General features: G+C 45.6%; 2 protein-coding genes across 2 annotated transcripts; one reads left to right on the top strand and one right to left on the bottom strand.

The window, feature by feature from the left end:
* Positions 1–2561: 2561 nt before the first annotated feature.
* Positions 2562–31749, bottom strand: NSDHL (NAD(P) dependent 3-beta-hydroxysteroid dehydrogenase NSDHL). The gene is made up of 8 exons (XM_082610642.1): positions 31585–31749; positions 25231–25345; positions 21175–21333; positions 14347–14493; positions 8519–8647; positions 6061–6203; positions 4729–4831; positions 2562–3910 (listed from the first exon to the last, which is right to left on the bottom strand). Exons 1-8 carry the CDS (start codon positions 31632–31634, stop codon positions 3578–3580), a joined length of 1179 nt encoding a protein of 392 aa, XP_082466768.1. The 5' UTR covers positions 31635–31749; the 3' UTR covers positions 2562–3577.
* Positions 31750–31875: 126 nt separating this feature from the next.
* CETN2 (centrin 2) lies at positions 31876–36551 on the top strand. The gene is made up of 5 exons (XM_082609667.1): positions 31876–31986; positions 32844–33002; positions 33261–33389; positions 34795–34932; positions 35363–36551. Exons 1-5 carry the CDS (start codon positions 31888–31890, stop codon positions 35450–35452), a joined length of 615 nt encoding a protein of 204 aa, XP_082465793.1. The 5' UTR covers positions 31876–31887; the 3' UTR covers positions 35453–36551.
* The last annotated feature ends 25839 nt before the right edge of the window (positions 36552–62390 follow it).

The following is a 62390-nucleotide window of genomic DNA, read 5'->3' as shown; positions in this document are numbered from 1 at the left end:
GCAGGTGAGGTCTGAAAGAAGGGGATGTGGGCCCAGCTGTGCAGAGGAGAGTGCTGCTGAGGAGCCACGAGGAGCTTAGAGGCTAACTTGCTGGGGTTATGTGGAGGGAGGGAAGGCGAGGGAAGTCACATCGAGAGGCATTTCAGTTCAGTAGGAGGGAGAACCTTCTAGCACCAAGGCTGTCTCACCCAGCAAGTAGAGAGGAAGCCTAGAGCTCCTTGTCAGTGGGGAGAAATGCACACCAGAGTTTACAGGGCTGTGGCCAAAGGCCTCAACCATTCCTGTCCTGTCTGCTGAGCCAGCCTCTGCCTTGGTTCCAGTCCTTCCCTGGTTTGGAGTCATGGACCCCACAGATGGAACAGCTGGCCACAGGCACCCCCTGTCCCAGGAATGCACGCAGATTGGGATGGGCTCTGCCCCCTCGGCTTGTCTCTCTTGGACCCTCCATCCAGGGCAGGCTTCTCTGCAGCTGCTGGCCCCCAGCCCACTGGCTCGAATTTTGTGTTGGGCCACAGTCATCTGTGAAAAGCTGATGACAGCTCTGTGCCTCTCCTGCCAAAAGACACACACTCACAGATGCCCCAAAGGCCATGTCCAATTTATGGGGTTCACAGACCTCCCGAGTTCACACACGAATGCCAGGCCTGGAACCTCTGCTCCAACTAGGCCCGCTGGCTGCTGTTCCCCATTCCTTGGACTGTTTCCTCTGCTTGCAGCTGTTACTCTAGGATTCTAGGCCAGGCAGGTGCTTACCCATGCTTCCTGACCTCCCTTCTGTGCTGTGGGGACACTGGTTGCCTGTACCTCCAAGGAGCTCCTGCCTGGTGTGGGTAGGAGAAAGCACACAGAGGGAATACAGTAAACGACGTAAAGTTCGAGAGCCTCGGGCTGGGAGCCCAGAGGAAAGAGATGGTTTCCAGTCGGGAGGCTCAGGGTAGGCATTGGCGGGGGAAAGGGAGCTGGCCATTCTGGACTTGGGGCCACATGGGGGAGAGGACACTGGAGACGGTGGGGGCAACCTGGGCAAGGGGATGGATGACAGGGCCAGAGAAGTTTGCCTAGAGCACAGCAGGTGGGAAGCCCAGGGGAAGAAGCTGGCAAGGTGGACTGGGCACGAGCCATTATGGACTGGCTGCAGAATGTGTTCAGGAGAAAACTGGGACCCACTCAAGTGTTTTCGGCAGAGGAGAGGCAGGATCTAGTTGTGTTTTAGGAAGGACACCTGTATGGGCGTAGAGTCTGCATTGGAGGGGACAGACACATCAGCTCACCCGTCTCAGTACACCTGACCCAGGTGCGCACGGGGCCACGTGTGGAACTAGGTCAGCATGGATGGGGAGGGGAGAGGGCCTGAAACAAGAGAGCTCCCGAATGAACATGCAGAACCGGGTCTGGACTTGTAGCTGTCCCCAAGCTGGGAGACAACGGCCTTCCCTCAGGCCTGAGGCTGCACAGGGGTGAGCCACAGGCCGGTTCGGTTATCCAGTGTGTCATTTTAGGGACGTGCACTGCACTGCAAGGCTCTGGTTGGCAGGAAAGGGACAGGGTGGGAAAGTGGATGGAAGGTGGTGGTCCAGGGATCCGGGCAAGTTCAGTCTTTCGGGGGCTGACGCGAGGTTTTAGCTGTACTCAGTGGCCTGGTGGGAGACCACTTCAGTTGTTCTGAACCATTGTGGGGGCTTGTGAAACAGAGTGCCAGGCCTGCCCTCCAAGTCTCAGTTCAGGTCTGCGGTGGGGCGCCAGTTTCTAACAACTTCCCAGGGCTGTGCAGAATCTGTTTTCCTGGCTGTCACACTTTCTACAAACAGGTGGGGGGCCGGGAGCATTTTGGTCCTCGGTGCTCCTCAGCGAGACCCGCCAGCTTCAGTCTTCCCGGCCTGAGACCCTCCTTCCAGTAGCTCCAAAAGTGGAGTCTTCCCTTCACGACCTTGGCCTCCTCCTCCCTCTCACCCCCCAGAGGACTCCTGACTCCTTTCCAGGCCCTTCCACTAAGGCTCCATTTCTAGTTCCATGGACAGCTGCATCATTGCTCAGAGTTTTGTTACTTCCTATCTGGTCTCTCAGGCTCCACATAGGGTGGTTGGAATGAGTTTGTGGGTTTCTGCTCCCCGTTGCTGGAACTGTCAATGGTTTCCCAGGCTTACAAGATAAAGTTCAGGTCAACCAGCCTCCAGGGCCAGCTAGACATTTCTGTACTTCATTGAATCGGAGAGACAACACATTGCTAATGAAACGATGACAAGCCAATGCCTGTGAACCTTACCTTTTACCTTGAAACGCCATCTAGGGGCCTGCACCTACTTACTCTTTATCCATCCTTCAAGGCCTTGGCTGGAAGCCACGTATCCTTCCTCTGAACTTACGGCACCTCGTCTCGAGCGTGTCTATCATTTCCTACCTGCCATTATAGGGGCTTGTGAATGTATCTTAACTCCTCTGTTCTAACTGCCTTAGGGGCAAAACCCGTTTTATTTCTGTTTGTGTCCCCCCACCCCAGTAGCTGTTTCCCCCTAGGTGGGGGTCAAGTTCATATCACACAAACTGCACAGCATGTACACTTTATTCCAGTCTCCCCAGCTGTCTCCCCACCCTTGCACCAAGGCAGAGAAGCAAACAGAAGCCTTTAAGGTTACATTTCAATGAGTCTGAGAAGAAACCAGATTCTGTAAGCAGAACATCAGAAAATAAAGAATGCTGAATCGCTATATGGGCTATGACCGTCAGAAACTGGCCTGAAGGGCTCTATGGGCATGAGCTGCAGGGAAGTAGCCCTTTCTGCCTCATCTCGTGCTGTTTCTGCCCAAACTCCAAGCACATAAAGGAGGCACTCTTCTCTCTGACCTTTTCCATGGCTTACTGTCAACCTGCCCAATGTCCCACGTTAGGAGAGGTGCTAAACAGCTTGAAACGGCATGCCACTCGGGCAGACCACCACCTTGCCATTAAAAGGACACAGGGCTCTGTGGATAAAGAGAAAGGTGTCCATGAAGGAATGTTGTATGAAAAAATACCGTGGGCAGGCACACCAGCTGTACCTGAGAGAGATGAACAACCGGTAGCCCTTCTCCCCAGGGATTTGGGGGGTTTATAGTTATTCAAGCTTTTTAGAAGTTTTTGCTCTAAAGTCTGTGTCTATTTAAAATGTACACTTGAAGCCTCACCATGTGTTTATAACTTCTGCTTTTCTCTAGGGTATCTGTCATCTGTGGCTCCTTGAACAGTCTGCATGGAAATCAGTCTAGGACCCCCCCCATAATCAGCAAATGGCTTGTTTCTTCCCTACGGCTTCTTTGATTGTTTACAAGGCCACTGGAATGATAAGGAACCCAGGAGGAAGCGGGTGGGGGAGAGGGAGAGAATACAAAACAGTAGACTAGGAAGCTGCCCTATTTTAAGAAATCCAAATCCAGTCCTACGAAGAAGAAACGTCTGCTGATTTCACCACCCTCGGAGTCACAGAAGGGTGGGTGTGGTCTCATAGAACCAGCTGGAGGAGACCTAAGCTCAGAAGAAACTCACTAGGAGGAGACAGTGATGGGCTGGGGAATGCGTGGAAGGGCCCAGGCTCCAGGCCGCCTCACTCGACCTTCCGCAGGTGGTGAAAGCTCCGCACGGTCCTGTCCACGGCGTCATCCATGTTGACCAGTGGCCGGTAGCCCATGACCTTTTTGGCTTTCTCACAGCTGTAGTAATGGAATGTGCCAGCCAGCGCGACCCGCATGGGTGTGAAAGTGGGCTGAAGCTGGACTATGGGACTGATTACCATCACCAGGAAGGAGAGCAGGAGGGCCAGGTAGTAGGCCACCCAGTAGGGGATGTGGTACTTGGGGGCCTCGTAATTGAGGCCTGTCAGGATGCGGGACAGGAAAGTCCAGAAAGGGATGGGCTCATCATTGGTGATGTGAAAAGCCTGCAGGGGGGAAGGAGAAGTTAGGAACTGCTCCCCAGCAGGACGGGGCAGCAGGCCATGCTTGGAGCTTGGAGCCCAGCCAGGACCAATATTTTGAGAAACCAGTAGCCACTCCCTGCCTGCCCGCCCCAGTTCCTTTGCAAGGCAGCTCAAAAGTGAGGCGGTTATTAAGCCTACAGATTGCAGCATTTCACGTGGTCCTCGAATCTGCAAATATGAGCCAGTGGCTGACAGGCCGTTTTGATTTGCAGCTGCAGGCAGCTTTCAGGCGATGACAGGATTTCAAGTGAAGCTTAGATTGCACTTGGGAAGGTACGTTTGTGAATTTAATAATTGTGTTAATCATGGTAAATGCAGTAAATCATCTTATCTTCAGATGCGACGAACGGGTCATAGGACATTTCTGCAATGTGCTGTCTTTGATGTAAACTAAAAGTCATACCCACCATACCCCCGGCCACACTGAGAGTTACAGGAGTGGGAAAATGGCAGAGGTCCAGGAGAAAACAATGAGGCCCAAATGCGGGGGATTCCAAAGGCCGAAGTGAGAAACAAAGAAGACGGGGCCCCTAGGAGTGGGAGTGAAAGGGGCCCGCGTGTGCTCCCTCATCTCTGCGTGAGAGCCGACCTCACCCTACCAGAGGGGCTCAGCCGTGGCCCAGTGGGATCCTAAAGCAGCTTTGCCACGATGCAGGGTCATAGAAGCCATTTGCCAGTGGGTCCAATCACTGGGAGGACAATTGTGAAGGCAGGCAGACACACAGGGGCAGGAAAGGGTGGGCCGGCTGCTGCTGAGCAGGTAGAAGCAGGTGCCTTACCTTCCCACCCAAGGCTGTGTCTCTGGAGAGGTGCTCTGCAGCCAGGATGTGTCCGTGGACCACGTTCTCCACGAAGGTGAAGTCCACCAAGTTCTCCCCGTTCCTGCATGTGAACAAGGAATGCACCTGGTAGAGCCCCTGCACAAGGACCCAGGGCCAGGACCCGCCTTGGCAATGCCGGCCCCTGGCACACCTGGGCATCCATAACAGTTGAAGATGTGCAGGAGGCCAGGGCTCCTAGGTCCTCAGGGCCAGCGGGATATTTAAGGGCCCCCCAATGAATCTGCAAGTCCCATGCCCTGCCTGTCCCATCCCACTGTGGCCAACACTGGTATTGTCTGCCCTGGGCTCTAATTAGGGCAGCAGCTCTGAACTCCCTCCAGGGCACTCTGGGCTAATGCCTTGCTCTGGCCTCAGAGTTTTCTACTATCTTTTTCTAATCCCACAGCAGGGAAGCCAAGTGAAAGGCACGGAGGCAAAGTGGCAAGGCACAGGGAAAGAAAGGGAGAAAAGAGAAGGAAGGAAGGAAGAAAGGAAGAAAGGAAGAGAGGGAGAGAGGGAGGGAGGGAGGGATGGAGGAAGGGGGGAAGGAAAGGTATACCAGGGACACAGTCCCAGTCTCATCACCTACAGCCTCCCTCCCACCTGCACTTGCCCAGAGGAGGAATGTTAACACCTCCCCCGCCTTCCTAGATGCAAGGAGAGCAGAGGTCTTGGCCCTTACCCCTGGGCCAACTGTTTCCCCTCTGAGCCTGTTTCCGGAATTTCCAAACAGGGACACAAATATTTTCGCAGCCTACCTGAGAGGGCTCATGGGGCAGAAGAGTGTCCTGCCACAATCCATGTGTCCCTGGAACTTGTGACTATGACCTTACCTGGAGATAAGGTCTTTGAATATGTAATTAGTTTAGATGATGTCACACTAGTGTAGGGTGGGCCTTAAACCCAATGACTGGTGTCCTTATAAGAGGAGGGACATTTGGATACAGACACACAGAGAAAAGAACGTCACATGAAGATGCAGGCAGAGACTGAAGTGATGGGTCTACGAGCCAAGGGATGCCAAGGGTTGCCGGCAGCCACCTGAGACTGGGAGGGAGGCCTGGAACAGACTCTCCCTCAGAGCCTCCAGTGGGGGCCAACCCTGCCCACACCTGGATTTTGGAGTCCTGGCCTCCATCACTGGGAGTGAATCCATTTCTGTCATTCTAAGCCTCATTCGTTGTGGCAGGCCCAGGAAGTGAACAGTGGGCAGTAGAGAAGGCCAAGTAAGGAAAGAGCCGACTGAGTCCAGGGCGGGGGGTGCGGGGAGGAGGAGAGCAGCTGACTTACCCGATCATGAACTTCATCTTGCCTTTCCTGGCCGCCTCGATGAGAATGGGGACCAACTGGGGATCCCTTGGGCCAAAAATGCCATGAGGGCGGATGGCTGTGGTTACGAAATTCTGGTCAGGATCGTTCGCACCCAGGACCGCCTGCGGGAGAGCAGAGGGACTGTGTGGGCTGCAGACATGCTCCCCAGGGGACAGGTCCTCGCACGGGGGCATGGACGCCGCCCACTGCCCCGGGCTGCAGACCCACGTCAGCGACACTTACAATTCGGGACTACTTCTGTATCTCTTTCCCCACTCCGACACCCAAATCTGAAAACACAGGAGAGAGCTGGGCCGAAACCAGTAGAATCCAACAGAAAGGCCTGGGTTTGGGTTTAAACCCTAAAATGCATGAATGCAGCAGTTTGTGGAAGATATCTGAGAGGTCCAGTTAATGAGTTAGCTGGGGGCCTCCAGTAAGGCTGCTGCCACCAAACCAGCTCCTGACTTAAGCTCCATGTGCCAACTGTATGTTTCCACCAGTCCTGGGCTGTTGTGGTCAGAACTGAGTACCACCTCCTAGGAAGGGACTCTGATGAGCCCAACTGGGCCAGGAAGAAGGGGCTGAGAAGGTGGAGGGTTTGGGAGAAACAGGGCAGCGACTCAGTAGCTAAACAGATGAACCAACACGTCGGGTGAATCCTCAGAGCCACGTTCTGTGTGGCTTAATGTACAAGCTAGAACTTAAGGGCTTCAAGTACAGAGAAACAAGTTTTGTCTCAAAGGGAACAAAACTTCCCAAAGGATCAGATAGGTTGTTAAAAATGGGGATCACGACGGTACTACTGCCAGGGCTGTGTGCTGCTGAGGTGGCCCACCTCACCTAGGATTTCTACTCTGTGCTGGCAAAATCCTCGTTCATGTTTTGGTCCAGTGAGCTTAAGCTACTTGTTGACTGCATTCACATCACAATGATCGGACTTACCCAAAGGTGGAGCTGCCCCTCCTCTCCCCACCAGGCCCTGGTCCCCACAGCGACAGAGGAAATGACTAAATAAGCCTTCAAATGCCCTCTAGCCGAGGCTCATCTCTGTTACTGAAGAGGAGAAAGCTCCAGGAGTCCTAGATAACACCACACTCCATCTATTATCTGTCAGCTCGATTGAAAGCCGACGGCAGCTTGACATCTGCCGCCAACTGGAGGCTCCAGGACAGTTACTGCCAGAGGTGTTTACAGGCTTAGCTCATTTCCAGCAGAGCACCCAAGAGTCAGTGCAAGTGACATGACGATGGTCTGAACCACAGCTGCCACTTGCAGCACCTGAGCCCAGTGGGCGGGAGACCCAGGAGCACTGGAGGAGGGTGCAGGGGGCCCAGTGGAAGTTTAGCGCTCCTTGGGTCAAGTCTGAGCAGGTGGGAGCTACGTGGGGCTCTCTGTGCTCCAAGGAGCAGGCGGGCAGAGCCAGGACTGGAGCTTGCAAAAGCTAGGCCTCCATCTGCTGCACTGGGAAGCCCTTGGGTCTCTCGGCAGATGAGGTCTTTTGGGACTTTCTGAGTTGGAGTAACAGCAAACAGATGGGAGGCGGCTGACACTCAGGCCGCACAGGGGGACTCTGGCCAATCTGGCGTTAAGCTCTGGTTCCATATGTACTGGCTACGAAAGAAAACCTCAGTAGGCGTGGCCCGCTGCCAACAGCTGGGAGAGGCAAACTCACAGCTGCCTGGCTAAGGTGAGCTGCCTGTGGCTGATGAGCATCCACGGCCTACAGTACTGGGTGTCCTCAGGGTAATATTCTCCTGGACGTTAAGTCCCGGAGCTGGCTACTGTCACGGTCTCTGTTACTTGGCCCAGACTGCTGCTACAACCAGGTGCTCCCTGGTGAAGCTGGCTTGCCAAGTGGAAAAGTACTTTTCCTTAAAATAAAGCAAGAGCCTTCCATTGTTTAATTTCAAAAAAAAAAAAAGGACAGGGGGTGCAAGACTGCCACTAGGAAGGTGTGTTCAAATCAAAACACACTTGAGTGTTTAGCCTGAGTTCTGCCTGCCACTTTGGGTCATCATAAATTGTCTGATTTCTGGAGCAGTTCAGTAAACATGCATGGTATACATGTTGAGTGCAGGCTCTAGAGCTGCGCGACCTCAGGAAGCTTCCGAATCTCTCTGCACCAACTGTCCTCCTCTGTAACCTGGTGACGATAACAGTACCTGCCTTACGGGGTCATTGCGGAGTTTAAATGAGGCAGCTCCTCGTAAAATACACATAGTAGCGTCTGGCCACATTAAGCTATTATGTTCTTATTTTTTCTGTTATTATCTTTGAAATTAAATTCCATCCACAAATTTTACTGCCCACTTTACATATTAGGCTTCAGAATACTAACTTCCTATGTTCATAAACATTCTTCTTAAGAATCTAAATTCTGTAGACGTTCATGGACCTCGTTTGTCACCCACTCAACCAGTTCTCAGGTACGTACTCTCTCCTGTAAGATCTTTGTCTCCGTGTAGTAGTCAATGGGTTTCATGGCATAAGGGAGGTCTTCGGTTCCATTTTTGATGTCGACGCCCTCAAAGATGACACTGGCACTGCTGGTTAAAATGAGTTTCTGGCAGAGGGGAACAGAAGATTTAAAAAAATGAGTCAGGAACGATCGCTGTTTAAACACCACGATGGTCATGTAGGAAAGAGAATCAAATGGCACGTGTTCACAACCCTCGCCCCATACAGATTCTTTACTATGATGCCTTCCCTTTTCAGGCCTTCTTAAAATAATGCAAAGATCACCATCTTTTGCAGGTATGGGGATTTGAGATACATTGTGGTATCACACTGTAAAACAGTGAATCTCACATTTTTCCCCCCTCTTATCACAACCAAGGGATAGAAAAGACTTCCATTATTCATGCTATCTCACTATGGGAGTGATTCTCCATGGGGGAAGCATAGCCCACAAACTTTGAGGGAGATGCCTGTCTGCAAAAGACCCTGGTGATTCTGATCCCAACCTTGGTACATCAGCACACACGAACAGACACATGCACATGCCCACTGGCGAAATGCTATTTGAAAGGAAGTTGCTTTCTTATGAGGGTTCCTAGCTTCCAGCTATCTGGTTAAGGGCAGCCCATCCTAAACTGAACACCATTAGCTCGAATCACATCTTTATCACTTTTATTCAGCATGGTCCTGGAAGTTCTAGCCAGCATGGTAGGATAAGGGAAACAACAAAGTATAATGATTTGAAAAGAAGAAACAAAACTATTGCCACTTACAGGTGTTGCAAATGTCTACATACAAAGCACTATGAATATACAGAAAATATTAGAGTTCAGCAAAGTTGCCGAGTACAAAATCGATATACAAAAATTAACTGTGTCCCTACGCAGCAGCAGTTGAAAATGTAATGTGAAAGGTATTTCAACCACCAAAAGCAAGGTACATGGAATAAATTTAACAAAAGATGTACAAAACCTTTATGAAGTAAAGTATAAAGCTCTATTGAAATGCATTAAAGAGAGAGATAAATAGACATATTATGTATGTATTTATGGATACGGAGACTCAATATTTGAAAGATATCAATTGTCTCCCAAATTACCTTTAGGTTTGAGGCAATTACAGTAACATTTCCAACAGGCTTTATCAAGGAACTCGACAAGCTGGTTCTAAAATGTATACGAGCAAAGGGCTAAGAATACACAAACAAATTCTTTTTTTTTAATTTTGTAAAATATTATATTTTCATTTCTTTAAACATCTTTATTGGAGTATAACTGCTTTACAATGGTGTGTTAGTTTCTGCTTTATAACGATGTGAATCAGTTATACATATACATATATCTCCATACCTCCTCCCTCTTGCGTCTCCCTCCCACCCTCCCTATCCCACCCCTCTAGGTGGTCACAAAGCACAGAGCTGATCTCCCTGGGCTATGCGGCTGCTTCCCACTCGCTAGCTATTTTACATTTGGTAGTGTATATATGTCCATGCCACTCTCTCACTTGGTCCCAGCTTACACTTCCCCCTCCCCATGTCCTCAAGTCCATTCTCTACGTCTGAGTCTTTATTCCTGTCCCGCCCCTAGGTTCTTCACAACCATTTTTTTAAATTCCATATATATGTGTTAGCATACGGTATTTGTTTTTCTCTTTCTGACTTACTTCACTCTGTATGACAGATTCTAGGTCCATCCACCTCACTACAAATAACTCAATTTCATTTCTTTTTTATGGCTGAGTAATATTCCAGTGTATATATGTGCCACATCTTCTTTATCCATTCATCTGTCGACACACACTTAGGTTGCTTCCATGTCCTGGGTATTGTAAATAGAGCTGCTACGAACATTGTGGTACATGACTCTTTTTGAATTATGGTTTTCTCAGGGTATATGCACAGTAGTGGGATTGCTGGGTCATATGGGAGCTCTAGTTTTAGTTTTTTAAGGAACCTCCATACTGTTCTCCATAGTGGTTGTATCAATTTACATTCCCACCAACAGTGCAAGAGGGTTCCCTTTTCTCCACATCCTCTCCAGCATTTATTGTTTGTAGATTTTTTGATGATGGCCCTTCTGACCGGTGCGAGGTGATACCTCACTGTAGTTTGATTTGCATTTCTCTAATAATTAATGATGTTGAGCATTCTTTCATGTGTTTGTTGGCAATCTGTATAACTTCTTTGGAGAAATGTCTATTTAGGTCTTCTGCCCATTTTTGGATTGGGTTGTTTGTTTTTTTGACATTGAGCTGCTTGTAAATTTTGGAGATTAATCCTTTGTCAGTTGCTTCATTTGCAAATATTTTCTCCCATTCTGAGGGTAGACAAGCAAATTCTGAAGAACACGGTTGGGGGAGTGACTTGTCCTACACTAGATACTGAGGTTCATCCTAAGGCAGGGCACAGGGGCCAAGAGAGTTTGAGAGCCGGGAACAGGCCCGCACAGATGTGCTGCATAGGGCGCTGAACAGCAGGGAAAGGATGGATCATATAGTACATGCTGCTGAGCACCAAAACATCCTCTGTCTACTTCAGAACATATACACACATAAATTCCTGGTGGATTAAGGATTTAAATGTGGGAAGTAACACTTTAAATCTTTGAAAAGAAAAGCACAGTAACCAATCTTTTGATTGCTCTATTGAGAGACATTCCCTAAATACTACATTAAAAAAACCACTTCCTGCACTGTTACCCACTAAGCAACCCTGCCACTTCAGTGAATATACCAGAGCTATGTATATCAAGATGGAGAAATCTCAAAAACATAATGTTGGGGAAAAAAGCAAGTTGCAGGAAGGTATATTCAACATGATATTATTTTTACAAAGTTTTAGATTTTCTTTCTTTTCTTTTAGCCATGCTGCACAGAATGCGGGATCTTAGTTCCTGACCAGGGATCGAACCCGCACCCCCGGCAGTGGAAATGCAGAGTCTTAACCACTGGACTGCCAGGGAAGTCCCCTACAAACTTTTTTTTTAAACGTTTTTATTGGAGTATAATTGCTTTACAATGGTGTGTTAGTTTCTGCTTTATAACAAAGTGAACCAGTTATACATATACATATGTCCCCATATCTCTTCCCTCTTGCATCTCCCTTCCACCCTCCCTATCCCACCCCGCTAGGTGGTCACAAAGCACAGAGCTGTTCTCCCTGTGCTATGCGACTGCTTCCCACTAGCTATCTATTTTACGTTTGATAGTGTATATATGTCCATGCCACTCTCTCACTTCATCCCAGCTTACCCTTCACCCTCCCCGTGTCCTAAAGTCCATTCTCTAGTAGGTCTGCATCTTTATTCCTGGGTACACGTGGGACTTCAGCTTCACTAGTAATACTGTTACCTAAATGCTGTGATGACTGGGAGCTATATTATTCTCAGATCTTTTCTGGATGTCTGGGATAGTCCATTTAAAAAACAGCAGCATCTCCAAAGACATACAGATGGCCAACAAACACATAAAAGGTTGCTCAACATCATGAATCATTAAAGAAATGTAAATGAAATCTACAATGAGGTATCACCTCACACTAGTCAGAATAGCCATCATCAAAAAATCTACAAACAATAAATTCTGGAGAGGGTGTGGAGAAAAGGGAACCCTCTGGCACTGTTGGTGGGAATGTAAATTGATACAGCCACTATGGAGAACAGTATGGAGGTTCCTTAAAAAACTAAAAATAGAACTACCATACGACCCAGCAATCCCACTACTGTGCATATACCCTGAGAAAACCATAATTCAAAGAGAGTCATGGACCACAAAGTTCATTACAGGTGTAATTACAATAGCCAGGACACAGAAAAACCTAAGTGTCCATCGACAGATGAATGGATAAAGAAGGTGTGGCATATATTTACAATGGAATATTAATCAGCTGTAAAAAGAAAAGAAATTGAGTTATTTGTAGTGAGGTGGATGGACCTAGAGTCTGTCATACAGAGTGAAGTGAGTCAGAAAGAGAAAAAGAAATACCGTATGCTAACACATATATATGGAATGTAAAAAAAAAAAAGGTTCTGAAGAACCTGGGGCAGGACAGGAATAATGACGCAGACGTAGAGAATGGACTTGAGGACACAGGGAGGGGGAAGGGTAAGCTGGGACTAAGTGAGAGAGTGGCATGGACATATATACACTACCAAACGTAAAATAGATAGCTAGTGGGAAGCAGCCGCATAGCACAGGGAGATCAGCTTGGTGCTTTGTGACCACCTAGAGGGGTGGGATAGGGAGGGTGGGAGGGAGGGAGATGCAAGAGGGAAGAGATATGGGAACATATGTATATGTATAACTGATTCACTTTGTTATAAAGCAGAAACTAACACACCATTGTAAAGCAATTATACTCCAGTAAAGATGTTAAAATAACAAAAGAAACAAAACAAAACAAAAAAACAAAAACAGCAGCAGTGTAATTCACAGAGCTCCAGTTATACAAGCATGGTAGAGAGTAAGGAGTCTGGGATTTGGCACCAGAGGTCTGATGTCTCAATCTGGTTCCTCACATATTAAGCAACATTAGTAGCCCCTGGTTACCTATGGAGGAGCAAATCAGGTGACAACTGCAGGACAAAGGGTCTTGTCATTTGCTAAGTGTAAGGGGTCATGATTACTATAACTGATCCTTTCCGGGGCACCGAGCCCCAAAGAGCTCCTTTCCCGCCTGTTCTTGTTGTGCCAACTGGCTCACTTCAGCCTTTTCTCTTGTTCACACAGCATCTGTGGCATATGTCACTGTGAGAGTTGGGGGTTTGGCTGATAGGAAGCTGTTTTGTCCAGTGGCTGGTGCCCCATAAAGGTGATCCAGAGAACCAGGGTTTATAACAATGCAGCAAGCTGCAATGTGGTGGACACTGTACCCCCTCGGGTCTGAGTTATAGCAGGTTTCCATTGGCTAAAATGAAATAGTGTGTTTTCCTTTGAAAATATAAGTAAAGTCTGGAAAATAGTATGATAGTTCCTTAAAAGGTTAAACACAGAACTACTGTATGATCCAGGAATTCCACTTCTGGATATTTATCCCAAAGAAATGAAATCAGAAAGTGGAGCAGATACTTGCACACCCATGTTCACAGCAGCATGATTCACAATAGTCAAAACTTGGAAACAGCCCTGGTGTCCACCAAGGGATGAATGAAGAAACAAAATGTGCTCCATCTCTACAGCAGAATATTATTCAGCCTTGAAAAAGAAGGAAATTCTGATACTTGCTACAGCACAGATGAACCTTGAAAATGTTATGCTAAGTGAAGTAAGTCAGACACAAAAGGCCACATGTTGTTTGATGCCACTTCTGAGGTCCCTAGAGTCAAATTCATAGTGACAGGAAGCAGAATGGTGGGCATCAGGGGCTGGGGGAGGAGAGAGTTAGTGTTTAATTGGTACAGATTTCAGCTTAGGATGATGAAAAAGTTCTAGAGACGGATGATGGTGGTGGTTGTGAATGTGAATGTGCTTAATGCCAGTGAACTGTACACTTAAAAATGGTAAAATTTTATGTTTTATATATATCTACATTATATATATATATATATATATATATATATAAGCCACAATAAAAAATACAAGCAATTTCTAAATTTTGTAGCTCTTTAACCAAGACTACCAAACCTTAGGGTCCTCAGATCGTCTGTTCAGATGCTCAGCACCTCCTAGGGCTGAATTTCTAGGCTCTTCACAACACTTTAGAAAGCAAGCCTGGCTAGGCACAGGAAGAGAACAAGAGCCCTGGTCCCCACACACTTGGAAATGGCCATCACACGTTCTTGACAGCACTCATTCCAGCTTTCCCCTTACCTGAACCCCAGCCTCTTTGCAAGTTTCAATGACATTCTTGGTGCCAACGTAATTCACTCTGTAAAAGAGTTCCTTGTTGTTACCGGATGGTGGGGGCGATGCGCAGTGGAAAACTGTGCTTACACCTTTCAGAGCTGGGTACAGATCCTGGAGAAGCAAACAAAGACAAAAAAAAAATCACTCGTGCTTTAGACAAGTAAACATCCTCCTCACGTTACCACTCGCCAATCTGGGGCATGTATGTGTCTTGCCCTTTAATAATTCTACAAGCAACACAGAAATACATTTTCATTGTCAAAGAGTCCGACAACACATGAGTACTTGGCACAGAAACCATATTGTCCCTTTAACCGCCCCCCTCCCCATTACCTGGGCCCAAATAAAAACTGGTTTGGGGCATGAGAAGCCTGTGGGATCCAGAGAAAGGCAGCATCTTTGCCTTTGTGCCTCATGGGTGGTGAGTGGGTGGGGCACAATTCAGGGCACCTGGAGTTAAAGCCCACAGACACACATTATGAATCATATGAAAAGACAGTGTAAATACCCAATACACAGCAGCATTCCTTTCTGTGAAACTAGACATAAAACAGTAACCTGAGACAAAAACATGTACGTTGAATTTATTGCTACAGGGAAGCAGAGCTCCTGAGATCAACGGCTGATTGCAGATCTGGGGCAGGAAACAGACAAGATGAGCCAGGAACACCTTGTGGCACCAGAAAATAATTCCTGTTAAAAGGGCTGGAGAGCCAACTTGAAGACGCTCCCAGTGGCCAAAAAGGAAGGGACAATTTGATCCCCAGTAAGAGGAAGAATTCCTTCTGCCAAGTGGCAAATAAAGGGGAAGAGTCAAGCATTTAATCTGCACGAGGTGCAAAGACTTGAGCTAAGACATAAAGAGAGAATAATGGCACGTCACCATTTTGTGAAACCTTAACTAAGTAATAAGATCTAGGAATGATCAATAGATACTAACATCACCAAAAGAAAGACAACCATGAATTATGTGCCTAGATCCACCAATGATTAGCATTTTGCCACAATTTTCTCTATGTAGACATGATGCTTTTTCTTGAAACCATTTGAGAGTAAGCTGTAGACATCATGCCACTTAGCCTCTCGAGTCTTCACCAGGCACCTCCTAAGAACAAAGACGTCCTCCTAAATAACCACAAAACATTGATCATATGCAAGAAATGTAACAGATAGGATACTCCTATCCAATCATTAGTCTCTATCCAAACTTCCCCAACTGTCCCAATAATGTCCCCTCAATTTGGATTAGTCTTTTAGATTTAATACTTTTGGCAAGGACATCACACCAGTGACATTATGACCTTCTCAGGCCATCACCCAGGAGGAGCAAGACGGCAGTCTGTCCCACTGTTGGTGATGCTGACCCAATCATTTGGTTAACATGATGGCTACCAGATTTTGGCCATCAAAAGGGTACCTTTCCCTCTGTGTAATCCACTATTATATTTCGTGAGGCTCAAAATGTCCCAAATTTGGCCAGTGGAGGCTCTTCAAATTGCTTCCTGTGTCTTTTTGACATATTCTCATTAGTTTTTGAGTACTTCCTTAATTTTGTCCTAAGAAAATACTCCAGGCTCACCTTGTACTACCTACCCCTGCCCCAGAGTCCTGCATAGGCTATTTTCCCAAGAAGCCCTGGTTCCTATTATGAGCAATGGTGTCTAGAAAGCAAAATCTGAGCACTAGGTGTGCTTATGGCTATTGGGGTATCAATCCATGATGCCCCAAAGGAAAAAAACCAAACCAAAATCAGATGCAGTCTTTACTCCATTAGAAATATAATACAAAGCACAGATATGACTTCAAATTTTGTAGTAGCCACATTAAAAAAGAAAAAAGTGGGAATTCCCTGGTGGTCCAGTGGTTGGGACTCTGCGCTTCTGCTGCGGGGCGGTGGGGGGGAGGCCTGGGTTCAATCCCTGTTCGGGGAACTAGGATCCCGTGAGCTGTGTGGCACGGCCAAAAAAATTAAATAAATAGAAGTAAAAAAATTAAAAAAACATAAAAAAGTAAAAAGAAACAGGTGAAAATAATTTTAATGTATTTAATATAATCTACACGGACATGTTCAACAACACCACGGGGATGAAATCTGCAAGATCCAGACCATGGTTTATGATAAACATCCAGCATTCAGTGAACAATCTAAAGCTTTAAAATGTGAAAGGGAACTTATCAATTCAGAGAGACTTAAACACTTCATTCCTGTCCTGCCCCTTCAGTTGACTGCAGTATTCCTCAACCTTTTTGGCTCCTTATTTGGAAAGACTACTATACAAAAACATTGTGAGACATTCAGAGATGTCTGAACACTGGTTAGAAATTAAGGAATTGTCAATACGTTTTAGGTGTGGTCATGGAGTTGTGTTTTTTAAAAGGATTCTTATCTTTTAGCAACAAATACTGAAATATTTACCCAAAAAAAGACAAGATGTCTAGGTTTGGCTTTAAAATAATCTGAGGGTGGGGAGGGGATACAGATGAAACAGGCCTGGCTGTGAGTGTATATGGAATAGAGAGAATCTATAAAATATTATAAAGACAGAAGGAGAAAGAACACATGGAGGAGAGACTAAGAGACACGTAGAATATAACGGAACACTTTAATGTATGTCCAGTAAGGCTTCCAGAAAGAATGGGGGTAAAGTCAATATTTGAAGAATTTTCTCAAAATGAGGCCCACTAGGCCTAGAGATATTCTCTACAGACCATAAAGGACAAAAAAGAAAATCCTAAAAGCATGAGGAAAATTCAGCTGACCTACAAAGGAACGGTGCTCAGACTGAGCGATGGGGGGAAAACTGTGAAACTAGAATTCCGCCTGCAGCTGAACTAGCATTTATGAGTGAGGGGAAAATAGAGACATTTTCGGGCATAAAAGGACTCAGCAAGTTTACTGTGTACAGATATTCGCTGGAGGGAATGCTACAGGAAACGCTTCAGCAGGAAGAGGAAGGAACCTGGGAGAGAGAAATGGGATAGGAGAGGTGCTGGTGAGTGGAGACTTCAGTCCATCCCTCCCTCGTCCTTCACTGTCTTCAGGGTGAAGGAAATCTGGAAACGAAATACTGGCAACGATAGCATGGGAGTTGGGGGGGAGTGGTTTGGAGGGGAGCTGAAGTTTGCTAAAGAGCCCGTCTCCTTTGAGGGGACATGTCAGTGATCAAATGAGACCATATCCCTGCCATCAAGGAGGGTACATTCTCTGGGTGGGGGGCACAGGTACCTAAGTTTACACAGAGTATATCAGCTAGTGCCAAGTGTTACACAGAAACACAAAGCAGAGTAAGGGAGAACCAGAGGGGCTGGATGCTTAGCATAAGGTGCTCAAAGACTTACAGGAATTTCCCGAACAAGCTCTGCGGTTCACGAAGAGCATTCCCGACAGGAGGAGCAGCGAGTGCAAAGGTCCTGAGGCAAGAACTCAGTTGGTGAGTTTGAGAAGCAGTAAGGAGGCCAGTGTACCTAGACCGGAGCAATGAGGGGGAGTGTGGGAGCGGGTGAGGTAGGATCACGCAGGGCCTTGTGGGTGATTATTCAGGTCTGTATGTTTGCTATAAATAGGATTGGGCACCCCTGGAGGCTTCTGAACAGGGGAGCCCTGAAGTCTGATTTATGCGTTAAAAGGGTGGTGGCTTGGACCAGGGTGGTAATGGAAGGGGTGAGAAGCTGATGGATTGGAGATCTACTTTGAGAGTGGAGTCAACAAGATTTGGTGATGGATGGGATCGAGGGTACAGAAGAGAAAGGAATCAAGGATAAATCTAAAGTTTCTGGCCAAAGCAATCCGAAAGACAGAGTGGGCATTTATCAAGATGGTGAGGACTTTAGTAGGAGCAGGTTGGCTGTGGTGGGGGAGGGGGCCAGCTTGTAGCAGGGAGCCAGGAGCTGAATTTTAGATACAGCACAAAGAGAGATACCCAGCAGGCAGCTGGATAGACACGAGGCTGGAGATCTCAAGCTTGGAGCTTATTAGCTTCTAGACTGTATTTAATCTGTGAGCTGGAGTGGATTCACCAGGACACTAAGTGTGCTTGGAGAAAAGAGATCTAAGGAATAAGCCCTGGATCCTGCCAAGTTTAGAAATTACAGAGAGAAGGAGACTGAGGAGGGGCAACTGGTGAGGCAGGAGGAGAAATGAGCAGGTGGTGAGTGAAGAAACTATCAGATGCTGCGGAAGGGTCCAGGCAGATGAGAAGCACGGTGTGGCCACCAGATCTGGTCACTTCCAGGTCCCTGGTGGCTGTGTCAGTGTCTGTTAGGTGAAGACCTAGCTGGAGTGCTACTATGAGACAATGGAGGGAAGCAGTCAGAGGTGCTGAGAACAAATGGCCACAAGGGGAAAGTGGGGCAGTAGCTAAAGCCGCATCAGGGTGTTCTGTTTTCTTAAGATGGTGAGGCTGTGCTAATGGCTGCGATCTGGTAGAAGGACAACTTGCTGATCAAGGAGAGAGGGTGGAGAATCCCTAGAGGAATCACCAAGTAGGGAAGAAGACACGGGCTCTAGCTGGTGCCTGGACCATTTCCAGGGCTAAGCACGTGCAGAGTGTAGGTCTGTGGATATGGTGCCGGAAGGTACATAGGCCGCTTGAAGACCACGACCATAAAGAAAGAGGCAACAAGCTTGTATTTTCTTCTCCAGCCCTGTCTGGCTGCACAGAGACCCCCCCAGGGAGGTAGAACTGGATTTAACCAGGGCTGGGGTTTAACCCAGGAAGTACAACATGATGGGGAGGCTTATGTGTCCATGTGGCTGTCTCCATTTTTCCAGCAGACATGAGTCCAGGGGCTGCTCTGAAGATATTCTGTAGCTGTGGTTAACATCTATAATCAGTTGACTTGAAATCAAAGGAGACTATCCTTGATAATCTGGGTGGGCTTCATTCAATCAGTTGAAAGGCCTAAGAGTAAAACCTGCGGTTTTGGTAAGAAGAAAATCTGCCTCAGGACTGCCTGAGCTTCCAGCCTGCCAGCCTGTCCTGCAAATTTCAGACTTGCCAGCCCCCACAATCCATGTCTCCCTGGTTATTTCTCTGGAGAACTCTGATACATACAATGAGAAGAAATGGGTAAGAGGGCTGAGAATCATGCAAGAGAAAGTCAGCCATAGACTTGACAGCAGGGAAGCTCTGGATGGGTTGAGGGATAGTGGGAAAGGGCCAGATGCCTGGGTGGGTCACAGACCTGGTAGAGTGGAGGTCTTAGAGGCTGTGAGCTGGAAAGATAGGAGCTGGGGCTCACAGTGCAACACCTGTAAGTGAGATCACGGAGAGGACACACTTACTGGGGATGACCGAGGTCCGGGTCTAGGGAATGACAACAGGAGTGGAGGCCAAGGCGAGGGTACTGGCAGGATCTTATGTGTGAATACTGAACTTGCCAACAATTATGATGAGCTTGACCTTGGCCAGGAGCTGAAACCACTGAGAAATGAGATGGAGTCACCTGGGAAAGGGAGAGGGTGGCTGTGGATCGTGGCCACAAGGAAGGCTACTAGGGTATGTACAGCCTGCTGGTATTACCTTCAAAGCTGGAGGGAGCTCAGGTCAGGGTGAGAGAAGCAGTGATGATGAACAAGGAAGACTTCTACCCCATCTCCAGGCCCACAGGTGGGGAGGGTGGGGTAAGGAAGACAGCCTGGAATTTGACAGGGCTGCAGGGGAAGCCATGGCCTTAAAATCCAAAACAAACAAATAAACAAAACTATAGCCAACGATGCCAAAGCCAAGAAGAGCCCAGTGACAGGCTGAAGGAAGCCACTGTGATACATACAACATGCAAAGGACTGTCTCAAATAGAAAGGAATTACACATCCCTAGGGAGAACAAGGTAAAGCCAAAGACAAATGAGCGAAGGTCACCGACATGCATTTCACAAAGGAGGATCAGCAAAAGGCATGGAGCCTAGCCACCCATGCAGGGGGGACATGTGACACTAAGCATCACTGAGGCAGCACTTCACACTCTCCAGAATGGCAATACCAAAAAGTCTAAGTGCTGGTAAGGACGTGAGCAATGGGGATCCTACCACATGGCTGCTGTGAACTTAAGTGACAAAGCAGCCTTGTTGAGCAATTTGGCAACATCTTAAAATTCAAAATATTAACACCCTTATAACTCGGCTAAATCTTGAAAACATTAAGGGAAAGAAGTCAGTCACAAAACGACAAATATTATGATTCCACTTATGTGAAGTGTCCACAACAGAGATGGGAGATGTATGGTTGCCAAGGGCTGGCGGGGGTGGGGAGGACAGGAAACGGGGAATGACTGCTAGCAGGCCTGGGGTTTCCTTTTTGGGTGACGACAATGCTCTGGAATTACATAGTGGTGAGGGATGCGTCACTTTGTGAACAGACTAACAACCACTGAATTGTGCACTTTAGAAATGTGAAATTTATGGAATGTGAGTTATATCTCAATTAAAAAAAAACCTCCAGCAATTGCATTTTCGGATATACGCTCTGGGGCCACAGTCGGCACACTATGGCCCGCAGACAACTTTTTGTAAATAAAGTTTTATTGCTACTCAGCTACACCCACTCATTTATGTATTGGCCACACTTGCCTTCGAACTACCAGGGCAGAGTGGAGTAGTAATGACAGAGATGACAGTTACTCATTCTCACTAGTAACAATGTGGGTGTGTGTTAAATTCTTTCCTATAACTTTACAATTTTTCAAAAAAACTTTTCTTTTGGAAACAACAACTTGGCTGGCCTCTGAGCAGGGTAAGTCGGGTAGTCTCCCTTCAGGGGCCTGGGGCAATTGGCAAGGCTGGGTGGCCTGTTACCTGTTGGCTGCAGAGGTCGCCCAGGAAGAACTGCACGCGGGGATCGTCGAATCCTTGCCGAAGGTCAAATACGTTGACAGTGTAGCCTCTTGCCAGCAGCTGCTCCACCATGTGCTGCCCCAGGAACCCAGAGCCTCCGATCACTGTGCATTTTGTGGCCTGCAGAAAGGGAGGGATGGCAGAGGGGTACGGGTGTGCTGAGAACTGGAAGCTATTAAGAGCCTGGACTCACAGACCATGAGCCACTGCGATGGCAGGTCCATCTCTTAGTTTGAAACTCTTCTTGAACCAAGTTGGAAGCTTCATATAATTCTGGTGTCCTATCACCAATGCCAACCTTCTCTCCTGGGATCAGGAGAGACAGGATAGCAAATGATACTGAGGCAGACTTTGGTTAGACTGGATGACCTGAGGGGAGTTCCCTGGCAGTCCAGTGGTTATGACTCGGTGCTTTCACTGCCGTGGCCCGGGTTCAATCCCTGGTCGGGGAACTAAGATCTCACAAGCTGCACAGTGTGGCAAAAGAAAAAAAAAAGTGACACCTTCTTGCTCCCAATAGCTGATCCATGGGCACTTCTAAGGCAAAAAGCAAACCAACCAACCAACCAACCACACACATGAATGGAAAAACAGAACAAATCAAAACATGCCACCGACTCAATTGACAGTGTGCACTTAAAATATCAGAAAGAAGAAAGCAGAGTTTCCTTACTTGCAGGAGAAAGTCAGCCCCCTTTGCTCCCCAACCACTATAGGGCTGGCTGTGTGGCTTTGGCTCATCACCTAACCCCTTCTTGCCTTAGCACATCCATGTAAGACTGTGCTTTTGTCTGATGGGATCTCCTGGTGGGGTTGCAGGGAGGATGGGTGACCTGTTCATCAGCCAGGCCCAGGGCTTTGCTTCCCCTTCTCTGAGCTCTGAGGAAGCTGAAAAATTAGGGGAGAGCTATGGTGTTTACATTTCAGTTTCCGCAACACATGCACTCTTTTGGCTAAATTCCAACTCTGGTAATTGGGGATAAAGGAAGGACAGTGCACCACATGCAGGCACTTAAATATTCTGACTCCAGGGAGTCAATGCAAAACTGTAGCTGGTGTACACTGATGAAGCTGGCTATAAGGGTCCCCGATGAAGAACCTGTTATATCCCTCCTCCCAGGGGTCTTTGTAAAACTATATCTGGGCTTCCTTAAGATGACAAACCCCCATTCTTCCCTGAGCTCATGTACAGTAAATCAAAATTGGGGATGGTAAGTAGAGATCTTAAAGAAATTCTGCTCCTGATTAAAAAACCAACCAACCAACCTGCTATGTATGCCTTAAATGCCTATATAATTGAGACATGCAGGAGACTGCAGGGGTGCCAGAGCCTCTTCTATGGATCTACCCCTCTCAACCTGTCATCCCATCTGGAATGGTATTGCTAGTGGAGTCCACCAGGCCATCTGTAGATGGCTCTGCAGCATTAGCATCATTTGTTCAGGCATTTGTAATCTCCTGACAGAGCCAGCCTCACTAGGCCACCCCCCACCAACCAAATTATCTTTTAAGCCCATTCTTGTCTATGCTTCAATTACGGCCATATACATGTAATCATAGCACGCTACATTATTTGCACCTTTACTAAAATTTCTAACACCCCCCCAGGGCAGAGGCAAATGAAGTTACACAAATCCCACTTGATCCCCCTTTTGGCAATCCCTTCTCCTCCCGTTCCCCCCAAGTCCACTGCACAGGCAAATTCAGTTTTTTAGAATAACTCTGAGCCTCCTTGCTTCCCAAGCTATTTTTTCTTGGTTTAGTAAAAGTTTGCCTGAGCCCAAAGAGGGTCTGAACTAGACATGTCTAAGGGCATCCCAAAGGATTTCAGAGTCTCTTGTTTATATTATCTGCAATCTCTAGTTACAGTTGTTTCAAAAGGCTGATAGTCTAATTTAAAAAAATCAAATAACCTTGCTATTATGTCCAGTGCAATCTCGTTTCATGATTTTAAATGTGAGCAATCCGTACTCCTCTCTTTGACAGTGATGTGGATTTTTTTATTATACTGAAATGTTGCGCCAATATTGCCTGGGAAGCGTGGGTCAGCAGCTGTGCCACAGAGAGTTTTGTAATGATGAGAACAGAGCTGGCATTTACCCCAGAGAAGTCAGATGTGGGATGGAACCATGGTATTCGGTTACGGGAGATCATGTGAAATAACCACTTAACTTTTCATGGCCATGAAAGATGGTATGGGGCAAGTGGGCCCAGCAGACAAGAAGGAATATGCACTAACAAGTAAGAATGAAACTCCAGACTGGAAACAGGTAGCGAGACTCAAGAATGAGTTACTGCTGGGAGTTATAAAATTGACATCTTGGAGACAGTTTTAAGAATAGGAAAGAGGGGGGCTTCCCTGGTGGCGCAGCGGTTGAGAATCTGCCTGCCAATGCAGGGGACACGGGTTCGAGCCCTGGTCAGGGAAGATCCCACATGCCACGGAACAACTAGGCCCGTGAGCCACAACTGCTGAGCCTGCGCGTCTGGAGCCTGTGCTCCGCAACAAGAGAGGCTGTGATAATGAGAGGCCCACGCACCGCGATGAAGAGTGGCCCCCACTTGCCACAACCAGAGAAAGCCCTCGCACAGAAACGAAGACCCAACATAGGCTAAATAAATAAATAAATGACATTAAAAAAAAACTTAAAAAAAAAAAAGAATAGGAAAGAGGGGCTTCCCTGGTGGCGCAGTGGTTGAGAGTCCGCCTGCCGATGCAGGGGACACGGGTTCATGCCCCGGTCCGGGAGGATCCCACATGCCACGAAGCGGCTGGGCCCATGAGCCATGGCCGCTGAGCCTGCGTGTCCGGAGCCTGTGCTCCACGACGGGAGAGGCCACAACAGTGAGAGGCCCGCGTACCACAGAAAAAAAAAAAGAATAGGAAAGAAAGCCATCTAGACATACTATTTCATTGCAATATGATCTTGAGATAAGAGAATGCTCCAGGTCACTGGGTTTATTCCATCCTTTTCTGTTTTCCCTTGTCTTTAGCCGTGGGCCGTTTTCTCAGAGAAGTCTTACACAGAATGTATATATAAGTTAGGGTGAAAGTGTTCTTTTTATTTTAGCACTTTGTGTAACTTTTACTTCCTATAAAGTCAATCAATGAGAACGAACAACCATCGGAATCCAGATTGTTTTTGGTTGCTGAGTATCAGTAAAGTGCTGATTCACACAAATAATGAACTACAGATGGCAAGGAGCTCTGGTGGTTTGTCTGAGCACTAGAATCTCAGATTAACACTCAACTACAGAGGCATAGAGAAGGCCTTACTCTGAGCTGTACACTAAAACCAGGGTGATCTGGTGACCTCTGGCAACCTCCTGGGAATCCTTGATTTACTAACATTTGATATAAACACATTTTTTTACCTTGGTGTGATTTCATTTCTGAAGTGTTCGTTCAGCAAAAGTGAATCCAAGCCACCCTTTGCAGATCTTTGTGGAAAAATCTCCAAGAGGCCTGACAATTCCTTCAAGTCCCTTCTGACACTTGCGACGCTAGACTTTAGGAGGCCTTGCTACCGCCCTTGTTGGCCCTGGAAAGGCTTCTGCCATTCTACCCAGAAGCACAGTCTAACCTGCTGGAGGCCACGTGAAGGCAAACCGAGGCACCTAGCTGACAGCCAGCAGTTACTGCCATGTGTGTGAGGCTGCCTGGAACATACACCTCAGGGTCCCCATGATAGCGGCTGTGAGAGCAGGCCCAGGGGAGACCCACCAAGGAACCCCCGCCCCCCGGCTGGGCCGAGCCCAACCTGTAGAATCGTGAACAAAGAAACAGGTGTTGTTTTAAACCACTACATTCTGACAGAGTTTGTTACACAGCAATAAGTAACTGGTGCCTTAAATAAAGATATATATCTTCTATAAAGAAACAATACTCAACACTGATTGATTTAATAAATGAACCCAATACGATTTTTAACCCATAGCTACGTATCAGTGTCTTGTTGGTATGTATGTGCTCGACTTTCCCCTTACCTGGTTTTGGTTAACCCTTTTTGTACTCACTTTTGGAGTGTCTTCTGTCAAATGTGTCCATGTGCCCTGGTCTTGCACTGGCTCACCAGCTGCTTGCTCCATTTCAGCTGCAAATTTGGCCCTGTCTGCAGTCAACTTTTCTCTCCTTAAAGACATATTTAGAGACAGACATGTTATATAAACTGAAACATCTTTTAGTTGTTAGTGTTTTGTGTGGATGCCCCCCCCCCGCCCCGCTCCACGCACACATGGAGTTTTCACAAAGAGCTCAACCATAGCTTCAGCTGCTGGATGAAGCACTCAGCGAACATTCCTGTGATGCAGGCTGCCCTCAGAGAAGGGCCTGACTGGGCCCATAACTCACTGTATATTTGGCTACAGGCAGAACAGGAAGCCAGTTAAATAATCTCATTCATCAGTTACAATGAAAAGAATATGTCTAACATCACAGCTTTTCCCACAGCACTTCAATTATTGTCTATTTCTCTCGAGTCGATCAGTAGACTAGTAGACTGTGGCAGCGCAGTGTGAAAATGAACAGACCCGGGAGGCCCAGGTTCCTGTCCTGGCACTGTCAGAAAGTGTATCAATCTGCTCAAGCCATGTCTCTTTGCTGCAGCTCAATAAAACGGACTCAGTGCTCACCCCCATGGTGCCAGGGCATGGGAGGCTGGGAGGAGGAAGAGTAAGAAGAGACAGAGCTCTCCTTGTTGGTGGAATTAAAGCCACCCTGACCACATATAGAACTCAGAGTGTCTGGGGCCATCAGAAACCCTCGGGAAGTGGTCAGAGTGTGGTGGGGACCCAGCAGTTCATAACCAGGAGACAGTAGCAAAGCATATCAGGTGATAAAGTCCCACAGCAAGATCAAACCACTGAATTGCAAACAAAGAGAAGCCGTTCAATTCAATTTGGGGTTACAATGCATTTGGTCTTGCATCTGCTTTCTTGGAAGTGGTCAATTTACCTAAGTCACAGATCCCCTAACACCCAGGGATGGCAAAATCCATGACAAAGAAAGTCTAACTGCTTGCAAAAGGCTAGATTCAGAGAATACTCTTCAGTGAGGAGGTGGCAGGTAGGCAATCCAATTACACACACACACACACACACACACACACACTTTCATGTGTCCCTGTAGGAGCTGATTTTGTGGCCTAGAAATGGATGTTAGGATCCTCAATGTCTGATGGAGCCATTTTGGGGAAACATATTTCTGCAACCATAATGGAAGTTATTAGGAAATATATTTCAAAACTTCATTTTTCACAAAACTTTTTAGAAAGCACATTAATGAATAAGCAAGGTTCACCTGTAGTTCTATGCCTATCCCGTCTGTCTTGTACACCATAATCCTCTTTGTGTTGGCAGATGGCCCTGTCATCTGTTCTCCCTAAACAGATGTGGCTGGCGAACTTTTTATTCATTTGGTTCAATGTGCATCAGCCAGGGAACAAGGATCTGGACACCTGCACCAAGGCCTAGCAAACAGTGTGCCTAGAGGTCCTGTCTATCTTGCTCACCACTATATCTTGGCCCTCACACATCCACTGGACTCATGAATACACGGTGTGTGTATGCACCCATGCTTTCTGCTTTCAACCGCGTACACACAGACACCCATGTAAGATGCAGGAGCTTCACTGGGGGCAAATGGGTTTGTTATTTTTCTGGTGGTGTTACACTCACCCATACCCACTGCTGGTTTCTTACTCAATCTCTCCTGATACTCAGGGAAGCATGAGGAAATGAGAGGGCAGACAGCATTTGAAGTGCTGTGGTCACAAGCCCAGGGACACCTGGAGCCCCCAGAAGCTGGCAGAGGCAGGAAGGATCCTCCCCTAGGGCTTGCAGAGGGAGCCTGGATCCATAACATAACTTTCAAATAATGCACATACAATTCTCAGCAAACCAGCCTCTTGTAAAAACAAAAACAAAATCAAATCTAATTTGTCTCAAATTATATACAAATTATTTTAAAGTCTGTAAATACTTTAAGCCAGATAAGAATTTTGGTGATACTTTAGTTGTCTCTAGAGGCTGGGTACCCAGGTCTAGCCTAGGGAATGAATCAGATCCCACTGGCAGCCCCCCTCCCCTGCAACCTAAATCCTCCATGTGATATATGTTCATGTCCAAATGAACACCAAGAAGAGTTGTGATTTAACAGACATTTCTCCAAAAAATATATACTTTACAGATGACCAATGAGCACATGCAAATATGCTCAATCTCACTAATCATCAGGGAAATGCAAATCAAAACTACAGTGAGCAATCATCTCATACCTGTTAGGATGGCTATTATCAACCCCCCCCAGAAAACAGAAAATAACAAGTGTTGACAAGGATGTAAAGAAACTGGAACCCTTGTTCACTGTTGGTGGGAAGGTAAAATGGTGCAGCTGCTGTGGGAAACAGTATGGTGGTTCCTAAAAAAATTAAACATAGAATGACCATAGGATCAAGCAATTCCACATCTGGGTACATACTCCAAAAAACTGAAAGCAGGGATTTGAACAGATATTTGTACACCCATGTTCATGGCAGCACTATGAACAGCAGCCAAAAGGTGGAAGCAAGCCAAGTGTCCACTGATGGATAAATAGATAAAATGGAATATTATTCAGCCTTAAAAACGAAGGAAATTCTGGCAACTATGGAATGGGAGAAAATATCTGTAAAACTTATATCTAATAAGGAGTTAATCTCCAGACTGTATTAGGAACTTCAAATCAATAGCTAAAAAAAAAAAAAAAGAAATAAAAAACCCAACCCAAACTAATAACCTGATTAGAAAATGAGCTTAGGACTTGAATAGACATCTCTCCAGAGAAGACATACAGATGGCCAACAGGTACATGAAAAAAATGCTCAATGTCATTAATCATCAGGGAAATGTAAAACAAAACTTCAATGAGATACCACTTCACCCCTGTCAGGATGGCTGTTATCAAGAAGTCAAAAGATAAGTGTTGGCAAGGATGTGAAGAAATTGGAAACTTTGTACACTGTTGGTGGGAATGCAAAAACGATATAGCTACTGTGGAAAACAGTATGGAGGTTCCTTAAAAAAATTCTAATAGAACCACCAAACCACCATATGATCCAGCAATTCCAATTCTGGGTATATATTCAAAAGAGTTGAAGCCAGAATCTTGAAGAGATATGTGTACTCCTAAGCTCATTGCAGCACTATTCACAATAGCCAACATGCAAACAACCTAAGTGTTCATTGATGGATGAATAGATAAAGAAAATGTGGTATATACATACAACGGAATACTATTAAGCCTTAAAAAAAGGAGATTCCACTATATGAGACATGGATGGACTTTGAGAACATTATGCTAAGTGAAATAAGCCAGTCACAGAAGGACAAATACTACATGATTCCACTTAAATGAGGTATCTAAAGGAGTCAAATTCACAGAATCAAAGAGTGGAACGGTGGTTGCCAGGGACTGGGGGAGGGGGAAAGGGGGAGTTACTGATCAGTGGGCAGAAAGTTTCAGTTAAGCAAGATGAGTAAGCTCTAGAGGTGTGTTGTACCTATTGTACATTCAAACATTTATTAATATGGTGGATCTCATCTTAAGTGTTCTTACCACAATAAAATAAAAATGAAAAGAAGGGACATTCTGACACATGCTACAACATGGATGAACTTAAACTAAGTGAAACAAGAACCTTGGAGACATTATACTAAGTGAAAGAAGCCAGACACAAAAGGACAAATACTATATGATTCTACTTACATGAGGTCCCTAGAGTAGTAAAATTCATAGACACAGAAAGGAGAAAGGTGGGTGCTAGGGGCTGGGAGAAGTGGGAGAATCGGGGAGTGATGCTTAGTATATATAGAGTTTCAGTTCTACAAGATGAAAAGAGTTCTGGAGACGGATGGTGGTGATGGTTGCACGACAATGTGGACGCACTTCATGCCACTGAACTGTACCCTCAAAATGGTTAAAATGGTAAATTTTCAGTTGTCTATTGTACCACACATACACTCACACAAACAGCTGTAAGTGAGAAAATAAGACCCCAAAGAGCCACGTTCTAAGGGCTGGCATTGTTAAGGTTCACACGTCAGAAGCCTCAAGTCTTTTTCCTTAAAATGATACGTCTCTGAATTAAAACCAGTATGTATGCCCTTGTTCCTCTATACACACTGGGACAAGGTCTTAGGCTAAAAAGAATCTAGGAAGAGAACCATCTTCTATTAGGAAAACCCAAGCACCTGGCTCCACTTCTGGGCAAGGGGGAGGAAGGTCACTGATAGGATTAGATACAGAGAGAAGGGAGTGAGCCCATCACCGCCTTCCTGCTGGGGAGAGTCCCCAGCTAGTGAGTCCTGGGGACAAAAGGATGGGATATTCTGCTCCATTTTGAACCAGATAGAGACAAGTGTTCCTTCCTTCACGATTGTGGGAGACCAGGCTCTTTGTGAAGGGGAAATCCAGAGGAGCTCACAGGGGTGTGTTGGGGTAGTTGGGGCACTGGCCTGCTGCTGTCCACAGACTCAGTGCAGGAAGCTAAACTGTGGCCACCGTGAGCTCGATACCCTAGTCTATGGAAGAACGACGCCAACAGCATCCAAGGCTTCCCACCACTTCCCCAAAAGTCTCAATCAGCTCAGTCTTGTCCTTTTATGGATCTGAGGTGTCTCTGTGCTTCTGTCAGTCATTCATCTCTCTGCTGGTCTATTTACTTTTAAGACACAGAAAGGCCCTGATTTTGAATTTGTGGTGGCCACTGATAAAGCCAACAGCCTGCCTGAGAGCTTTAGCTTATGCTGTTCCCTCCACCTGGAATATCCTCCCTGTCCTCTCCACGGTGAGCTGCTCTGCTCAGCTGTCACCTCTGTGGAACCTCCTCCCCCTCCCCAAGCAAGGTTAGCAGCTTCCTCAGAACAGGTTTCTGTTCTCATTCTAACACAGCACACAGCTTTAGGCTTTCTCCCCGTCACATCTGTCCTGGCCCGCCAGGCTGTGAGCCCCTGGAGGGCCAGCAAGGACCCTGGAATGGAGAGTATGGGTTGAACTGTGCTGCTGTGGCTGGTCTAAGAGGCCTCATCTGTAGAGTAGCGATCCTTCCCACAGACTTCAGAGTTGCTGCAGGGCTGAAACAAGCCCCAGGGGTAAAAGGGGAGCTGTAACTTGTCAAAAAGTTGTAAAAAAGCACCCTGGTGTCAGCTCACTCACTCATACATTGCCTCATTCACAAGGCCATTGCCAAACAGAACCTTGCACAGCACAGACATTCAGGGAGTCCAGCATCTGGGGTGGGAGTCAGGCTTAGCAGAACATTGCAGAAGTGCCTTTGACTAACGAGGTGGGGAGGAGATCCCTAAGCCAAGTTCTAAGGCCCTGGAGGCGTGAGTCAAACAGAGGGGGTGGTTGTCTGGCTTGTACTCATAGGGAGGCTGCTGCTGAAGGCCTGAAGTGGGAGAGGAGCGAGCAGCAGAGGTGGGAAAGAGAAAAGAAACGGCATTTACGGGGGAAAATGGATAGAACTTGGAGGCTGGTTAATGGGAAGGGGGCACGAAAAGAGTCAAATATGGCTGCGAGGTTTTGGACCTGGTTTATGCTCAAAGAGGAAGAGGGTAAAGGGCAGAAGGTTGGCGAACACTCTCGTTTAATGAATGTCAATAAACCTCAGGCTTTTTTTCAGCCTGAGAAACTTATGCTCTGTCCCCTGCCCAGAGGGGAAGCAGGTAAGGGCTGAGAGCCAAGAAGTGCCCTTACACTGAGCTAGCTGAAGGCAGACCCTGGACCTCCAGCTCCACTGCCGCAGCTCCATCTCATCTCATACCCTGGCACACGTCCCCTTGTAATTCTCCAGGCAGGTCTCACACTTCCAAAACTCCTGTGACTTTGCTCAGGAGGCGTCTCCGCCTGCAATGCTCCTCACTATCCACCTTGAGTGTTTGGGTGTCAAAAAGAGTAGATCTTGATGACCTGCTCCCTCTCACGCTCGTATCTGCTTCACTCCCTTCGAAGTCCGCTCCCAGGCCTCCAGCTCACTTTCCTGGGCTGCTTTAAGCCAGGCAAGAACTAAAGTGATCCTGTCTTGGAACCTACTTGAGAGGCAGGGGGTGCTCTTGAAGGGACACGCTCAAAGAAAGAGCCTCAGCTGCATTTGGCCGCTAACTCCCAGACGTCCGAACCTCTGCGACAAGGCTTGGCACGTCCCTTCCCTTCTCTGGGTCTCAGTTGCCCAGTGAGTACAGTGTCTGCTCAAACACAATAGGTCACGGTCTTCTCTGGCCTCTCTGACCCTAACTCAATCTCAGGCCAGACCAGAGAGTCCCCGACCCGGATCGCCCCACCCAACCCTTCCAGTCCTGTTGTCGACACAAGGGCCAGGTCGCAACCCTTACCCGTCCGTAGGCGGCCCCCTGGCTGTCCCCAGCGCGTCCGCAGCCTGCATCCTCAGCGTTCCAGCGGCCTGCAGCCACCCTTTTCTCCCCGCCCGCGTGAGCCGAGGATCTGCCGAGGTTCTATCACCAAGGGAATTGGCTCGGCTCGGTGCTGGCTCAGCCAACCGGCGCTCGCGGCGTGATCCTGCCCAATGAGGCCAGGCCGGGAGCGCACAGCCCCCCGCCCAGTGCCGGGAGTTCTTCAGGTTAGCCCCACCCACTCCAGCCCTGTGACAATGGGGAGTGGCAGCGAGCGGTCCGCCAATGGGGAGCGACGCCGCGCGCGCGGGGCGGTGGGAATGGAGCCGAGTCACTGTGTACGTCGGTTGCCGTAACAACGGGAAGTGGAGTCCATCCGCGATGGTGAGTGCGTGCCGCCGTCTGGAGCCCCGCGTCCAGAGGCTGAGCCCTTCCCAGGCCTTGGCAAGGCCCCGCCACCTCTCCTGCGCGGTTCTCGGCCTTGGCGCACTCCTTCTTCCTCTGAGAGCTTTCCCGGAGGGTAGGGTAGAGATGCCGGCTGCCCTGCTGGGCCTGTGCTTCGTCGCTCTCTCCCCTTCAGCCACAGCCGCCCCCTACCCGCCCCTCGGGTTCCCCTGGCCTTCTCCAGCCCCTTCCGTGACCGTCCCTGGGCAAAAAAGACTCGGGTTTCCCCCAGGCCCCGACCCCTCTCTGACTCTGGTCTTCTGGCCGCCTCTACTAAAGTTTCCGCACAGAGCTGGGGGGCAGTTTATTATGTTTGATTGTTAATGCATTTAAAATGTTAAATACAGGGACTTAGGGAAACACTTTGAGATTCTTGGAGAAGGCTCAGAGGTACCAAGGGGATTGAATTTTATTATTCGATATTGACAGAACATGCATCTTACCTTAGTAATATTTGGCCTAAATCTAGAAGTAATCAGAAAATCGGAGAACTTAGAGTGAAGCGGAATAGCGTTCTAAGGACATTTTTATAATTAGGATCCCCGGATTCAGGGAGAGATGGTTATCTGTACAGTTCTCCCCAGTCAGCTCCTTGGCTAGCTCTCTTTTGGGATGATTTTTCAATAAGAGACGTCCAAAAGAACAAGGGATTTCCTTGCTTCTACAAACAATAGTTTGTTAAGCAAAGTTTTGGAATTCGTTGGTGTAAACTATCTTAAAATACGTGTGGTTGTAACTATTTTATGTAAAATGTGGACTCTTAATATTGTGCTTCTGTGTTTGTAAAACATATAAAGGCCTCTAACTTTAAGAAGGCAAACATGACATCAACTGCCCAGCGGAAAAGGATGAGTCCTAAACCGGAGCTTACTGAAGAGCAGAAACAGGAAATTCGAGAAGCTTTTGATCTCTTTGATGCTGACGGCACTGGGACAATTGATGTTAAGGAACTTAAGGCAAGCCCTATACATTCCTGCTCTGCTGCCTTGACTTTTCTCTGCCTCTTTGTCTTCTGTGCTGTGTTTTCCTGTCTTTACTTACCTCGAGAATTATTAAATAAAATTGAGTGCACATATCAATTTGCTGAATGTTATAGTGTTTCTTAGTCATTTTAACAGGATTGTGGCAGATGCTGGCTTAACACCCTCAGCACTGTCATTGTTTTGCTCCTGGGTTTAGATGTGCCTATTGAGATGATCCTCTTTTTGTTGTAGGTGGCAATGAGGGCACTGGGCTTTGAACCCAAGAAAGAAGAGATCAAGAAAATGATAAGTGAAATTGATAAGGAAGGGACAGGAAAAATGAACTTTAGCGACTTTTTGACTGTGATGACGCAGAAAATGGTAAGTTAGCTAAGATGATCAGCATATTTTCCACCAATAATGGTGGACAAATTTGAATCTCGATATGGAAATGTCTTCACTGAAGAAAAGTTAATAGAAACTGGAGCATTCAGATAAAGGAGAGTATTTGTGACTGAGAAATTAGGATGTTTAGGTTCTACTTGGCTTTCTTCAAGGCCACAAAGTCACAGGAAAAGTCATTTTACCCTCTGAAAGGAAGTAAAAGTATTCCTGCTATCATGTTTTCTGCTATTACCTTTCTCCAACCGGTATGTCAGTGTGATAACCAAAAGCAGTAAAACTTTTAATAACACCAACAATATTACAGTGTCTCGCATTTTGACAAGACAAAGTCCATGTATTTAAAGTTAGAGATTCTTTTCTCTCCTATTTGTCGTTATTCTGGGCAGCCTCAGCCTGAGGCTGTGTTTTTATTGCACTGAGGATTTGGTCTTTCACCACTTCAAGGTTGAATTCACCCATTTTCTAGTCTCTTGGGTGTCACCCTTTTAAAGGGTCCAAATGGTCCAGAGAGACTCTAAGATGACACCTCACCAGTCTGCCTCAGTCCCCTGAGTGTCCCACCCAGGAAAGATGTTCACATTGGTCCATTTCTCTTTTGTTGACCTCCTGGCTCCTCCTTAATGTGGCTCAGCTATGTTCTACTGGCCTGTGGAAAAGTAACTCCATCAGTGTTTCAGGTGTGCTTCCCAGGGCACAGGCCTGTTCCTACTCTAATAATCCTGTTGCTTTGAAATTATCTAATCACACCTATATTTTTCTTCAGGGACTAGTTTAAGAGTTCAGGAAGTTTAACATTCTGTAACAACCTAGTAAAGCTGTCCCACATTCAAGGTTGATTCCCAGATTGCTCTTATTAGAGGCTCTCTCTATCTTTAGCTACCTTTCAGGAATATTTGGACTTGGAGCTCTTGGAGATTTTACTCTTTTCCTCTGTTAGAGTACTTGGGATCCCAGTAATGCTTTGTGATCTCATAACAAGTGAAATAGCCTTCTCTTTCCTCCCTTCCCCTCCACCCTCACCAAAAGGATCCCTCCTCCACCAGCTTAAGCAGTATATTTCCCCTAAATTTAACTCCACCATCTGCTTGTATATCTTAAAAACAAATCTACTTTCTCTTTGGTTTATACAGAAAGTGTTTTAAATACAATGCTTTATATTTCCTTTTTAGCCTCTGGGTTTGTAATAATTTCATCGTTTGTCCCCTTTTTCTACCCTGGTTGATGTGTGATCTTCTGTGATCTAGCACCTATGGTCATGAAGGCTGTTACCAAGATGTCTGTGCAGGGCAGGGGGGATGGGCAGTGGTGGGGCTGCAGGAGCCGAGTAAGTATGAGTCACGAATGTCTCCGTATTCATGTGTTTTATGTTCTACTTGTTAAGTCTGAGAAAGATACCAAAGAAGAAATCCTGAAAGCTTTCAAGCTCTTCGATGATGATGAAACTGGGAAGATATCGTTCAAAAATCTAAAACGTGTGGCCAAGGAGTTGGGTGAAAACCTCACCGATGAGGAGCTGCAGGTTTGTGATGCATCAGCCTGGAGCCCTGTGTGACTTTTCTGAGTTACATTTTCTCTGGTTACATATGAAGGAAAACTAGTGTTCTCTCGTCGCTCCGTTGACTACTTAATTTCTCTTTTGATAGTGTGACAAACCTATGGATGCTGCTCCCAGAAAAATACACACGTGAACAATTTTACTTACTATTTTAGGTTTTAGGAATGTCCCTAGTCAACATGATCGTTGAGCTCCCTTCTAGGTGATACACATGTGGCAAAGTATGGCTTGGTTTTCAAGTGACTTTTCAGGAACCAAGCCATTATAAAAAGCAGCACATTTGCATCAGGTGGACCACAATTGTCTATTCATGTAGCATTTTAAAGCCTATTACTTAGTCACATTTTCATTTCATTTATGAATTAACCTAACCGGAATCTTTTCTGTGCTGCAGGAAATGATTGATGAGGCCGATAGAGATGGAGATGGAGAAGTCAATGAGCAAGAGTTCCTGCGCATCATGAAGAAGACCAGCCTTTATTAAGATCAGTGTCATCCTTTATAGCGCAAGCACGTGGAACTCGATTTCGTGCCTGCTGTTGTGTGAAGCCTGGATTTTGAGAAAGTAAATCATCTTTCCCCCACTGACCTCTCTGTTTGACTTTAGTAATAACTCTGAATCTATTTTCAACTTTTTAAAGTGTTCTTTGAAATTGAGGTTCTTTGTAAGGTGACCTACTAACTGCTTTAATTCCCCAGGGCAGAAAGAGAGCACGTTAGAGTGGAGAAAAGGGTCTTTGAGCTTTTGCACACCTGCTATTCTGCCTTGTATCGCTTAACTCTTGTCCCGCATTCCCACATTTATGCCACCGCAGAACAACTTCTTCACAAGCACATGTTGTACTTGTGTTACCACAAGCAGGGGGCATCCCTTCAATGGTTCCAATTTTAATTGGCACCTGAGTGCAGCTTTCTCTCTCTCTCTCTTTTTTTTTATGGCACGCGGGCCTCTCACTACTGTGGCCTCTCCTGTTGCGGAGCACAGGCTCCGGACGCGCAGGCTCAGCGGCCATGGCTCACGGGCCCAGCTGCTCCGCGGCACGTGGGATCCCCCCAGACTGGGGCACGAACCCGTGTCCCCTGCATCGTTGGCAGGTGGACTCTCAACCACTGCGCCACCAGGGAAGCCCGGAAGTCTTTTAATAAGCCAAGGAATAAAAGAACAAGTAGTGGTTTGGAAGGGGGAAAAATCACATTACTTTGGCACATAACAGGTGAAGGATTAGATAGCATGATCAAAGTTTCTTTTTTTTTCTTTTTTTTGCGGTACGCGGGCTTCTCACTGCTATGGCCTCTCCCGTTGCAGAGCACAGGCTCTGGACGCGCAGGCTCAGAGGCCATGGCTCATGGGCCCAGCCACTCTGCGGCATGTGGGATCTTCCCGGATCGGGGCACGAACCCACGTCCCCTGCATTGGCAGGCGGACTCTCAACCACTGCACCACCAGGGAAGCCCGCAGCTTTCTCTTTTATAAAACCCAGTGAACTCTCTTACTTGCATTTGGATGTGTGTGTGTGTGTGTGTGTGTGCGTATGTGTGCACGCTATTTGTTTTGTCTTCAAATAAAACCTTTCTTATTTTGAGCTCTTGTTCTCTAAGGATGACTTCTTTAGCCTTGACTATGTGTTCAGCTTCTAAACCATTTCATTGAACGTAGGCTGGTAGATCCCAAACTCCTTGCCAGCCCGTGAACAGAAAACAAAATGATCCTTTACTATGGACGTGAATTGCTTTTTGCCCTGGGAACCCATCAGTTTCTAAAATTAGTTGATTGTTTTGCATAAGCCTAAATGATGCCCTAAAAAATAGTTTTGGCAAAGTGTACAGCTGGAAAAGAGTCTTATTGGTAATTTGTGCTTGGGACAAATTGGGGAAAGCCAGGTGATTATAACAGTAGGTTAAGCTTAGCCAACCTCTGGTCAGTTTATTTGCTGGATGGTGTCTTAGAATCTCTGTGTGGTTCGGGTCCAGTGACCTTGTCCAGCTCCCTCCTGGGCCCATATGGGATGACCTATAAGAGAAATCCTGGCAGATGGCATTAAAGTCTCTGCCCCAGGCTGAGGGTGAGAAGCAAGAAGGGATGAGGAGGAATGGAAAACTGAGTAAGCTAATAAAAACAGAACACCTGGGTCAACTTGAATTTCGGATCAATTTTTTTTTTGTGCAAGTGTATCCCATTTGGACATTTTGTTGTTTATTCATTGTTGATCTGAAGTTGATCAACTAGCAACCCTATGTGGGGTGCATGTTAAAGAGGTGTGACCATGGGCCTCATCTCTGGACACTGGCATCCTGGAGGACTTGGGGGTCCTCCAGGATAACTCTCCTGCAGAGGGACTTCTCCTTGAGAAACACTGAGGTATGTGGGGGGACCCCAGAGTAGCTTCCGACCTGGGTTCTCACAGGGGCTCCACCACTTTATGGCTGTGTAATTTGGGGCAAGCTGCTTCTCTGGGCACCCCAGTCTCCTTGTCTGCGAATAGGGAGAAGAGTGGTGCTTAACTCAGAATCGCTTGGTGGGGGGGGGGCAATGAAAACTTAACAGAAAGGGCCTGGATTTATAGTGCCGAAAAGGAGGCATTTCAGAAGTATTTGTTCTCACTCATTCCTTTGGTATGGTTGTCACATAAGCTTTTTGTTAAATGTGGGTCAATGAAGCTTTTATGATTACTGTCCCCAAAGTCGAGTTGACAGCATTTCCTGTGAGGATTTGACCTCTGTCATATTGCTGTTCTTTAATAAGAGGCATATGATCTGATAAAAGGCATACAATATTGGAAACGAGTGACAAAACTGGGCCCTACTTCCCATTTCACTGTTAACTGTCACCCTGGAAACATTCTTTTTTTTTTTTTTGCGGTACGCGGGCCTCTCACTGCCGTGGCCTCTCCCGTTGCGGAGCACAGGCTCCAGACGCGCAGGCTCAGCGGCCATGGCTCATGGGCCCAGCCGCTCCGCGGCATGTGGGATCTTCCCAGACCAGGGCACGAACCCGTGTCCCCTGCATCAGCAGGCGGACTCTCAACCACTGCGCCACCAGGGAAGCCCCCACCCTGGAAACATTCTTATCCCCCCCTGCGTAAATTTCTCCTAAATAAAATCAGAATCTCTTGGAGGGAGGGAGAGTGGCACGTAACATGTTATCCCTAAGGATAAGGACAGACATAATGTGCTTGCCATATCTATGGCTGGCAGCCATTCTAAGATAGGTTTGCACGAATCCGTGGCTGTGGCACTGGAGCAGAGTCACAGGAGGGTCGGGAAGATGGGGATGGAGAGGAGGCTGGGGTCAGTTCATGTGGGGCTGGATCAGATAGACTGATGGGGTGGGAAGGATGGGGAGGGAATGGTAGGCAAGGCTAACGCAGGTGCAGTTGATGCAGAGAGTGTAGGGTGAGTAGGGTCATGAAAAGGGAGCGGAGTAGAGGTTGGTTCATGTGGGGCTGGACCAAGAGATGTAGGCAGAGTGGTTGGGTAAACTCTGGGCAGTGTGGGGATGGATAGGGAGGGAGAGACAAGGTAGGTCAGTTCCCGAGGATGGATGGTCTACAGAGCTGGAGGGGGATGGTGGGGGATGGGCAGGGAGAGAGTGAGAATGGGTCAGCCCTTGTGGGTGGACCAGAGATGTAGGGGGAGTATGGCAGGGTGGTAGAGAGGTAGCAGAGGTCAGGTCAACTGGTGATGGAGCAGAAAGATAATTGGGGACTGGGAAGTAAGGGACTGAGGTCCAAACATGTGGGTAGCAAAAAGTGATGCGTGGGGAAAGGAGAGGGAGAGGGAGAAAGGGTTGGTTTCTGTGCAGACGGATCAAGGCTGTAGGGGCTTGGGGGTGATGAGGAGGGGAAGGCAGCAGGTGTTAGGTCATGTTCAGCTGGAACAGAGAACTATAGTGGGATTGGGGTGATGGGGAGGGAAAGGATACATAGTTCAGTTCATGTTGGGCTGGACCAGAGAGTTGTGGGAGAGTGGGGGCGGGATTTTGATGATACAAGATTTTGACTGGTTTGCAGGAGCATAAACCAGAGAGCTCTATGGGAGTTGGGGGAAGGGGGAGGAGGGACCAGGGGTTCCTACATGTGGGGCTTGACCAGAGATATGCAGGTGGAGTTGGGGGGAAGGGAAGCAGAGGTTGGTTCATTTGAGGGTGGAGTAGAGAAGCATATGGGTGTGGGAGGATGGTGAGTGAGAGAGGGGATTCCGCGTTGGGCTGGGTATTGGGAAGCAGTGGGAACTGAAGTTAGTTGATGTAAGATGGACCAGAGAGGATCATAGGGAGGTGGCGGGGGTGTGGATGGAGAGGGAGCGGAAGCGCCTTCACATGGGGCTGGAGCAGAGAGGTGTGGGGAGATGGAGGGCCGGGGATGGAGAGGGAGCCGCCATCAGTTCCCGTGAGGATGCTGTGGAGAGGTGGGGGTGGTGGTGGGGATGGGGGCTTTAGGGGAGAAAAGGCGAGTGGGATGGGGAGGGAGAAGTCAGTTCTTGTTGGGCTTTGTGGGCCTCCTTAGTAACTCAGGGATGTACTAAGTTTCCTTGAAATAACTCTCCAGGGGGTTAGTCTTTTCTTTGCTCCAAAGTGTTCCAACGACTAGGAACAGCCAGATTCATTGGTAGCCATACTCAAGTTTGATATAAGTAGAATCTAAGGAAGTTGTTTAAAGAAAGGAGGAAGCTCAGTTCCTGTCCGTTTCAACATGGAAGAGCTCCTGGACCCAGAATGTTGACCAGGTATCGAAGGGTGAAAATGCACATTGGGTGCCCTAGAGGGCCCTTTTGAAGTCCTTTCACCCTCTATCAGATTTTAAATTCTTGTTTTTGTCACACTTTCAAATAGTAGGAATTTTGGAAGCACACTCAAAGGGAGAATACACTCAAAACAACACTTTACCTACAATTACAGCTCACTCACATTTCTGTAAAAAACAGCCAGTAGTCATTTCACTACATGCTTAATCACCCTTTTGTTTGCCTAGACCTGCTTACTCCCTGATGGCTCACTCCACGAAGCCAAGTTCTGCCACAGGCCAGGAAATACCCTTTTATGAGCCCTCCACGGCCTTCGTGATAAGTGTGTTGCAGCAAGTGGCTCCCTCCTCCATTCCATGTCTCATGACCTGCTCAGCTCAACATCCTATATTCTTGAAGTTGCTGGAATATTGTGCATCTTCACTTGTAGCAAAAGTTATCAATCTTGGGCTTCCCTGGTGGCGCAGTGGTTGAGAGTCCGCCTGCCGATGCAGGGGACACAGGTCCGTGCCCTGGTCCGGGAGGATCCCACATGCCGCAGAGCGGCTTGGCCCATGAGCCATGGTCGCTGAGCCTGCGCGTCCGGAGCCTGTGCTCCACAACGGGAGAGACCACAACAGCGAGAGGCCCGTGTACCGCAAAAAAAAAAAAAAAAAAAAAAAATTATCAATCTTCATTGATTGCAGCTGTGGAGCAATGATGCCATCCTGGTGTGCCATGCTGTGACATATGGGACATATTTAGTGACCCAAATCCCTATCGGCAGTGCCCAAAACTCTCACAGGGGCTCTGAGCCCAATTCTGAAAACATCACCATCAGAACTTGATGTATCTGGAAGCCAAGTCACCTCTTGTGCTTTTCCCTGCTGACCCTCAGTCTTCTAAGCCTTTCCCCTTTTTCTTTGTGATTGCCATGGTTTAGACGCTTGCCATTTTCATTGCCTTTCTCCTCTGCCCTGAGCATCTATTATGTCACCAAGATTTCCCTACAGTAGTCACTCTGATCCTCCTCTTCCTTTTTCATTTCTGAAGCCACCACCTGAACCCAAATTTGGAATGCTGTAATGTCCTCCTAGTTGCTTTTTCTGTCCTGTCTTTTCCCAAGATGATCTGCGGTACCATCGTCCTTGTGCCACTATCTTGCTTAGGGAAGGAGCCTGGCCTTTAGACTGACTCATACCTGCTTCAGATCTCAACTCTTCTACGCAGCAGCTGTGGTCCCGGGGGACATGACTTAACTGTGTTTTTTTAATATAAATTTATTTATTTTTGGCTGTGTTGGGTCTTCGTTGCAGTGCGTGGGCTTCTCATTGCGGTGGCTTCTCTTGTTGTGGAGTATGGGCTCTAGGCATGTGGGCTTCAGTAGTTGTGGTTCGCAGGCTCTAGAGCGCTGGCTCAGTACTTGTGATGCACGGGCTTTGTTGTTCCGCGGCATGTGGGATCTTCCTGGACCAGGGCTCGGACCTGTGTCCCCTGCATTGGCAGGTGGATTCTTAACCACTGAGCCACCAGGGAAGTCCGTGACTTAACTGTCTTGAGCCTCAGTTTCCTCCTTAACTTGGACTGTTCTGTCCTTAATCAGTGCCTATATATGTTATCCTTGGTATAGGGTTAATTTCTATATATGTACTTATGCCCCTGCCATTGTCCCTATTGAAATATAGCCCCCATTTCCGCCCAAATCTGTATTCTTCTCATGTTGTGAAACTCAACCTAAGAGTCCCCTCCTTCCAGAAAAACTTTTGTTTGATGGTAGGAGTATTTGTGGTCTGCCTCCTAGCTGGAATTGAGAATTGAGACAGCAGCTTTGCAGATATGTCCCTTGCCACTAGGTGGAGTGCCAGGACAGAGAGGCTCCAAGGCACCGAGTCACCTGGAGTGCAATGGTTCAAGCTGGATCTTCTCAGGTGCCCTGAGAGGGCTGTGGTCCCAAACAGCCTTGGAGTGTGATGGAGAGGATGCCACAGTGCCGAGAATCCTGGCAGAGCTGTGGACCCCTCAGAAAAGCTACCAGGTGCGGACACTGATGGAAGGATGGCTTGTCTGGTTGGAAGCTTGATTAAGTCTAATTAAAAGAGAATAAAATGACGTGTTTACATTTCTGAGTGTTTGCAGGGAAAATTGTTTACCTGCTACATGGCCTCATTGAGATTCCCCAACTACACTGAACATTTATCAAGGGAAGGGCACAGATGTGCTTTTGATTTCTTCGTAGCCATGCTTTGTACCCAGTAAAATGCTCTGTTCACAGTCAGGCCTCTTCATTTGCCAGCTTTGTTGATCCTGTAGCAAGGGTTTATTAACTCATTAAAAACTCCAGCATTCTGTGGCTTTTTTTCTGACCACTGTGCCTTCTTATGGCTTGAATTGTGTTCACTTAAAAGATACATTGCAGTCCCAGCCCCCAGGACCTCAGAATGTGACTATATTTGGAGATGGGGTCTTTACCGAGTTATAATGAGTTCATTAAGGTGGGCCCCGATCCAATCTGACTGGGGTTCTCAGAAAAAAGGGAAATTTGGATGCAGGCATGCATAGAGGGAAGACAGTGAGGAGACAGAGAGAGGCAGTCATCTATAAGGCAAGGAGAGAAGCCTGGAGTAGATCCTTTCCTCACAGCCTCGGAAGGAACCAATTCTGCCAACACCTTGATTTTGCACTTCTAGCTTCCAGAACTGGGAGACAATACATGTCTGTTGTTTAAGCCCCCAAATCTGTGGGACTTTGTCTTGGCAGCCCCTGCAAACTCATACATGTCTCTCTTTTACGGAAAACCTTCCTTTATTCCACCAAGTGTCCTGACCAGAAGTGCACATGGTGATGTCAAGGAAACAAAACTTGGACGTGGGGGTATGCAGCCTTGCCCCCGCCCCCCCGAAACATTTTTTCTCAATTTAGAGTGTAACCTTGTACATGGATGTGAGGCCATCTCCTTGTGAGATGTTGTATGTGGGTGAATATTTGTGCAATCCCTCATACAAATAGGTCCAATGATGGCAAACTGAGTCTGAAAAGCATTGGAAAGATCAGTAACCAGAGGCAGTGTGACAGAATTTCTGATGTTGTTGTTGGTGGATGAACCTGGCTCTCTGAAGAACAGACACCAACCTCTTGAGGGGCACCGTGGAGTAGTGGCGAAATATCTCTGGAGCTAGACAAGTGAAATCCCATTATGTGACCTCTGGCAAGTTACCTAAAGCCTCAGTACTTCATTGGTTTCATCTGTCAAAGGTTCTTTTTTTTTTTTTTTTTTTTTTTTTTTTTTTTTTTTGCTGTACGCGGGCCTCTCACTGCTGTGGCCTCTCCCGTTGCGGAGCACAGGCTCCGGACACACAGGCTCCGCGGCCATGGCTCGCGGGCCCAGCCGCTCCGCGGCATGTGGGATCTTCCGGGATCGGGGCACGAACCCGTGTCCCCTGCATCGGCAGGCGGACTCTCAACCACTGCGCCACCAGGGAAGCCCTGTCAAAGGTTCTTTAAAAAAATTTATTGGAGTGTAGTTGATTTACAATGTTGTGTTAGTTTCAGGTGTAGAGGAAAGTGAATCAGTTATACATATACATATATCCACTCACTTTAGATTCCTTTCCCATATAGGTTATTACAGAATACTGAGTAGAGTTCCCTGTGCTATAGAGTAGGTCCTTGTTGGTTATCTATTTTATATATAGTAGTGTGTATATGTCAATCCCAAACTCCTAATTTATCCCTCCCCCCACATTTCCCCTTTGGTAACCATAAGTTTATTTTCAAAATCTGTGAGTCTGTTTCTGTTTTGTAAATAAGTTCATTTACATCATTTTTAAAAATTAGATTCCACATATGAGTGATATCATATGATATTTGTCTTTCTCTGTCTGACTTACTTCACTTAGTATGATAATCTCCAGGTCCATCCATGTTGCTGCAAATGGCATTATTTCATTCTTTTTAATGGCTGAGTAATATTCCATTGTATATATGTATCACATCTTCTTTATCCATTCCTTTGCTGATGGGCATTTTGGTTGCTTCCATGTCTTGCTATTGTAAATAGTGTGGCAATGAACATTGGGGTGCATGTATCTTTTCAAATTATGGTTTCCTCTGGATATATGCCCAGGAGCAGGATTGCAGGATCATATGGTAACTCTATTTTGAGTTTTTTAAGGAACTTCCATACTGTCCTCCATAGTTGTTGTACCAATTTACACCCCCATCAACAGTGCAAGAGGGTTCAAAGGGGGTTTATTAACAGAACCCACCTCAAGGGCAGTTATAAGGATTAAATAATCCAATATATCTAAAGAGCTTAGAACAGAGCCTAGCACATGGCAGGCATTCAGTAAACATTTGGTGAATGAAAAAATTCAGAATTTGGCTAAAATCCTCAGCTATAGGGTTTGGGAGTTACACCATTCATCCCAGTGGTGCAATTTAGGGAGATGCCTTTAGAACAAGGATTCTTAACCTGCGACACTTACATTTCAGAGGTCCACGAATTACTCCAAAGATGTTCTTAAATCTCCTAAAATAACATGCACAATTTGAGGGTACAGGCATGTGGGCAACTTTCATCAGAATTGTTCCAAGACCATGAGCCTAAAGAGATTCAGACCCACTGCCTTGGAATTGGGCATTGCCATTTGGGGCATGGAGAGGAATATGCAAACCCATAGCATTGTGTAGTAGTAGCAGCAGCAGGAATAATAGTAGTAGTGTGTGAGACCTGGTTTTGTGGTCCTTTGTCCACACAGGCATTCCCTGAGATCTGTTTCTTGGCTCTGCCTGAGGACCTGAGGCTGCTGCTTTCTTGCCACTTCGGGGTCTGGGAATCTCTACAATGCTGTTTCTGTCCCTGTCTAGACCTCCTGGCGACCCTCCACTCCTTGGAGCCTTTGGATTCCAACAATATCACCACTTGCCTGGGTTTCTGGTCATCTCCTCTCCCAACACTTTTAGCCTTTTTCAGCTTGAAAATCAATCTTCTTGAAGTAAAATGCCAACAAAAGAGGATTTATTTTCTTTAAGAAGTTGTTCTTTCCCCTCCTTATACTGTTTAAAAGGCCTTTTACTTATCCGTCTTCAGCAGTTTTCAATCCATTTTGAGGTCTAGCCTTCCTGAAATTGTTGTTTGGGATTCATACCATTGCTTTTTTTTGTTTTGAATCAATCATTAGATCTTTTCTCTCCTTCTATCATTTGAATTTATTTATCACTTATTCAGCAATAATGAGCATCTATTCTGATTCAGGCCCTGAAGTAAACAAAATACAGACCTTAGCCTCATGGGATTTACATTCTGGTGAAGGAGACAGAAAAAAAATCTCAAGAAAATAAAGCAGGAAGAGGAGATAGAAAAGGATGTAGGGGTGCTATTTTAGACAGGATGGTAAGGGAAGGCTTCTCTGTGGGGATGACATTCAAGCAAAGACCTAAAGCCATGAGGAGATCTGGGGAAAGAGTACCCCAGCAGAGAGAACAGCAAGTACAAAGGACCTGAGGCAGCAGTGGGGTTGGTGTGAGTGAGGAACAGTGAGGAGGTCCATGTGGCTGCAGCAAAGTGAACAAAGTGAAAAATGTCAGGTTGGAGAAGGAGGCAGGGGTCTGGTAAGATAAGGCCTCGTAAACCCCATAAGCAATGGTTATGTTCTGCAGACAATGGGTTGTCATCACTGAGAACTGATCAGGAAGGTAAGCTGACTTGTAGTGGAAAGTCTCACACTGGCAGCTGTGTTGTGAATTGCCTATGGGAGCCAGGGTGGAAGCATATATCTTTTCGTAATATGAGCTCATTTAGAGGTCTCCCTGCATAGCCATATGGCTGACTTTTAAAAAATTTTTAAATCTCATTTGGATGATTTGAGATTGGGAAATTTCTGGGGACAGTTTTTGCTCTGGAATTTGAAGTAATGAAGCAGATTTCCCCTTTTAAGAATCCTCATCTTTTGGACCCACTTCCCTTAGAGTCTCTAGCAGTAGGACCGCAAATTGTGTTGTGTGCTATTGTGCTTTCTGCCCGTTTCCCCCTGGAGTCTGCCTTCTCAGATCCTCTAATCTAAGTTCATGTCTGATTTCCACCCAAGCTTGTCTGCCATTATTATGAACCTCAAAATGTCATTATTATTTTTTCCCAAATTCTGGTCATTTCCTCATCCACAACCAGTTCTTCTCTCTTGCTGGTTAGGTTTAATCAATCATTCTAGGGACAGTGGCCTATAACTCCCAGACCCACGATTTCCAAAACTCTTAGTCCTTTCTAAACCATAAAGAGTTTGGGAAATCTTGATCCTTGAATTATCAGCATTGGGCAAGGATTACTATTACCCCATTTTACAGATAAAGTAGCTGAGGCTCAGAGTTTCTGACTCTAAAGTTCATGATCTTTCTACTTTATCACTCTGCTCTCTAAGACAACGTGCTCCTTGTTTCAATTAATTTAAATACTTTTAACTGAAAACTAGATGGTTGAGCCTATTCTTTTTCTCTCTGGGTTGGTTTACAAGTTTTCTATTCTTAATTTATTACTTAGAATTTTGATTGCTTGCAACACCCATCAGGGCAATTGCTTAAATACACCACAGCTTCCTGCTCTGGGTTTGGTCTCCAAAGCAGTTCACATGACCAGTCCAATGGTTAATTTTATGTGTCAACTCAACTGGGTCATGTGTCAAACATTATTCTGGGTGTTTCTGTGAGGGTGTTTTTGGATGAGATTAACATTTACATCTATGGACTGAGAAAAACAGATTGCTCTCCCTAATGTGGGTGGGCCTCATTCAATCAGTGGAAGACATGAATAGAACAAAAAGCCTGACCCTTCCCCTGAGTAAGAGACAAAGAATTCCTCCTTTGAACTGGGATATTGGCTCTTCCTGGATCTTGAGTCTACCAGCCTTCAGACAGGAACTACACCACTGGCTCTCCTCGTTTCCAGACCTTCACACTCAGACTGAAACTTATGCCATTGGCTCTCCTGGGTCTCCAGCTTGCTGACTCACCCTGCAAAGCTTGAGACTTGTCAGCCTCCATAATCCTTGCAGTCAATTCCTTACAATCTCTCTCTCTCTCTCTCTCTCTCCATATATATGTGTATATATATATGCAAAACAGAACCAATAGGAGATTAATTATATATATATATATATATATATATATATATATATATATATATATATATATATATATATATATAATCTCCTATTCTGGAGAAACTCGACTAATACAGCCAGCAGAGGGCAATGTCTTGTCAAACACTACCTGTTTCCCATTTGGAACTGTTGGACAGTTGTTTTCTTCAAAAGGGAGAAAATCTTTCCAATTCTTTTTTTCCCAGATGAAGCAATTTCAGAGAGGGAAAGGAGCATAAAGAGTTGTTGGTATATGTGATAGGAGAAGGTCATTCCAAAACAAGCCTGACACTTCCTAGGTGATGCATTCTGCATAAGAAAGATACTAAAATTCAGCTGCTAGTGACAAAACTAGTCAACGCAGCTTACTCTTCTAGGACATCAATGACCACATTATAACCAGTGGGATAAGCTATAGGGTAAGATTTCAGAGGTGGAATTTCTCTAACAGAAAGAACAGTGGAAGTGGAAAGAAAGATGGAAATTGATATTAATGACATAATGCATGTGTATACATTATGTATAATCTTACATTCAACCTCTGTAAGAATATAAATGCAGAGAACAAGGTGTGGAATGATAAGCACCAAACTTTCTCTGGAGAGAAGAAGGCACTTGGAGGGGGCTATAGTGAAATGGACTTACTTCTTTTAAACTGCTTTGGGTTTAAATTTCTTAAAACAAGATTGTATTCATGTATGATTTTCTTATTTAAAAATATTATTAAATAACACAACACATGCACTAGGATGGCAAGAAAAAACGGAAAATGACAAGTGTTGGTGAGGATGTGAAGACAGTGGAACCCTGGTTCATTGATGGTGGGAGTATAAAATTGTGCAGCCACTTTTGAAAATAGTTTGGTGATTTGTCAGAAGATTAAACATTGAACTACCATATGACCCAACAATTCCACTCTTAGGTGTATTACAAAAAGAATTGAAAGTACAGACATGAAAAGATATTTGCATACCCATGTTCATAGCAACATTATTCACAATAGCCGAAAGGTGGAAACTCAAGTGTCCATCAACAGATAAATAGACTAAAAAAATATGGTTTATATAACACAATGGAATATTATTCAGCTATAAAAGGAATGAAAATTTGATATATGCTGTAATATGGATGGACCCTGAAAACATTATGCTTAGTGAAAAAAGTCAGACACAGAAGGACAAATACTGTATTTGTCTGCTTGCATGATGTACCTAGAATAGACAAATACATAGAGACAGAAACAGGTTACCAGGGGCTGGTAAGATAGGTCCAGTCCTCGCAACTAGTACAGTGCCTGGTGTACTAGGCAACGTGTTCTGCATGAGAAAGATACTAAAATTAATAGATATTTGTTGATTAATAGATATTTATTATAATTAATAGATATTTATTGATTAATACTAAAATCAATTGATATTTGTTCAATGAATAAATGAATTTCTGTGACTTTAATCGACTTTAAAAAAACATTCTCCGTCTTATCATTTTGGGCAACCATTGTCAATTATCTGATGCACAATGAGAAATACAAGCCCAGAATTCGTATATTTGATTGTCATTAGCATAGAGGTGGTGTATCAGTTAGTGAGGGTTAAACGCTGTATCAAACAATCTCTGTATCTCAGTGAGCTGACTTAATAAAGGAATATTTTTCACTCATGTTATAGTTCAAAGTCAGTGGGGATGGGTTGGGGTGCTGCTTGGGCTCGACTCCATACAGGCTATTAGGGACCAAGCTTCCTTCTATCCAGTAGCTCCAGAGGGCCCTAGACACATTGAAATCCCCCCTGACTTCTTTGCATGTGGCTGGAAGATGAGTGAAGAGACCGATCTTGGAGGACCACATGTGAGGTTTGAGTGGCCAGACCTGCAAGTGTCATAGTCTCTTTCCTCCACATTCCAGTGATCAGAACTCAGTCACATGACTACACTGAATCAGGAGGGATTCTGGGGAATGTGGCCTAGCTGCAGGTAAAGTAGGAAAAGGAAATGGTGTTTGATGAACATGTAGCATCGCCTGTGTCACAGATAATATAGATGTGGGGAGCACTCCTAGGGTAACTGTGTCATGCACATGCTGAGTAAGAGAAGGCTGCCCAGGACCAAAGTCCTGGGATCTTCAGTGTTTAAGAAATGGGAAGAGGAGGAGAGGCAAAGCAAAGAGACTGAAAATAAGGAAAGTGACTGCAGGAAACCTAAGGGAATGAAATGTCACAGAAGCAAGGGGAGAGTGTGTCAACAGACAGACCTTAGCAACAGCAATTTCTGTGGAAACCAAAATGTGGTGGCTTAGGGATGAAATGTTTGAATGTTTAAAGGGAAGTAACCATAGTAAATAAAACCAGTGTGGTATAGGGCCAGGAAAAAAATTGGACTATTGGAACAGAAGAAATGGGCTTGAAACAGACTTAAGTGTATATGACAGTTTGGTTTATGTCAGGGATGCTGTGAAAAGATGGACTGTTTCTGCTGCATGTATGTATGCGGCTACCTATGTATATATTTTTCTTTTTTTCAGAAAGGATTTAAGGATACTTGAAAAGATACATTCTGGTGACAAAAATAAAACAAATGATTAAAGAGGGAGAAAATGACATGCTGGCACAATGAGGTGAAACATGCATTTAGGTTTGGTAACTTTAAACATCTCTGACCACTTTAAACATCGGCGCTAAGCTGATTTTAGATACCTTGATCAATTTGTGGTGAGATCTATCAGATGGATAATTCCATTTATGTAACTTGCTCTGCAATATCACTTGTCGGGCAGAGACTCACATTTATTCTGAACGTTGCTATGAGAATCATGCAGTCCCTGGTCTTTGCCCTGTGTATTGTACAACAGCATTTGACAACAAGCAATAAAACCTGACATGAGCATTAGACAGGCACTGACTGTTCTGGCTTCAGAAACAGCTTCTAAGTCACACAAGAACCTTGAGTTCATTTCTCTATAATCATATCTTCTTTCTGACCCCAAGTGGCAACCTATGAGCCATGCTATGCTGTGTTTACTCTGATGCCTTTCTCCTAAGCTGTTTGATACCCCTAAGCCTTCACATGTCTTTATGTCTACAATGTCCCCTTATTTTTTCTCTTCCCCAGCAGACTCAGTCTTATCCTACAAGATCCAACTTACTTGTCACGTGCTCAAGGGGAATCTTTCATGACTGGCCTGACCTGGATCTGTGCTCCTCTCTGTGCTTCCCTAGCCCCTGTCCTCTCTGTCATAGCTCTGGTTCTACAAGATTAGCAAGGTCATGAACTCCACTGACCTTGTGCTTCAACTCTGCATCCTTGGGGCCCAATACCTGGCATGATCAGAGTTGTCACACTATGTGTGGACAGCTTGTAGCAGACAAGTGGGGATTTCCACTTAAAACCACAACTACCATTTCGATCTGCATGATGATTACATGGGAGTATACATTTGTCAAATTTCTCATCAAGTTTTACACTCATGGTCTGTGCAATTTTTTTTATGTATGTTGTACCTTGATAAAGCACTGTTAACTTAAAAATTTTTTTAAAGAGAAAAATCCATCCCCTTAACCACCTGCAGTTGCTTTTGCTTTCCAGGGGAGAGGCATGGTTTTCTCTGGGTAGACAGTTCTTTGCTTACGGAGATACTTGGCTGCCTCGGGGATGAAAGGAGAGAGTCACAGAGAGCTGAATTTCTCCCCCGCACGAAGGTGGCAGAATCTGGAATTTCCTGGTGCAGCCACTTTAACACTAAAGTAAAGTGTCCCCTAGTGTTAAAGGGCTTAGGGACCCCATGAGACTGCTACTTTACTTAGTGACACTTTTCAAAGGCCTTTCATATCTACTCTTTTGTTTGTCTTCAGGACAGTAAATGTCAATATGGCCTCAGGGTCCTTCTGTGAAAGGATCCATTCAGGGTGATCATCTCAGCCTGGGGCACAGGTGCCAATGACCAGGAAGTTTTGAGAAACTGGAACACTGGACAGAAATGTGCTGGTCATGGGCCCGGGGGCAAGAGAGTCATGCCAGAAGTCCCTTAGCCCACAGGACAGCAGAAGGAAAGGGATCTGGATGTTCTGAATTGGATAAGCTGGGGTGCAACTCACTCAGGCTTCCTGAGATGTAAACACTGGTTTGGGGGTCAGACTAAGCTGAGTTGAGTCCTGGTCTGGGCTGCATGGTAGCTTGTGTGACCCTGAGCAAGGTAATTAACCCCTCAGAGTCGCGGGTCCCTCCTCTGTGAGATAGTCATAGTCTTTACCTCACACGAGTGGGAGCAGAGAAAGATATTACATTAGTCTATTGGGGCTGCCATAACAAAATACCAGCGACTGCGGGGGCTTAAACAATGAAAATGTATTTTTTCCCAGTTCTGGAGGCTGCAAGTCTGAGATCAAGGGGTCAGCAGGGTTGGTTCCTTCTGAGGCCTCTCTCCTTGGCTTGTAGATGGCCATCTTTTCCCTGTGTCCTCACATGGTCTCCCCTCTGCCTGTCTGTGTCCTAATCTCTTCTTCTTATAAGGACATTACTCACATTGGATTAGGGCCCACCCCAATGACCTCATTTAACTTTAATCACCTCTTTAAAGACTGTATCTGCAAATACAGTCACACTCTGAGGTACTAGTGTTGGGACTTCAACATATGAATTTTGGGGGACCACAATTCAGCCTAGAGTAGATATCATCCCAGGGTCTGGCCAACAGGAAGTCTCACTAAATACGTGTGTACTGTTGCATGGGGCTTTCCCTGTTACTGTAGAAGTAGTGCCTAGGGGATAAAGAAATGGGAAGTGTCCACTTTCTAAAGGATCTAGGGTGATAGGAAGCAGATAGCCTCTCCAGAGTTTCTAAAATATGGGCAGAACCAGTGCTGCTACCAGCAACCATGGACTCACTGCCACCTCAGTCCTTATTCCAATTGTATTTCCTTAATGCTGGCAGTATCCTCTACTAGACTGGGAGCTCCCCCAAAGCAAGGCTTGGAGAAGCCTTGCTTTCTCCAGTTTTCTGTTGAAGCCCTAGAACAAGTGAGGGGACCATGACTCTAGCCATCCCTATCTTCTTGTCATGGGGATCTCAGGGGTGCCTTTTCATGCTGAATGCCTGTTTGGGTCAAACCCTTCCAGCTTCTGGTGTCTGAAAGCAGCTAAGGGACAATATAGCAACCCCTAAGGTGTGCTTTCTGACACATGAACTTGGGTTAATTACATCTACTCCCTATAGGTCAGTTCTCTCTTTTGTAAAATGGGGGTTACAACTAGGACTGGCTACATAACTTGCGGAGCCCACTGCAAAATAAAATATCAGGGCTGCTTGTTTAAAAATTAAATTTCAAGATGGTGACAACAGAGCATTATACCAAGTATGCAGAACCTTTCTAAGCATGGGGCCCTTGGGGACCACCTAGGTGGCACACCCTCATCCATGAGGCTAGCCTTAGTTCTGACTTTGGGCTTTCTCCTTAACCAAAGCAGGTGTGTGCTATGTGATAATCTTGGGGAAAGTGCTTTACAAACAGCCAAGTGCTAGACTTGAAGATTGAAGAGCTTCCTGAAGCCCAGCATCTTCCAGTTCTTGGCATCTTTTGGGCTCATTTGGACTTTTCTAATTAGTTTGCTTCCCCCACTGCACTCCTTTCTCATTCCCCTCTCAAGACCTCTTGCCCAGTGTGCAGCCCCCCTTCACTTGGCTATGGGCCATGGTGACCTGAAAGGACCAGAGTGAGGGGGTACCATCCATTCCCTGGTGCTCAGACCTGCAGCTGTGCTCATGTCTCTGCCCTTGGGCTAGAGCAGTCTTGCTCTGTGGCAGCCTGGGAAATCCCAGTGTTCCCTAGCAACAAGGCCGAACCAGAGCTGTTGCTAGGGAAACCCTGGGATTTCCATAGCTACCAAGAGCTCAGTGAGCATCTCCATTCCCACAGCTGAATATATTTGTCATTAGCAGAGGAGCAGAAAGGAGAGCCGATGTTCTGCTGCCAAGGGGGGCAGGGTCGGTTCCTCTGAATCTCATTACCTGCACAAAGAGGGTCAAGAAAGTCACCAGGGACAGGATAACTCCTCCAGGCTGACAAATGGATGGTCTCTCCTTTTACATAGACCTCCAAAAAAATGGCTGGTCTGCTTGGAGTTGAGTAGTCTGCTGGGTTCTCACAGTGCCTGGTGTCCCTGGCACAGAAGTCACCATAGTATGTTGCATCTACACATCTGTGTGCCCTCCCACTCCCAGTGGCTGGATCTTACTGAGGCTGTGTCATGGGCTGCTGTGTCCCCAGGGCCCAACATAGGGCAGGGTTTCTTAACCTCCTTGCTCATCTGGGGGAGACTGGGGGCGTCTGTCTGAGAATGTTTTTGAATGCATGAAACAAAATAAGTAGGGTTACAAAGGAAAGCAATTTTATTGAAGTACAGTTATCAAAATATTTAAGAAACACAATTGTGATATTGTAAAATATATGTGCATCTTCACTGATGCATTAAATAATATGACTGAGTAGTATGTCTAATAATTACTGTAATTAGGAGGTAGTGACAAGGGTAAAGAATATTTGGAGAGAGCTGATGCCATGGTAACATGATATAAAACTACCAGGGATTTCTTCTGGTGACAAAGTTGCAGGTGCTGCTAACCTTCCTGTGGTTGGTTGCCTGCATTAGTGAAAATAAAGAATGTTCTTCCCCCATCTAATACCACAGAGCTTCCTAAATTCTACTCGGTTGTGGGCTCTAAGTTTGGACACAGCAGGTTGTATGAATGAATGAATGAATGAATGAATGGGTGATGAAAGAGTAGGAGCTGAGTAAATTATCCAGTTTCCTTGAGAAACTGAGTGACTCAGCCAGAGGAAGGACCTTGTTCACAGTCATCCAGTCACCTTCAGACACCCTGCTCCTTGTCACTCTTCCTTTAAGAGCTGAGGAATTTCAACAAATGGTTTTGGAACAACTGGGCATCTACATGCAAAAAGATGTTGAGCCTTCATCTTACACCATATAAAAAATTAACTCAAAATTGATCAAAAACCTTAACATAAGTGCTAAAGCTAAAGCTCTTAGCAGAAAACATAGAGGAGAAACTTCATGACATCGATATGGCAATGATTTCTTGGATATGACACTAAAAGCACAGGCAACAAGAGGACAAGAAGATAAACTGGACTACATCAAAAATTAAAATTTCTGTGCAACAGAGGAAACAACCAACAGAGTGAAAAGGCAACCCATGGAATGGGAGAAAATATTTGAAAATCATATATCTGATAAGGGGTTACTATCCAGAATACATAAAGAACTTTTAAAACTGCACAACAACAAAACAAACAACCTGATTTAAAAATGGGCAAAGGGGGCTCCCCTGGTGGCGCAGTGGTTGAGAGTCCACCTGCCGATGCAGGGAACATGGGTTCGTGCCCCGGTCCAGGAGGATCCCACATACTGCGGAGCAGCTGGGCCCGTGCGCTATGGCCGCTGAGCCTGCACGTCCGGAGCCTGTGCTCCACAACGGGAGAGGTCACAACAGTGAGAGGCCTGTGTACTGCAAAAAAAAAAAAAAAAAAAAAAGGCAAAGGACTTGAATAGAAATTTCTCCAAAGAAGGTATATAAATGGCAAATAAACACATGAAAAGATGCTGAACATCATTAGTCATTAGGGAAATACAAATCAAAACCACAATGAGATACCACCTCACACCCATTAGGATGGCAACTATTTTAAAAACCCCAGAAAATAGCAAGTGTTGGTGAGAATGTGTAGAACTATCATATTGATCCAGAAATTTCACTCCTGTGTATATACCCAAAAGAATTGGAAGCAGGGTCTTAAAGAGATATTTGCACACTCATGTTCTTAGCAGAACTATTCATAGTAGCCAAGAGGTGAAAGCAAATCAAGTGTCCATCAGTGGATAACTGGATAAGCAAAATGTGATACATACATACAATGGAATATTATTCACTCATAAAAGGAAGGAAATTCTGACACCTGCTATAACATGGATGAACCTTGAAAACTTTCTGTTAAGTGATAGAAGTCAGTCACAAAAAGACAAATACTGTATAATTTCATTTCTATGAAGTCCCTAGAGTAGTCAGATTTATAGAGACAGAAAGTAGAAAGGTGTTTGCCCAGGGCTGGGCGAGGGGTTGGGGAGTTAGTGTTTAATGGGAACAGAATTTCAGTTTTGCAAGATGAAAAGAGTTCTGGAGGTGGATGGTGGTAATGGCGGAACAACAGTGAGAATGTGCTTAATGTCACTGAACTGGACACTTAACAGTAACCAAGATAGTAAATTTTATGTTATATATATTTTACCACAATTGAAAAGATTGGAAGGAAAGGAGGAGGCAGCTTCTTGGCTTGAAAATGCCTTGTCAGGGAAAAAGGTGCCCATGAATCCTGGTGGGGGACTAGCAGGAAATCAACAGCCTTTCTTCATTGTCCTGCAACCTGAGGATGAGTGAGCCAGTATTCAGGACAAATGACCTGTACAACAAAACTGCCTAATAGGATATCAGAGAAGGATGCCTGCTACAAGGAACTCTTTGTAGGGACCTGAGGGATCTTCCAACAGCTCTCAGCTCTCAGGCTTCCCAGTCTTCTCGCTTTCAGCTCCTCAAGCCTGCAGACTGGGCTGAGACCTATGCAGCCAAGCACCCGGGGAAGTGAAGCCAGAGGAGGCACTGCCCCACAATCCCACGAGTGAGTCATCAGAAGGGTGGGGACCTGGTAAGCCTGAGCCCCTGCACAGGGAAGCCCTCACAAGCCACAGAAGCTCAAGGGCACAAAGGCAGTGTCCGTAGGGGCCCTCAACATGGCAGGTAAGAGCTTTGCTTGAGGGGTGGGGTAAACCTGGGCCTCAGATTGTAGCCAAGTGGGGAGAGTGACAAGATGCAAGGCTGGCTAGGTGGTCAACGTCCTCAGTGTGTAGGACCCCATGAGCCATGGAAAGGAGTTTGGAATTTATTCTGAGGAAAGTAGGGAGCCACTGGAAGGTTTAAGCAGGAGAAAAATGTGATTTAATTTATTTTTCAGTCAAGATCCATCTAATGACTGTACAGACAGGAAGAAAGATGCAGGCCACGGTTGTCAGGCTCTTGTACAGTCCTCCCCAGTAGCAGGAGCTCAGAGAACTGAGGTCCCGGCCCCGTGGCATTTCCTGGCACCGGCTGAGGCACAGTGGGCAGACGCTGGGGCCTGTCATCCTCTTCCTGTGTTGGCTTGTGCTCCTGATTTGGAAGTCGGGCCTTGGGGGTCCAGGCATCAGTTGCAAACTAGTAAAGTTAGTGAAGGCAATGGACTCCCGGTGGGCTTGGGCAAGTAGGGGCAGCTGAGAGGGCCAGTTGGGAAAGTGGAGATTCTCTCCTTGGCCAGACTGCTGTAGGGCAGGGGTGCTGGCTGGCAGTGTGCCTTGGTGGCAGAGGCAATCAGGCCACTAAAAGTGAGGAGGTGGCAGGGGCAGATATAAATGTTGCCACTTCTCTCTCCTAAGCTGGCCTTACCCTCAGGAAAAGGCTCCCTCTTCTCAAGATGGTTGCCTCCTGTGTCTTCTCAGGATCTCTTGCCAGAAATCTTGCTTCCTACCTCCAGCACTGTGGGCTCAATTCACAGTGCAAATCATGCATTTCTAGGGACACCATCTGCCAACTTTTGTGATTTTGATTTCTGGCCATCCCCATTGTCACATTCTGCAGAGTTATCCAATGAGGAAAGGACTGTGAACTATCCACTGTATTTAGCAACAAAGAGACAGTGGAGTCTGAGGTTACATTCATTCATCCATTCATTCAACTAAAATGTATTGAACATCTGCTACATGACAGGCACGTTGTTAAGGAAAACAGAAAGAACCATAAGAACAGGGAAGGAGCCATGTTTCAAAGAAAGGAGAAAGTCTAGGACCAAACCTGTGTCCCTTCTGCCCTCTCAATTCCTAAAAGATGCTCTGGCAGCCATGAGCCCTACCAATGGGCCCATATGACTCAATCCACCTGCCTTCTCATGAGCAGGCTTGCCTAGGTGGCAGGATCCTGGGAGATCATGGGCTCAAGCAGACTAAGCCCAGAGCTGGGAAGAGAGATATTCCCCTACCCATTCCTGCTTGTGGGAGTCAGGGTAAGATTTGAGGCAGCTTTGGGGATCAGGTCCCATGGCCTGGCCTTCACGGATCCATCACAGGCACCTGCAGAGCATGCACCAGTGTCCAGGGATGGTGACCTGGGACCTAGCGCACTACAAGATGACAGACCAGGGCTGGGATGGCATGGCTTTTGCACAAGGATCTTAGAACATTTTAATTCTAACTGCCTTTTCCCATCTTTTATGTTATTGTTGTGGCATATTCCCCTATACATTTCTGAGTCACTGTTCATATATTTTTAAAATATATTTATTGGAGTATAATTGCTTTACAATGGTGTGTTATTTTCTGCTGTATAACAAAGTGAACCAGCTATACGTATACAGATATCCCAATATCTCCTCTCTCTTTTCTGCTCTACAAAATACACTACCAAGAGAATGAAAAGACAAGCCACATACTGGGAGAACATCTTTGCAAATTCATAACTGATAAAGGACTGTTATCCAACATATACAAAGAACTCTTAAAACTTAACAAGAAAATGCACAGCCTGATTAAAAAATGGTCCAAAGATCTGAACAGGCACCTCAGCAATGAAGAGTTACAGATGGGAAATAAGCATATGAAAAGATGCTCTATCTCATACATCATCAGAGAAATACAAATTAAAACAGCAATGAGATACCACTGCATACCTATTAGAATGGACAAATTCTGAAACACTGACAATGTCAACTGCTGGTGAGAATATGGAGCAACAGGAACTCTCATTCATTGCTAGTGGGAATGCAAGATGGTACAACCACTTTGGAAGACAGCTTGGACGTTTCTTACAAAACTATACTCTTAACCACACAACCCAGCAATCACACTTCTTGGTATTTACTCAAAGTAGTTGAAAACTTCTGTCCCCCCAAAACCGGCACATTGATGTTTATAGCAGCTTTATTCCTAATTGCCAAAACTTGGATGCAAAGAAGGTATACTTCAGTAGGTAAATGGATACATAAACTGTGGCACATCCAGACAATGGAACACCACAATTCAATGCTGAAAAGAAATGAGCTATTAAGCCATGAAGACATGAAGGAATCTTCAATGCTTATTACTGAGTGAAAGAAAGCCAATCTGAAAGGGCTACATACTATATGATTCCAACTATATGACATTCTGTAAAAGGTAAAACTATGGAGACAGTAAGAATTCAGTGGTTTCCAGGCGACGGGGGAAAGGAAACATGAACAGGTAGAACACAGAGGGTTTTTAGGGCAGTGAAACTACTCTGTATTGTATCATAATGGTGGATACATGTCATTATACATTTTCCCAAACCCATAGAATGTACAACACCAAGAGTGAACCTGTGGACTTTGGGTGATAATGATGTGTCAATGTAGGTTCACCAGTTGTAACAAATGTACCACTCTGGTGCCAGATAATGGGAGAGGCTACACGTGTGTACGGGTAGGCAGTATATTGGAAATCTCTGTACCTTCCTTTCAATTTTGTGCTGAATCTGAAACTTCTCTGAAAACCAAATTGTGTTAAAAAATAAAATGTCAGACTCAAGCCCTAACATTTCCATAATTACATTAAAACACATGGTCTAAAATACATCAATTAAATGACAGAGAGTGGAAGAGTGGATTTAAAAAATGACCCAATTTTATCGTATGTGTAAGAAACTCATTTCAAATATAATGATACAAGTATAATGAAAGCAAACAGGAATATAATTGCAGCTTTATTTTTAATAGTAAAACAGTTGTAAACAACCAAAATGTCCTTTACTAAACTAATGATTACAGAAGCTGCTTCTTGCATACCATGGATTACTACTCAGCAATAAAAATGAGCAAACTCTTGATACATGCAGTAATTTGTATGGCTTAAAGGACATTTTTCAGAGTGAAAACATCCAGTCTCCAAAGGTCTCTTACTGTATGATTCCACATATATAGTTTTCTTGAAATAATAAAGTTATAGAGATGGAGAAGAGACAATTGGTTTCCAGGGGCAGGGATTGTGAGAGTAGAGGGATGAATATGATTATAGAGGGGTAGCACAAGGGAAGACTTTGTGATGATGGAATAGCTCTGTATCTTTTTTTGTGTGTGTGTGGTATGTGGGCCTCTCACTGTTGTGGCCTCTCCCGTTGTGGAGCACAGGCTCCGGATGAGCAGGCCCAGCGGCCATGGCTCACAGGCCCAGCCGCTCCGCAGCACGTGGGATTCTCCCGGACCGGGGCACGAACCCGCGTCCCCTGCATTGGCAGGCAGACCCTCAACCACTGCACCACCAGGGAAGCCCTAGCTCTGTATCTTGATTATCTACACTTGTGATAAATAGACAGAACTATACTAATACATTGTATCAATGTCAGTTTCCTGGTTTTGATATGGTATTATAGTAACCCTTGGGTGAAACTGGATGAAAGGTACACAGAACATTTCCGTACTATCTTTTTAGCTTCCTTGAATCTACAATTATTTCAAAATAAAATTTAAAAGAAAGCAAATGCAGACTTCCATTTTTTACAACATATTTTAAAAGACCTTGAATAAGCATCCTCATGAAAATGACTAAAACACTGAGTAAGTCAAAGCTTCTTAAATGCATCACTCCTTGGTATTCAAGTATGGAATTCACAGAAGCCATAAATGAAATGATAGCAGGACTCTTGGGAGGTGAGAGTATCAAAGTCAGCTTTTATCCTTGAGGTTTCTGAAAAATTTGGAGGCTTTGTGTTCCATTTTGATGGCTACATAAAGTACACAGGGCAGGAGATGAAATTTAGAGCCTGCCTAAAGTGGAAGTCTAATGGGAGATTAATAGGAGGTCTAATAGAAGATCCCCTGTTTGGGAACTTGTTACACTATCAGTAAAAGGATAAATAATAATAAGCCTGCCAGATAGATGGAATGACAAGGAAATTTGCTTTGGGAAGAGGAAAAAAATCTTACCCTGAAAAATTATAATACTTGTAGATTATATACATTATAAGGCACTGGTATTCAGAGTATATAAAGAATTCTTACAATTCAAAAATAAAAGGACAAATGTTGCAATTTCAAAACTGTCAAAATATTTAAATACACATTTCTTCAAAAAAGGTATATGAATGGCCAATAACTACATGAGAAGAAGCTCAAGATTTTTGATTATTAGGGAAATGCAAATCAAAATCACAAAGATACCACTTCACAACCACTAGGATGGCTAGAATGTAAAAGGCAGATAATAATAAGTATTGGTAAGGATGTGGAGAAATTGGAACCATCACACACTGCTGTAGGATTGTAAAATGGTGCAGCCACTTTGGAAAACTGTTTGGCAGTTGTTCAAAAATTTAAACATTGAGTCACTGTTTGACCCAGCAACTGCACTCCTAGGAATATACTCAAGAGAAATGAAAACATATGTTCACACAAAAACTTGAACGTGAATGTTTAGAGCAGCACAGTTTACAATACCTCAAAGTTGGAAACGACCTAAATGTTCATCAATAGATGAGTTCAACACCATGTGTTATATCAATACAATGGAATATTATTTGGCCATAAAAAATAAAAATATTATCCAGGCTGCAGCATGGATGAAACTCTTGAAAACATTTTGCTAAGTGAAAGAAGCCAGACACGAAGGGCCACATATTACAGGATTCCATTTATGTGAAAGGTCCAGAACAGGCAAACTTGTAGAAACAGAAAGCAGACTAGTAATTGTCTGTGGTTGGGGTGTGGGGTTGGGAGGAAATGGTGAATGAATACTAATGAATACAGGGTTTCTTTTTAGGTTGATGGAAATATTCTAAAATTGACTGTGGTGGTGGTTGCATAACTCTGTGTACATACTAAAAACTACTGAACTGTACACTTTAAATGGGTGAATTTCATGGTATGTGAATTATATCTCCATAAAGCTGTTTTTTGAAAAAACAAGTTGCAGCATAATAGGAGCAATATGATGAGATTTATGTAAGTTGATGGAAGTTTGGGAGTATTAGAAACTTTTCATAAACAACTGACACCTATATTTGCTGAATCCATTACTAATTTAATTAAATGATACATATATCCCTATTGACAGCCTAATCCTGTGAGGTTTGCCTTTCTCCTGTGAAAACTAAGCAGGCAGGGACCTTGGTGGCAGCTCTAAGTCCCCACACATCCCCATTGCACAGATGAAGAAACTGAGACCCAGAGAAGGGATGGCACTTGCAACTTAGTAAGTCAGTGGCAGAGCAATGACTAGAATCTGAATTTCCTAACCCGTTGTCCAAGGCTCTTACTACTGGACAACTTTCCATTAACCTTCTTACTTCCTTCTGCTTCCTCCTCCTTTCTGCTCACCCTGTCCTCAAAAACAGCCCTTTCAATTATTTGCTTCATAGATTTTTTAAAAATTATCTTCCTTCCCTCCCTCCTTTCTTCCCTCCCTTTTCCATTTCCTCTATCCCTTCATCTATTCTTCCCTCACTTTCCTTCCTGTTTTTAAAAACAGGTCTACTATTTTCTCAGGGAGCAATTTCAATGGGTTCTTTGTAGTCTACTGTAATCCAGGCCAGACTTTCACTTCAATCTCCATCATCCCTCGAAGTGTCAGATTCATCGTCTGGGGGTTGCTTTATGAGCCCTAGGCAGTTAGGATTGCAGATCTGGGAGGAGGTGGGGGTAAGGTTGTCACATAAGAATAAGAGTTGGAGAGGGTTGGGTCAATGCCATTCCACACAGGTCTGAGGCTATGCGCTTTCTTGGTTTCTTAATCTTCTCCTTTCCCCCTGTTCTCAGTTCTGCTGAGTGTCTTTATATTCAAAGTGGGAAGCATGCATTTAAATCATTCTGTCTTCTGCTTGGACCAAGGACTGATATTTTTTCCTCCTTACTAGTCTGTCTTGTATTTACAGTCTTTATTTTTCATTATTTAGAAGGTGACTCATGTCTAGCTGTTGGAATGAGGGAGAGAAGAGGCCTTCAGGACCAAGGGTTGTGGGTAGAGGGTGTGGAGAAACTTATTCCTTAATGCCTGAAGTCTTGCCACAGTGTAGATTGTCCTAAGGAGACACATGGGGCCTTAAGTAGGGGTGGGTGCTCTGTAGGATAATATTGCCCCAACATAGTGTTTTCCACAACTTGGCGGGGTGTCATCTTCAGAAAACCAGATCTGGGCTGACTGTCCAGTTCTGACTTTCCTGCTGTCTCTCTGCTTGTCAGAGATCCTCACTTTCCCTTTCATAGCACCCCAGAATACTAATAAATCAGATTTCTGTATTTGAAATAAAATAACAGCAGGGACTGTCAGCTCCGGGACCTCTCTCTTACACACAAAGGATTACTTCTCCTTTCTTTCCTTCCTCAATGCTTCTATTTGGCTGGTGTATTTCTGCAGTCCTTATATTTGGCCTAGAGATCAGGTCTACTCTTCCTTCCTCTTCTCTCTTCTCTTTGTTTTTTCTTTCCACGGTTTCACCTGGAAGGTGACTAGAGTGGAGGCTGTGGCTGTGGTGAA

The sequence above is a fragment of the Mesoplodon mirus genome, assembly GCF_964341445.2.
Source record: "Mesoplodon mirus genome assembly, chromosome: X".
Lineage (NCBI taxonomy): Eukaryota > Metazoa > Chordata > Mammalia > Artiodactyla > Ziphiidae > Mesoplodon > Mesoplodon mirus.
This window is presented reverse-complemented; position numbering and strand designations above follow the sequence as displayed.

Coding starts and splice junctions, on each gene's coding strand:
- CETN2 (XM_082609667.1), top strand. CDS start 31,888: ATGGGGAGCGACGCCGCGCGCGCGGGGCGGTGGGAATGGAGCCGAGTC. Junction 31,987..32,843: donor AGTGGAGTCCATCCGCGATG/GTGAGTGCGTGC, acceptor AAACATATAAAG/GCCTCTAACTTTAAGAAGGC. Junction 33,390..34,794: donor CTGTGATGACGCAGAAAATG/GTAAGTTAGCTA, acceptor CTACTTGTTAAG/TCTGAGAAAGATACCAAAGA.
- NSDHL (XM_082610642.1), bottom strand. CDS start 31,634: ATGCAGGCTGCGGACGCGCTGGGGACAGCCAGGGGGCCGCCTACGGAC. Junction 8,648..14,346: donor GCAAAGAGGCTGGGGTTCAG/GTAAGGGGAAAG, acceptor CCCCTCTGCCAG/AAACTCATTTTAACCAGCAG. Junction 3,911..4,728: donor ACACAGCCTTGGGTGGGAAG/GTAAGGCACCTG, acceptor TCCCCCCTGCAG/GCTTTTCACATCACCAATGA.